Source organism: Pipistrellus hanaki, assembly GCF_964339955.1.
Source record: "Pipistrellus hanaki genome assembly, chromosome: 3".
NCBI lineage: Eukaryota > Metazoa > Chordata > Mammalia > Chiroptera > Vespertilionidae > Pipistrellus > Pipistrellus hanaki.
The window spans coordinates 182,083,928-182,153,217 of NC_140505.1; the positions used below are offsets into that span (position 1 = coordinate 182,083,928).

Here is a 69,290-nt window from a genome sequence, read left to right on the forward strand (position 1 = left end):
TGTGGCTCAGTGGATAGAGCATCAGCCTGTGGACTCAAGGGCTCCAGGTTCGATTCTGGTCAAGGGCATGTACCTTGGTTGCTGGCACATACCTGAGGATATTTTTTCATTGATTTTTTAGAGAGCTTGGAAGAGAAAGGGAAAGTCAGAGAGAAATATCAATGTGAGAGGGACACTTTGATTGGTTGCCTCCTGCAGGAGCCCTGACCTGGCCCCGGCCAGGGAGGAGCCTGCAACCTAGGTACATGCCCTTGGTCAGAATTGAACCCGGACCCTTCGGTTCACAGGCTGAGGCTCTATCCACTGAGTCAAACCGGCAAGGGCAGGATATGACACTTCTTAGTCCCTCGCGCAGCGGACCTTTGTTTTTTCCTCTAGGAATGAGGTGGAAAAACCCTAGATCACCTTCTTGGATTCTTATTACTCAAGCCAGTGGCATACCCGAAGCTTAGCCAATAAGCGGTCAGAAAAGGTGTTTCCTCTGCTCAGGAGAGAAACAAACATCAATTGTTCCACACATTCATTCATTCATTAGTTCTTTTTTTTTCTTTATTGGTTAATGTATCACATATGTGTCCTTATCCTTCCATTACCCTCCCCCCCCATGCCCTCACCCCCCTGGTGTCTGTGTCCATTGGTTATGCTTATATGCATGCACACAAGTCCTTTGGTTGATTTCTCCCCTGTTCCCCTCACCCTCCCCTACTTTGCTTCCCTCTGAGGTTTGATCATGTGATCAATGTTTCTCTGTCTCTGGATCTGTTTTCGTTCATCAGTTTATATTGTTCATTGTTTTCCACAAATGAGTGAGATCATGTGATATTTATCTTTCTCTGACTGACTTATTTCGCTTAGCATAATGCTCTCCAGTGCCATCCATGCTGTTGTAAATGTTAGGAGTTCCTTCCTTTTTACAGCAGCACAGTATTCCATTGTGTAGATGTACCACAGTTTTTTAATCCACTCATTTGCTGATGGGCACTTAGGCTGTTTCCAAATCTTAGCTTTTGTAAATTGTGCTGCTATGAAGGGTGCATCATTGGTTAATTTCTGTATATGTCCGGACCAAGGGTCAAATTGGAAACCTTGGCATATTGAGATGACACTCTTAACTGAAACTGGACAACCATTTTCATTGGTTGAGTCAATTAAGCAGAAACAGGGTTGAATCATATATGAGCGTTTATTCCAATAATGCGGGCAGTGTGGGAAAGTAGCAGGTCCTCACAAGAATCTGATGTGGACACCCCTTCTCCCCCAAACCAGCTGTTTATACTGGGTAGGACAAAGATTACAAGGGAAGTGGGTAAAAAGAATAAGAATGGTTACAGGTTACAGGCAATGTGGGCAGGCCACCATTGTTTGGGCAACAAGATTGTTAATCTTTCCAAGATAAGGGAGGACATTGCAAGGTTGATTCCTGGGCCTGGGAATCAGCTCCCAGCCAGGTTAGAAGGTGCTTTCTTCGATCAGAACCAAACAATCAAGGCTAACAGAGCAGGATTAATGCTTCTCATAACTATAACTGTGAGAAGTTAGATTCTCTTTCTGCCCCTAACATAACCAACTAAGCTACCCAGTCAGGGCAACAGTCTTTTTAATTTTAGCCATTTAAATAGGTGTGCAGTAAAAAAAAAAAAAAAAAAAAAAGTGGTGGTATCTCATTGTGGCTTTAATTTTCATTTTCCTGATGACCTATGAAGTTGAACATCTTTTCATAACTTTGCCTTTTGAAGAACAAAATGTTTGTTTGTTTGGCCGGGACCGGTTTAGCTCAATGGATAGAGCGTCGGCTTGGGAACTGAAGGGTCCCGGGTTCGATTCCGGTCAAGGGCATGTACCTTGGTTGCGGGCATATCCCCGGTAGGGGGTGTGCAAGAGGCAACTGATCGATGACTCTCTCTCATCGATGTTTCTAACTCGCTATCTCTCTCCCTTCTCTGTATAAAATCAATAAAATATATTTTTTTAAAAAATGTTTGTTTGTTTGTTTTATAAAGTTCCATTGGTTGAATTTTCCTCCCTGACATTTTGTGCTGTATTTGAGAAATCTGCCAAATCTAAGATCACCAAGATTTTCCTTAATGATTTATTCTATAGAATACATTTTATAGAGTTAGTGCGTTCTTTGCAGTCCAGAATCCCTTTCTGGGCTGAGTGTTGGAAGATGACGAGCTTGGCACAAGGGTGAGAGGGCATTGGGGCAGGAGGACCAGGACAGGGCAAGGTGTGCCAGGCTTGTGCTTGCACTTGTGCTTTCTCCCAAGAGCCATGGGGAGCTGTTAGGAGCAGAATCTGATTATTGGGGACTAACTATAGTTATAACTATAACAAATATATATATTTTTAATATACTTTTTATTGTTGATAGTGTTACAGATATCTCCCCTTTCCCATTCTTTTTTATTATTAATTTCTTTATTGATTAAGGTATCACATATTTGTCCTCAACCCCCCATTCCAATCCTCCACCCCACCCCCTCTTGCCCCCCACCCCCCTATTGTCCTTGACCACTGGTTAGGCTCATATGTGTGCACATAAGTCCTTTGGTTGATCTCTCCCTTTTATCCCCACCCTCCCTCTGAGGTCCAACCGTCTGACCCATGGCTCCTTATCTCTGGGTCTGTTCCTAACTATAACAAATATTAATCATGCTCTGTTAACCTCGGTTGTTTGGTTCTGATTACAGTAAGCACAGTCTAACCTGGCCAGGAGCAGCGTACCCCTGGGACCTGGGACAGTCAACTTTGGAATGCTGCCCATTCTCATTGGCGAACTACCTGTTACCATGGAAAGGTGAACAACCTTGTTGTCCAAACAATCAGTCCAACCCCCAGGCCGCATTGCCTACTTCCCGTGTCATGTTTGTCCTACCCGGGAGAAGCAGCTGGTTTATGGGGTACAGACCAGACTTTCGTGGGTGACCTGCTGCTCCCCCATACTGCCGGCATCGTCGGAATAAACACGCATACATATATGATTCATCCCTGTCTCTGCTTCATTGGCTCACGTAGCGACAGGCAGCTGGGACCCGTGGCTATTTGGTTTCAGAGTGACAGAAGGCTGTGGACCAGAGCCGAGGGGAAGTGAGGGAGATCAAGAATATATGCCTTTCAGCATAATGATTTTTGCTTGTCTCATTTTTGATTCTTATAAGTATATTTTCAGTAGAATATGATCTCACGCATCTGGGGGAAATGGTGCACAACATAGACTGATGAACAAGAACAGACCCAGAGCCGAAACCGGTTTGGCTCAATGGATAGAGCGTCGGCTTGGGGACTGAAGGGACCCGGGTTCAATTCCGGTCGGGGGCATGTATCTTGGTTGCGGGCATATCCCCAGTAGGGGTGTGCAAGAGGCAGCTGGTCGATGTTTCTCTCTCATCGATGTTTCTAGCTCTCTATCTCTCTCCCTTCCTCTCTGTACAAAATCAATAAAATATATTAAAAAAAAAAAAAAAAGAACAGACCCAGAGATAAGTAGCCATGGGTCAGACTGTTGAACCTCAGAGGGAGGGTGGGGATAAAAGGGAGAGATCAACCAAAGGACTTATGTGCTCACATATGAGCCTAACCAGTGGTCAAGGACAATAAGGGGGTGGGGGTATGAGTGGGGGGAGGATTGGGATGGGGGTTGAGGACAAATATGTGATGCCTTAATAAATAAATAAATAAATAAATAAATAAATAAATAAATAATGGATGGAAAGGTGTTCCATCAGCCAGCTGGTCTTCTCCTGACCTTTTTAGCTCCCAGCCCTCCCAGGAGGCTCATGGTCAGCACCCAGCATGGACAAAGAGGGCTACCGGCTACCCTGACTAGCGCAGAGAAGGGGGGCCTGGCCACCTTGCAAACTTAGAGACCTAGGTAACCACAAAGGATGGCCGGAAATGGAAACTTTTTTGCTAACTGAGAGCCATTTAGGGTGGAGAGTCATGTCCTAAGGCAGTATTTTCCCTAACAAAGGTTCGTCTTCACCGTCACTGAGCCTGTCTAAGGTGACTGTCCAATGAGCAGGCCTTTGCAGAAACAAAGCCATTTCACTTTTCCCGGACCCCTCCACACACAGGCTCCGCCAGACCATGAACCCGTTCATTGTTTTTTTGTTTTGTTTTTAAAATATATTTTATTGATTTTTCACAGAGAGGAAGGGAGAGGAACAGAAAGCTAGAAACATCAATGAGAGAGAAACATCAACCAGCTGCCTCCTCCACACCCCCTACCGGGGATGTGCCCGCAACCAACATACATGCCCTTGACCGGAATCGAACCCGGGGACCTTTCAGTCCACAGGCCGATGCTCTATCCACTGAGCCAAACCGGTTTCAGCTGAACCCCTTCATTGTTACGGAGTTAGTTGCTGACTGTTAGCTATCATGCACCCACGTAAGTAAAAGAAGTACGTCTATCCAATCCCCAGGTCCCCCGCCACACTCTTTGCTAATCGATCACCAATAGATTTCATATAACCCACTTAAGTCTCCTCCTTTGATTGCCATTCTCCGGAGCAATCCGTTGAGATTCTGCTTCCCGGCAATTGTCAGGTTTGGCTTAAATAAACTCAAAAAAATATTATTATTATTATTATTATTATTATTATTATTATTTTAAAAAAGGACTGCTTCACGAATTTGTATGTCATCCTTTCTCCGGGGCCATGCTAATCCTTGCCGGACGGTCCCTAGTTTAGTGTATGTGCTGCCAAAGCGAGCACCAGAAAATTCTTCAGTTTTGAATGTTTCTTACGTTAAAACCAGTATTGAATGTTCATTCGCCTTTCCTGGCGACTATCTAACTTCTTTTTTTTAAAAAATATATATTTTATTGATTTTTTTTTTTTTTTTTTTTTTTTTACAGAGAGGAAGAGAGAGGGATAGAGAGTTAGAAACATCAATGAGAGAGAAACATCAATCAGCTGCCTCCTGCACACCTCCTACTGAGGATGTGCCCACAACCAAGGTACATGCCCTTGACCGGAATCGAACCTGGGACCTTTCAGTCGCAGGCCCATGCTCTAGCCACTGAGCCAAACCGGTTAGGGCTGTCTAACTTCTTTCTGGAGCTCTTTCACTGAGGAGTGCTCCCCTACTGTGTGTTACATGTGTAGCAAACATGTCCCCCTGTCTGTGATGGGATTTCAGCCCTGCTGACACCCAGGCGGCTCCCTGTCCAGTGTGTGAGGAAGGCGGTGCTCCATTTAGGCTGCCCGTGGCCACGGGGTCCCTGCCCTGCTGGGTCCAAGGCGTGCCCTCTGGGGCCTGTGTGGGCTCAGGAAACCCTGTGTGACCTCATTCATCAGGGGTGCTCAGGAGAGGGTCTCTCCATTTTCCTGGGACACGGCCCAGCGGAAACAAGAGACTCCCCCTTAGCTGGGGCCTCGCCTCTGCTTTTGACTGTGAGAAGCTCCAGAGCCACAGTCTGGCCCCTCCCTGCAGCCCAAACCGCTTCTGTTTTTCCAGGCTGCAGGCGGCGCCCGCCCGGAGTGCTGAGTCGAGATTTCCTCATTCGCCACGTGCAGCAGCATTTCTGCTGTGTCATGGTTGGGAGGGAGACTCCGGAGCGGGGCGGATTTTGCTGAGTCACTGCTGCTGCCTCAGCCTCCCTGCGGTGGGTGAAAAGGGCAGCTTTCCAGGCAGCAGGAGGAAGTGAAACTTCTAGAAAAGGACAAAAGATTCCTGTTTATCACTTTGTTTGCAAAGCCCCTGTCCATACATTGCAACATTGATTTGTCTGACACAGTCCTGACACTAAACCGGCAGTTCTGTCTTCCTAGCTGGTTGAACCCCAAAACTCTGGAGTTATCCTTGAGTGCAATTCTCCCTCACACCCCCCTCCCTGTTCGGAAATCCTGGCCTCGACTCAGATGGAACACTGCAATCCCCGAGTCCCCTCACCCTCCCCACCTCTCCGCCTTCTGCCCCCGCCAGGGAAGGTTCTGGTCTCTCCAGGAAGTCCAGGGTGTCCTCCCTATCATAAAGTCTGTAGCCTCGAATTCACTGGCAAACTCCGTTAACCTATTCGATGTTGATGTAATTTGTTCTCTGGAGGTCAGCGTCCTACGCTGGCAGGGCTGCGTGCCCTCTGGAGTTCTAAGGAGAATCCACTTGCTCAAGGTTCTGGCTCCTGAGGCGGCCTGCTGGTGGTCCCTACCTCCACACTCACAGCCAGCCCCGAGCAGCTCCTGTCACACACAGGAGAGGGTCTCTCCATAAACTCAAAAAATTATTATTATTATTATTATTATTATTATTATTATTTTAAAAAAGGACTGCTTCACGAATTTGTATGTCATCCTTTCTCCCTGTCCTCAGCTTTCCTGTCACACACACACACACACACACACACACACCCCCGTCTGTGGCTGTCACGCTGCAGCCCCCCTCTTACGAGGACTTGGTGATTACACTGGGCTCACTTGGATAATCCAGGATAATCTCCCATTACAAGATCCTTAACGCACCCGCATCTATCTGCAAAATCCCTTTTGCCCTGGAAAGGAACACATTCGCAGGTTCAGGGATTAGGATGTGGAATGGGGTGGGGGGTGGGGGGGCCGCTGTTTGGCAGATCCCAGGAGAAGACCGTCTGGATCTTTCCTAGGGCTTGTGGAGCGGGAAGGGGAAGTCAGGAAGCTGAATAAGCAGGGGGGAGGGCTGCGAGCTCCACAGAGGGCCTGAGGAACCAGGTCCCGCTCCTCTGCCCGGGGTGGGGGTGGGGGTGGGGGTGGAGGGGTAGGGGCGTCTGTTCCTGCCGAGCCGGGGCTGCCAGCTGGAATGAGAAATGAGCAGCAGCCTGGACTGAGGGCTGGGAACCCCTGGTCACTGGGGGCTCCCCCGGTGCCCACCAGCCCGCACCTCTGAGATGCGCTGCTCCCGGCTCTCTGGAACCCTGGACTCCGGGGGCCTCAAGCCCCATCCCTGCGGGCGGGTGTGTGGAAGGAGCAAAATCACACACAGCTGCTCAGAGCTCCAGAGGAGCTGCTTTTTTTTTTTTTTTTTCTTTCTTACACGTTCTGTTCCTAAAAGCTTTGCTTTGTTTTCCAAGGCTCATGTGACCGCTGCTCCCTCCTCCTCCCTCTCCCCCCACGCGGCCCGGGCGGGCGGGCGTGCCGCGGGGTTCCGCCTGGGAGGGATCAGCTGCTGGGCGGCAGCCACGTGACCCCCGTTCGGGTATAAATAGACGGCTGGGCTCGGCTCTGTCACTCGCTCGCCTTCACCCACCGACGTCGCACACCGGAACCAGCCCCGAGCCGATCCCAGCCGATCCTCGATCCGGATCCGATCTTCGATCCCGAGCCGGTCCCCAGCCAGCGCCGTCGGAGCCGGTCCCGAGTGAGCCCAGACGCCCAGATGGAGCGCCCGCAGCCCGACAGGCAAGCGCTGGGCTGGGGACGGGGACGGGGACGGGGACGGGGACGGGACGGACCGGGCGCGGGGACCTGCCCTCCCTCCCCTCCCAGCCAGAGCCGGAGCCACGCGCCGAGCCCCGGCCCGGGGTCGGGAGGAGGAGGATGGGCGCCGACCCTGCCCGCACCGTGAGCAGCTGGAGGGGTGGACGGTGCCTCAGCTGCCCGCGCCCCGCAGGGACCGGGCGACCCACGGGGTGCTGCCAGGTGCCCGGCTGCGCGGCTAGGATTTGCACTTTGGAGTGTGCTCGGCGGCGCCTCTGCCTGATGACCTGGGGCCCCCGGAGCCGCGGGGCCGGCTGCCTAGCTCTGCCCGCGGCCACCCAGGGCCAAGCCCACCCTCCCCGGCCGCCCCTTTCACAGCCCAGGGAGCAGCAGCCCCGGGGCGGCCGCCAGCAGGTGTCTGGCAGCGGTTTGAACTTTGGTCATCCGTCCGAGCGTGGCTCCCTCCCTTCTCCCAGGGACTCGTCTGCACGCAGGGAACGGGGGTGTTTGCTTCTCCGAAGGGGTGTGGGTAGGAGAGAAAGGAGAAATGGCAATTCTGTGGGAAAGAAGTCCAGACAAACCACAGAAACTTATTTTATTTTTAGGAAAGCATTGCTTTACTCAGGCATTTTAACACAAGTGTTTTATAATGAGTATATCCTAGGAAGTAATGAGATTTGGACCCGAAATCTCCACAAAATAAATGAGTTCAATCTTCGCTCTAAAAGCGCCTCCGCGCAATCAGACCCGGAGTGCAGGGCTCACCCCGCCCTCTGCTGCTGCTTCCTGGTTGTGCACCTCCTCCTCTCCCCTTTCCTTAGAATGACAGCCCGGATTTCCCCCTGGGTTTGGGGACCACAGTACAATGCCTCCTCGTGATGGAAGAGTGTTGAGGGGCTTGCATCTTTTTTTTCTTTTTTACATTTAAAAATTACTGATTGATTTTAGAGAGAGAGGAAGGCGGGAAGAGAGAAACATTGATTTGTTGTTCCACTTGTTTATGCATTCCTTGGTTGATTCTTTAAAAAAATATATATTTTATTGATTTTTTACAGAGGGACAGGGAGTTAGAAATATCGATCAGCTGCCTTTTGCACCCCCCAACTGGGGATGTGCCCACAACCTTGGTTGATTCTTGTGTGTGCCCTGACGTGGATCAAACCCACAACCCCATTGGCTTACCCGGATGAGAGGCTAACCAATGGGCTACCCTGCCAGGACTATGGGTCTGCATCTTAAGGCAGTTGGGAATGATGTGGCCTGTGGACTAGGTATATGGGAGGCTGGACTTATTTCTGTGGAGAAGCCTGATAAAGCTGACAGCTTCGGAAGGCCTGCCTACAGGCGAGGGGCACCCTCAGAGCTCGGGGTGCTCATACCCACCCTCTTACTCACCCTTCCTCCCCGCCCTCCGCAGCATGCCCCAGGATTTGTCAGAGGCCCTGAAGGAGGCCACCAAGGAGGTGCACACCCGGGCAGAGAATGCTGAGTTCATGCGGAACTTTCAGAAGGGCCAGGTGACTCGGGAAGGCTTTAAGGTATGTGTCCTGGGGGAGGTGTGACAGGTGTGGGTGTGCTTCTGTAGGTCCGGGACCAGGGATGCTGAGGGACCAGATAGGAATGCCTTGAGAGGATCATTTTGTAGATGATGATGACATTGAGGCTCAGAGAGGGGAGGTGACTTACCCAAGGTCACACAGCGAATTCATAGCCTGCTACATCGTATTGTGGAGGAGCCGGGGCCAGTGGTGCCATCAACGGAGCACCTATTCCAAGCTGGGCGTTTACACACTTGGTATCTAATTTGTGCCTCAGCCCTGAAAAGGAAGAGAAGGAAGGGAAGGCTCAAAGAGGTTAAGAAATTAATGGACGGTCACACAGTCAGTAAGCACATTGGAAAGGCCAAAGGCAAGCCAAGGTTGGTCCTGACTTAATGCTAATCTACCTCGAAGGCAAGGGGTAGTATGGGTTTGAGCCCTGGATCCACCATTTCCTTAAAAAAAAAAAAAAAAAAAATATATATATATATATATATATATATATATATATATATATATATTTGATTTCTTACAGAGAGGAAGGGAGAGGGATAGAGAGTTAGAAACATCGATGGGAGAGAAACATTGATCAGCTGCCTCCTGCACACTCCCTAGTGGGTATGTACCCTCAACCAAGGTACATGCCCTTGACCAGAATTGAACCTGGGACTCTTGAGTCTGCGGGCTGACGCTCTATCCACTGAGCCAAACCGGCTAGGGTTGAAGTGGGTTTTCTTAAGCACTCCCTTTATGCTAGACGCCGACTTTGCTGTTTCTCAGCATCGTTGTGCAATTCATGCAAATAGGACGCTCTTGACAGAGAACCAGACAAGGGCCTAGTGTTAAAGCATCAGCACGGGGAAGGGCTTGTTCGGGCTGCACACAGAGGGCGGGAGCTTTATCCGCCACTCCTGGCGCCTCTCCCTTTCCCCGGCCTGGGCCTTCCCCCACGCCCAGCCTCAGGTGCCCCAGCGAAGGGGGATTTAACAAGCGCTTGTAAGTGGGTTGGGGCCTTTGCCTACACCCTGTCGTGTGGGTGCTGACTCTAGCCCTTGTTCCCTCTTCATCTTCCTCTTTCCCCTGAAAGAGATGACTTTCACCCAGTTGCTGTTAAGTGGCAGTGGCAGCAGGGAAGCAGGGAGTGGCTGCTGAATGCCCCATCCGAAGCCCCGCCTCTCCTCCCAGATGGGAGATTGGGATTTTACCGCTAAGCCACTGAGTTCAGAGTGGGCACGAAGTCTGTGAGAGTGGGCGCTTAGATTATGCGGAAGGAGGTGGCATTCGTCATCACGGCCTCTGATTCAGGGCTTGAGTGCCAGGCTGTGCCCAGTGCTGTACCTGTGTCATCCTGCTCGATAGTTTAGGAATATTCCCTTTGCAGTCCCTCAGACCTCAGATCTCCCAGCGAGGGAGCGTGGCTCACCCATGGCCACACAGCTGGAGTGTTATGTGTAACAGGAATTCCCCAGCCCAGCAGCCAGAGGTGGTGAGGTTCAGCGTGGGCCTCCAGGAGGGGGAATGGGGGCCCTGCAGCCGGCCACCCAGAGGTCAAAGTAGAGGCACCTGTGTCCCTTGCAAGCGCTTTCATTCAGGCACCCCCTTGCTCAGAGCCACCGTGGCTTCCTAGCAGCATCTGGGCTTGATTCCAGTGCCATTTCTCACCGGCTGTGCAACCTCCACATCTCCTACCCCCCCTGAGCCTTGGTTTGCTTTTCTGTAAAATGGGGATGGCAGCTCCTATGTTTTTGTGAGGATTAAGTTAGGCCACGTGTTTACCCTGTGGGGTAAAAAGGCTTTAGGCCATCAGTTTTTCTTTTTAAAATATATTTTTATTGATTTTTTACGAAGAGGAAGGGAGAGAGAGAGTTAGAAACATCGATGAGAGAGAGAGAGAGAGAGAGTCTTGCACGCCCCCTACTGGGGATGTGCCTGCAACCAAGGTACATGCTCTTGACCGGAATCGAACCGGGGGCCCTTCAGTCCACAGGTTGATGCTCTATCCACTGAGTCAAACCGGTTTCGGCTGTGCCATCAGTTGTTTGTGTGTGATCAGTGTGGGGAGGTTGGAGGGACTGGCGGGACGGGGGAGCCCAGCCTGGGGAGGGGATGGGGGCTGCTGTCGGGAAGAGGGTCCTGACCTGCTCTCTCTGGTTTCAGCTGGTGATGGCCTCCCTGTATCACATCTACAAGGCCCTGGAGAAGGAGATTGAGCGCAACAAGGCGAACCCGGTCTACGCGCCCCTCTACTTCCCAGAGGAGCTGCACCGCCGGGCGGCCCTGGAGCAGGACCTGACCTTCTGGTACGGGCCCCGCTGGCAGGAGGCCATCCCCTACACACAGGCCACCCGGCGCTACGCGCAGCGGCTCCACGAGGTGGGGCGCGAGCAGCCCGAGCTGCTGGTGGCCCACGCCTACACCCGCTATCTGGGCGACCTGTCGGGGGGCCAGGTGCTCAAGAAGATTGCCCAGAAGGCCCTGGACCTGCCCAGCTCCGGCGAGGGCCTGGCCTTCTTCACCTTCCCCAACATCGACAGCGCCACCAAGTTCAAGCAGCTGTACCGCTCCCGCATGAACTCCCTGGAGATGACCCCCGAGGTCAAGGGGAGGGTCATCGAAGAGGCCAAGACCGCCTTCCTGCTCAACATTCAGGTGAGGGTTGACTCCAGTTTGTTGTTCCTCTGTTATATCGGAGGCGGGAGGTGGCGGGGGGGGGGGGGGGAATTAGGGGGCGAGATTTGGGGGAGCAGAAGCCTGGGTTCTAGTTCTGCTAGGGGATCTTAGGCCCCTTAATCTCCAGCTCAATTTCCCCGTCTGTCAATGAGTGGGTCATGGTGCCTGCCTCCTAGAGCTGTGAGGGTTAAATGAGTTTATAGCAGTCAAGTCGCCATAGTGGGGCCTAGCACAGGGGCGGCCCTCTGGTGTTAGCTGCTGTTCTCGTGAGGCATGGGCATCCCAGTAGGATTGACGACACTCAAGCTGTGTGTGCACCTGAGCGTTGCCAGGTGGGCACTGCAGAGGGTGTAGGTGCCCCAGATGTGGCCTCTGACTGGGGGCCTCTCTGCCCAGCTAGAAAGTGCCTCCAGTCCTGGGCACTTTGAGGAAAGCCTGGAAGGAGGGGTTCGTGGACAGAACTGAGGTGGGGGCGTGAGGTTCCTCCTAGCCTGGAAGTTGTTCTGTCGCTCCCCCACCTGGAGGTGCTCTGCGGTCGGGACTCCTAGCTCATGGTCTACTGGCTCCCCACTCCTTCCTTGCAGTCCCTCAGACAGCAACCCAAACCTGGTCGGTGGATCCTCCAAGAAAATCCATGGCTCTTAGAGAGATGGAGAAGGATGGAGTTTTGAGCCAAAGGCCTGTTGGAGGGCTGGCTCTTGCTCCCTGACCCCTGGCTAGCCTGGGTCCGAGCACTTAACCTGTAGGAGCTGCGGCTTCCTCATCGCAAACCCCGGCTCACGGATACCCCCCCCCCCCAAACCAGCTTTCCCGGGGGGACTCCCAGAGTCGTGAGGAAAGCAGGCGGCATGGGCTGGGTACCACTCACGAAGCGGTGCTCTGCATAGAGACACGAAGGCCAGGAACGGCGACAGCGAACCCTCAGTCCGGGGTGGGTATTGGGGAGCGTTTGGAGAAGAGCAGGCAGGCAAGCGAGTCAAATGCACTTGTAACATCTTATCTCTTACGCTGGACGAAAGGTACAGGAACAGTCCATGTTCTCCTTAGGGGCTTTGTCCTAAATATTTCATAGCAAGATGCCCATCCCCCGGGAGCTGGGCCAGTGCCGCCCTCACTGACACTGTCTTCTGCCTTCCAGCTGTTCGAGGAGCTGCAGGAGCTGCTGCCCCGGGATGCCGAGGACCAGAGCCCCTCGCAGCCGGGCCTTCGCCGGCGGGCGGGCAGCGGGACGCCAGGTGAGGGCCTCCGGACGGCGGCGTCGCCTCTGGTCTCCAGTACCTCTCCGCTCCTCTGTCTTCTGAATGTTCTAAATCACATGTGTCAAACACAAGGCCCTCGGGCCAAATCCAGCCCGCCAGGCCTTGCAATGTGGCCCGCACCGCGCTGTCATCACTGCACTCCGCTGTCAGTTTATGACATTGTCAGTTTATGACTGTTCAGTAAACCATTCGGCCCGCGATTTAGGCTGGATTTTAGATTTTGGCCCCTTCTCTGATTGAGTTCGACACCCCTATTCTAAATAAAAAATGGGGTGCAGGCCAGGGGACAAAAGGTCAGCTTCGGTGCGTGACTCTGGGCATGCCGTGTAAGCGCCCCCCACCTCAGTTTCCCCATGTCTGAAACCAAGGGCAGTCGAGTTAGTCCTAGTGCATTGGTTCTGAAGGGGAGACTTGCACACAGCGGACCCCCTGAAGTCAGGGGCAAAGCCTTCCTTTTTTTACTTTTATTTATTTTTAATATATTTCTTTATTGATTTCAGAGAGAAAGGGAGAAGGAGAGAGAGATAGAAACATCAATGATGAGAGAGAATCATTGATCAGCTGCCTCCTGCATGTCCCCCACTGGGGACTGAGCCCACAACCCAGGCTTGCGCCCCTGGCCGGAATCAAATCTGGGACCCTTGAGTCAGCAGGCTCTATCCACTGAGCCATGCCGGCTAGGGCAAAGCTTCCTTGGATTTGGCTTCTTTTGAGGCCCTTGAATGATTCCTGAACAGAGACCCCGGATGTGGGGCGGGGAGTCTGCAGCCATTCCCAGCTGTCACCCTGCCATGGATGCTAGGAAGATACATAACCTTGGGATCTTGCTGCGTGTTAGTCCCTCCCTCGTATGCCTCAGAGGCTAAGGTGAAGCTCACCACCTGCTTGGTGCCACCCTAACCCCCCTTCCCTGTGGCTTTTCCGCCTGCGCCAGGACCACGTGGCCCCCTGTGGGAACATGGCCAGTCCCTATGGGATGGGCTGCCTGGTGGGATGAGGTGACATTGCCTTTATGCACCAGTTCTCAAAGTGTACGTCCTTGGAGTACCCCCGGGGGGCCTGGTCTCACAGTGTGAGCCGGTTGAAAGGCAGTAGCAGACAGCCTGGACAAGTAGTGAGCTCCCTGTCTTTGGAGGAATTCAAGCAGTGGCTAGAGGGCCACTTGTTTGTGTTCTAGCAGAATCCTGGCATTGAGGGGGAGGACTGGATTGGAGGCTGCTGACACCCCTCTGCTGGGTTCCTGTGAGCTCAGACACCCCACCTCTGTCCGCCTGTTGTTGACATATGGACCCCCTTTCTCTTTCAGACTCCACGCCCACAGAGACCCCCAGAGGGAAGGCCAGTGTCTTCTCCCAGGCACCCCTCATCCGATGGGTCCTCACACTCAGCTTTCTGGTGGCAACGGTTGCCATGGGCCTTTACGCCATGTGAGCGCAATGTGTCGGCTTTTGGGCCGTGGACTCTCTTTCTAGAGAAGGCAGATCCCGAGGGCATGAGGAGCTGTCCGCTCCTCCCGTGCCCCCGTGCCCCCCTCTCTCTGGCAAGGAGGAAGGAGTCGGCGCATTCTTCCCAACCAAAAGCACATCCAGCCGATGACCCGAACCTCCATACGGACCGAGGGGTCCTGCTGGGCCCTCGGACACCCCCTCCCCCCTCCCCGTTCCTGCAGCAGAGCCCAGAAGACGTGGCCAGAAGAAGTAGCAACCGCCCAAACCTCCAAGGCCCCGGGCTCACGGTCTGCTTTGTTGACGTGCCTGACCCTGACCGTGCCCCGTGGGCCCTTTTCACATACGTGTGCCAGGATGTTGTGTCTTTGTCTTGTTTTTGTTGGAGCTGCTTTGTGTTCCCAGCTCAGCCTGCCTGTGGTATTTTGTTGTGTTCCGTTACAATAGCAGGGTTGGGGTGGGTTTGGGGGTGGGGAAGGGGGGTTGGGGGAGGGGTTTAACAGCACTGTGGCCTTGGTCTCTAACTTTGTGGAATAATAAACTGCATTGCTGAGAGTACCCCGAAGTGTTGTTCTTGGCCTCTGTGCCCCTGGCAACAGCCCTTTCCCTCACTTGTGCCTTGAACGGTGGGCGGCAGGGATGGAGGTGCGGGGGGCATGGCCGGCTGGATGTTTTCTGTCCTGAGAACAGTGTTGGTGGGTGAGCTTCAAGCAGGTGGTGGGCAACTCTTAGTGGGGAGCCCTGCTTGAGCAAGGCTCCCCTGGCCAGAGGAGGGGCTTGCCTGTCATGCTGACATGAGCGGGTTCTGGGATACAACCGGAGTCTCGTGCTGTGAATCTTAGGGACCAGGCGAGACCCCTGGGTTGAAGTCCCTGTGACTCTGCCCCATAGCTCTGCCTTTAAGGTTAGTCGTGAACCTTTCTGAGGGCTCCGCTCTGTTACCTGTAGCATGACACCAGTGAGGCCTCACCTGCCCGTCTTGAGAGCAAATGGGATGCATGTAACATGCCAACACTGTGCGTGATGAAACGAGGGCGGCCAGGGTTTTGAGTTGTTGCTAAGTGAGGCTTGTACTGCCCGCCATCTCACCTCTGTCATCTCATTGAATTCGCACAGGAAATCAGGAGAGCTACCAAGCTCTGAGGGCTAGGAAGGGTTTAAGCCCTGTCTGCCCAGCTCCATCCATAACCCAAGTCTTAACCTAAGTCCCCAAAGCCACTGGAATATTAATATGCAGCCCCCCATCTGGGAGAGGGGAAGCCTTTTGCTGGAGGGGTCTGGGAGCGCAGGGGACAAGGCACTCCCTTCAGGACGAGTACCTGAGCCCTGGCTGGTTTGGCTCAGTGGATAGCGTGCCGGCCTATGGACTGAAGGGTTCGGGGTTTGATTCCAGTCAAGGACACATGCCTGGGTTGTGTGTATGTGTGTGTGTGTGTGTGTGTGTGTGTGCTTGCACGCAGGAGGCAGCTGATCAATGATTCTCTCATCATTGATGTTCCTAACTCTCCCTCTCCCTTCCTCTCTGAAATCAATAAAAGTAAACCAATCAATCGATAAATAAGAAACCAGTACGTGAGGACTGGGAACTAGCAGGTCCTTTGTCCCTTTCCCTGCTTTGTCCCTAAGCCTGGAACCTTGGACAAATCACTTCAAGTCTCCTTTTGTTCACGGGCAAAATAATAACACATCTCCCTCCCAAGGCTGTAAGAGGGCCCAGCGTGTCCTAACGCCAGTCTGGACGGTGGCATCAGAACCCTCCCCATGCATGGGGGAACCCTGGCCCCACCCTGGGAGGCTCTGATTTTGGAAATGTGGTCTGGCTGGTGCCTGGACTCCTGTTTATGACAAGCTCCCCGGGAGATTCCCAAGGGTGACCAGGCCCAGCAGCCGCTGCTTGTTGTGAGATGTGCATGTAAGTGGTAGGTACCCACGGACGGAGCTTCCGGTTTTCTGTGAAGGGCATGGGCATTCATTGTTTGTAGTAACAGTGACAAAGACAGGAAGTGGGGGCGGAGAGAAACCACCTGGGACTGAACTAATGGGGGAATCGCTGGAAATCTGCCTTCTGTTCACACTGTGGGAAAGTCAGTAGCTCTTAACTAGAATGAGTTCCATTTCTTTTTTTTCCCTTTTAAAAAAATATATTTTATTGATATTTTACAGAGAGGAATGGACATACATGCCCTTGACTGGAATCAAACCTGGGACCCTTGAGTCCATAGGCTGAGGCTCTATCCACTGAACTGGTTAGGGCTTGAGTTCCATTTCTGTGTCCACTCAGAGGGGCTTCCATGAAGTGTCAGTGAGAAAAGCCTGTTTCAAATTAGTTTTACATATATATATATATATATATATATATATATATATATATTGATTTCAGAGAGGAAGGGAGAGGGAGAGCAAGGTAGAAACATCAATGATGAGAATCATTAATCAGCTGCCTCCTGGACGCCCCCTACTGGGGACTGAGCCCACAACCCAGGCATGTGCCCTGACTGGAATTGAACCTGGGACCCTTCAATCCACAGGCTAACGCTCTATCCATGGAACCAAACCAGCCAGGGTTGGTTTGATATATTTTCTTATACACTGTAAAAATACACAGTTTAAACACTACCCGTAAGTATATGTTTGTGTGAACGTGGCAAAGAAAAAAGTTATTCCCGGATCATGTTGGGGGATGGAAATGAAAAATGGGGCAGATTATGCAGCCCTTGTTGCTGCTGGAGCATGCGTCCATTTTTGCCAAATCTTCCTATTTCTCAAACTTGGTTGTGAATCTGATCGTGAATTTTCTTAAATGTTAAGCACCTCCAAATAATTTAGAATCTTCAATTTAAAATGAAACAAAACAAAATACCATCTGAGTATATGAAACCATTGAGTCCCAAAATCGGATGACTTTGGTCCCAGATGCGTGAGGGCAAGCATGTCAAACTCAAAAGCTAACACAGCCAAATAAACAAGGTTTAAATTTATCTGGGCCGCAAAAAAAAAAAAAAAGCTTTAATTTTCGTAGAAATGAGTCATTGTTAACAAAATAATAGAACCTTTTAATAAAAATTAATATTTTTTTTTTTTTTTTTAAATATATTTTATTGATTTTTCACAGAGAGGAAGAGAGAGGGACAGAGAGCTAGAAACATCGATGAGAGAGAATCATCGATCAGCTGCCTCTTGCACACCCCCTACCGGGGATGCGCCCGCAACCAAGGTACATGCCCCTGACCGGAATCGAACCCGGGACCCTTCAGTCCCCAGGCCGACACTCTATCCACTGAGCCAAACCGGTTCCGGCAATATTTTTTCTTGAACATTAACTTACAAGAAACTAAATAACCGCACATATTAAGAAACTTAATGCAAGTAAACCTATTTCTCTTGTTCTCAAAAGTGAAATATTGCCTGTTGTGCACACCAAACAAGTCAGTCCAAGACTAATGTGACGTGGCAACTGGCGGTTAAAATATTCTCTGCTGGTATTAGTGGAGAGAAATGGTGTGCCTGTGTGTAAGGCGAGTAAAGGAAGTGAATGCAACATGATTATAGTAATCAGTGGTTCGTGAACGCTGTCTTTCATTATTAATAATTATGTATAACAGGATCTTGTCAAAATTAAGTTACAGAATTTTCATTGAAACAATTCTTTAATATCATTATATTGGCTAGGCCACAAAAACGTTCATTGTTGACAATCTTGCGGTAGGGAGACCGGAGGTGGCCAGTCCAATGACCACTTGGGAGGAGAGTGTCAGATGAGAACAGGGAGCAGGTGTGAGGTGTGAAATGTGGGGGCCCCAGCCCCAGGGCAGCGGACTCCCACAGCGGGTGTGTAATTCTCAGGGACCTACACCTCCCAACCCTGGGTTCTCCCAGCCCATGGCTCTGAAAGGGGACGCTTTCTTTCTTTAAAATATGTTTTGATTGATTTTAGAGCAGAAGGGAGCAGGAGAGGTCGAAACATCAATGATGAAAGAGAATTATTGATCGTTTGCGTCCCCTATTGGGGATCGAGCTTCCAACCTGGGCAAGTGCCCTGAACGGGAATCTTAACCAAGACCTCCTGAGCTCAGAAACTTTTATTTATTTTTACTTATTTTAATATATTTTATTGATTTCTTTACAGAGAGGAAGGGAGAGGGACAGAGAGTCAGAAACATCGATGAGAAAGAAACATCGATCAGTTGCCTCCTGCACACCCCCTATTGGGGATGTGCCCGCAACCAAAGTATAATACATGCCCTTTATGGGAATCGAACCCGGGACTCTTCAGTCCGCAGGCCGACGCTCTATCCACTGAGCCAAACCGGCTAGGACACTTTTATTTATTTTCAATTTTTTTTTCTCTGTGCCGTTGAGTGACAGCTGCCTCTGACACCCTTCCAGGACCAGGATCACTGTCAGCACCCGCTGGCCCCCTGCCTGGGCGGGTCTCAGAGGCTTTTAGAAAGGCCGGGACACAGTCCAGGAAGCCGCGGCACAGCACCCGGAGCCCCGAGGCCCGCCCCGCCGCCATCTCTGCGCCCCTCCCGCTCGCCCCGCCCATCGCCCCGCCCCCACTCAGAAATTTCGCGCCAAATTGCCGGTCGACAAAATGGAGCCCGGAAAAGGGCCCGGAAGCCTGACGTCATGAGCCCCGAAGCCAATAGCCTAGGAATGCCGGTCCGGGAGGCGGGGCTAGGGGGGGCGCAGAGTGGCCCAATCGGTGGCCGCGGAGCCCAGGCCAGCCAATGGGGACGCGGCGGTCGCAGCGTGCGAACTCTGCGTCAAGCTTTTCCCCGCGAAACTCTGTGGCGGAGCTCGGGGGCGCTGGTCTCTCCGAGTTCGTGGGGTGCAGGAAAGGAGAGGTGAGGCCGGGGGGACTGGCGGGTGGGGGCCCGGGAGCTGGCCCACGGGGGGTCCGCAGGGGACTGCAGTGGGGGTGGGCAGTGGTTTCTCCCGGGAGGCCTGGGGTCGGGATCCGGGAGGGGGAGGGGGAACCAGGGTCCGGCCTCCCTCCCCCCCTCCCCCGCCCTGAGTGGGAGCCTGGGCACCCCGCCCCGCGTTCGGAGCCGAGACCCCTGACCCCTGACCCCTGACCCCAGGTGCAGGCATGTCGGGCTTCGACGACCCCGGCGTTTTCTACAGCGACAGCTTCGGGGGGGACCCCGCGGCCGACGAGGGCAAGGCCCGCAAGTCGCAGCTGCAGCGGCGCTTCAAGGAGTTCCTGCGGCAGTACCGCGTGGGCACCGACCGCACCGGCTTCACCTTCAAATACAGGTGCGGCTGCGCGAGCGGGAGCGGGGCGCGCCCACCCCGGCTGCCGGAGGCCTGGGCACCCGAGCTCCTGGAGGCACAGGCAGGCGGCGCTCCCTCCAGTGGGGACACTGGCGAGAGGGCAAAAAGCCCGCCGCGTTGTAAGGACTTTGGGCCCCAGCGGTGCTTCATCCGACCGACCCCCCGCACCCGGTGGGGTACAGTTTTGCATATTTCATACCTGAAGTTAACGTTTGCGTTTTTTTTATAATATATTCTTATTGATTTCAGAGAGGAAGGAAGAGGGATAGAGAGATAGAAACATCAGTGTTGAGAGAGAGCGAGAGAATCACTGATGGGCTGCCTCCTGCATACCCCCAACTGGGGACTGAACCCACAACCTGGGCTTGTGCCCCTGACCGGCATGGAATCCCGGAGCCATCAGGCTGCAGGCCGATGCTCTATCCACTGAGCCAAACCAGCTAGGGCCCTTTGGTTCTTTTTCCAGATTTTGTTCCCATATCTTCTTCTTACTGTCCTCAGAAACCAAAGCTCTCAAAGGTGCAATAGGTGAAGATGGGACTTAAGATTTACTTGATTCAAATGAGGAACCTTTGTAATAATATGAACAATAAAGATTGATTTAAAAAAAAAAAAAAAGAAAGCTATATTCCTACTTGACTTTTCCTGTTTGTGATACAAGGAAGCTTGCTGATGGACTGATGCATCAGTCATTCACAGTCACTGATTATACTGCATGAGAAAATGGAAACCTTAAAAAAAAAAAAAAAAAAAAGATTTTCTTGATTCATTCATTCATTCCAGTGCGCCTGCTACATGCCAGGCTCAGTTCCAGGTGCTGGGCTGCAGCCCTGAAGGACTGGGCAGGTCCCTGCTCCCCGTCCTTGTACCACCTGTGACATATGAAGTCATTGTAGGCCCTTCAGATGCCGAGAACAGGAGTTTGCAGGTCCAGGCTCCGGCAGGGTGACTTCCATGTGAAAGTCTCTTCGGTCCTCAGTTGTTGTTTTTTTCTCTCTCTCTTTAAAAAATATATTTTATTGATTTTTCAGAGAGGAAGAGAGAGGGATAGAGTTAGAAACATCGATGAGAATCATTGATCAGCTGCCTCTTGCACACCCCCTACTGGGGATGTAGCCTGCAACCAAGGTACATGCCCTTGACCGGAATCGAACCCGGGACCTTTCAGTCCGCAGGCCGACACTCTATCCACTGAGCCAAACCGGTCCCGGCAGTCCTCAGTTTCTTCATCTGTAAAATGGGCATAGCCATTCTTGCCTCCATTTATTCATGTACCAGCTGACGTTGACCATCTGTTTGCCTGACACTGTGCTGGACACTGAGACACAGATAGGAAAAGATTCATGCTGCTTGCTCTCAAGGTCAGTGGTATTGAGGCATAGAGACCAACAAATTACAATTACCCCAAAGAAGGAATGTAAAAGAGAGTTAGGCGAGGCTTCCAGAGGTGACTCCTGAGCTGATGGTGGGAAGCATTCCATAGCAGTTGCAAGGGCCGAGGTACAGGGTGGCCTGTTAGGATCTCTGGCTTCCGGGCAAAAGGTAGAAGGGGCAGAAACCGGTTTGGCTCAGCAGTAGTGTGTCGGTCTGCGGACTGAGGGGTCCCAGGTACGATTCCGGCCAAGGGCATGTACATTGGTTGCGGGCACATCCCTGTAGGGGGTGTGCAGGAGGCAGCTGGTCGATGTTTCTCTCTCATCGATGTTTTTAGCTATCTCTCTCCCTTCCTCTCTGTAAGAAAATCAATAAAATATATTAAAAAAAAAAAAAAAAAAAAAAAAGTAGAAGGGGATCGAGGCCTGATATGAGGCTGGTAAAGTTGGGAAACCCCCTGGAATGCGATGTGTGTCTAGGAAGAGAAGTGGTGGAGTGGTGTTGATGACTGCGAGGGCACATTCTTACTGTCCTTCCACTTCTTCTTACTGTCCTTCCACTTAACGCCAGACACCTCAGAAACTCAAGTTCTCAATAGTGCAGTCAGCTGGTATTTGAATAAATGGAGGCAAGAATGGCTGTGCCCATTTTACAGATGAAGAAACTGAGGACCGGAGAGGGCACATTATCCTCTTCAGCCAGCACTATGTCCTCTTCCCTGAACCCTTCCCTCCCTTCACCTGCCCCCTGCCCCCTGCAGGGATGAGCTCAAGCGGCATTACAACCTGGGGGAGTACTGGATCGAGGTGGAGATGGAGGACCTGGCCAGCTTTGACGAGGACCTGGCCGACTTCCTGTACAAGCAGCCGACCGAGCATCTGCAGCTGGTGAGTGGGACCCTGGCCTGCACCCCCAGGGCTGCCCTGCCCCAGGCACTGACAGCCTGTTCCCTTCCTCCTCCAGCTGGAGGAAGCGGCCAAGGAGGTGGCGGATGAGGTGACCCGGCCCCGGCCCAGCGGGGAGGAGGCTCTCCAGGACATCCAGGTCATGCTCAAGTCGGACGCCAGCCCGTCCAGCATTCGTAGCCTGAAGGTGGGTTTGCTCAGAGGTTGGGCGGAGGGCGGCCGCGGCTGCTGCATGGCGTGGAGGGGCTTGGAGGCAGGCTGGCCTACCTGCGTGCCAGCCGTGTGAGCCTGAGCCGGATGAACTCATCGGAGAAGTGCTGACTGAGCTGCTCCTGTGGGTGTTGGAGAAACAGCGGTGAACTCAAGGACAAGCTCCGGTCCTCGCCGAGTTCATTACTGCCCCGGGGAGACCGAGGAACTGGTGAACAGCACCATGACAACTTTATTTATATGTTTTTAATATATTTTATTGATTTTTTTACAGAGAGGAAGGGAGAGGGACAGAGAGAAATATCGATGAGAGAGAAACATCGATCAGCTGCCTCTTGCACCCCCCCCACTGGGGATGTGCCCGCAACCAAGGTACATGCCCTTGTCCAGAATCGAACTTAGGACCATTCAGTCCGCAGGCTGACTGACCCTCTATCCACTGAGCTAAACTGGTTAGGGCTACCCATGACAACTTTAGGTGATCGGAAGTGGAATGAGGAGATGAGAAGGGTGGTGAGCAAGTGGGAGCCTCTGGAAAGGATGGAGAGGGCTTCTTTGGGGAGCTGCCATCTGAGAGAGATCTGAGGATGGGAACAAGCAGCACACAGATGGTTGGGACAGGGCACTGGGTGGTGGGGTGGTGTGTGCCAGTGCCAAGTCTAGAGGTGAGGGCATGCGATGTGCAAGGCCAGGTTGAAAGCCTGCCAGCGTGGCTGAAGGGATGAGGAAGCAGGAGAGGGGCAGAGCCTGTCTGTCCTCAGTCGTTTATCCGTTTATCTCCGCAAATACTGAGTGTGCGGCTGCCCTCCCGGTGCTGGGCTAACCCTCACTGTGGGCAGCGGGCCTCTGTCCCGTGGCGCTTACAGAGAGAAGAGGGAGCACAGAGATGATGGCGCGTTCTGGGTTTGAGTCATGAAGAGAAGAATCGGGCAGCATGACAGTGGCTGAGGGAGGCCTCCGAGGGAGTGCTGGGGAGCGAGCCTGAGGGACACAGCCTGAGGGATGAGCACTTCGGGCTCACCGAGAAGCAGGTCCAGAGGTCTCAGGTGGGGACATGGCATACTTCCAGGAACAGGAAGGAGCGAGTGAAGCCAGAGCCTGGGGTGTGAAGATTGGGCAAAAGGAGAGGAAGAGGGGGGTGGAGGAAGGAGCTTGGATTTTGAATCCCAGTAGGACATCAGTGGAGGGTTACATAGAAAAACAGGCTGATTGCACTTTTAAAGGTCCCCCTGGCTGCTGTGCGGAAGGAGAATTTACAGGGTAGGCAGGAGTGGGAGCCAGGAGAGCAGAGGGAGAAGCAGTCGTGGCGTTGGTTCTTCACAAGGTGGCGTCATAATGAGATGCAACGAAGCAGGTGCCTGTGCTTGGTGAACTCTACATTGGGGTCCACATGTCACCCAAGACCTCTGTTGGGGTTCCCGTGAAGCCTTCCTTAGCTCGCACAATAGCAGGTCCGCTCCAGAAGCCAGGGCGCAAACTCAGGAGGCTACGTACGGAACCTGTGGCTTCATCTCTGTTCCCAGCAGCAGGGAGGGTCTCTAGGACCGAGAAGGGACCAAACTGGATTTCACTGGGCCTGTCTGTAGAAGCGGAGTTGGACTTGGTCTGCGGGGCGGCTGCTTCATCAGAGGCCAGCCTCCGCTCCACCAGGATCAGCCTTCTGGCTCGGACTCTCTGGAAAACAGGACACGGCCTGCTTCACGTGATGGGTTTCCTAACAAGGGGCGGAGCCCGCTCTGGGAGGATCCCTTGTCAGGGGTGCCTTAGAGGCCGGGCTAAGGCCACCCCAGTCCTTTCCGACTCTGAAGTTCCCGAGTGCAGGGTTTGTCGATTGCCTTCCAGAAACCATGCTCGGTGGCTTCAGCACTTGCAGTGATCCCTGGCATGGCAGGCCCTTGTGGCTCTGGCCTCCAGAGGGACTGGCCTCCTTTCTGTGCTTCTCCCCGCCCTGCAGGCTATGGGGGAGGGGCATCAGCATGAGCCTCTAGCCTGCCTGTCTGTCCCAGGAAAACTGGGAATGGGGGAAATAGATGAGGGGGAAAAAACTTACTATTTTTGGTTTTTTATTCTAAAATACTACAAAAAGCTAAGGAATAGTGTAATGAAGCTATACGTTCACCTAGATTTAATGGCTGTTAACATTTTGCCTTTTTTCTCTCATCTCCCCTCAAAGTATTTTTATTTATTTATTTATTTTATTAAAATATGTATTTTAATCATTTTTTACAGAGAGGAAGGGATAGGGAGAGTTAGAAACATCAATGAGAGAGAATCATTGATCAGCTGCCTCCTGCACACCCCCTACTGGGGATGTGTCCACAACCAAGGTACATGCCCTTGACCGGAATCGAACCTGGGACCTTTCAGTCCAAAAGGCCAAGGCTCTATTCACTGAGCCAAACCGGTTTCGGCTCAAAGTATTTTTATTTTATTTATTTATTTATTTATTTATTTTTTAAAATATATTTTTATTGATTTTTGTACAGAGAAGAAGGGAGAGAGATAGTTAGAAACATCAATGAGAGAGAGTCATCGATCAGCTGCCTCTTGCACACCCCCTACTGGGGATATGCCCGCAACCAAGGTACATGCCCCTGATCGGAATCGAACCCGGGGCCCCCCAGTCCCCAAGCCAACGCTCTATCCATTGAGCCAAACCGGTCCCGGCTCAAAGTATTTTTAAAGTAAGTTATAGGCATGGCACTTTATCCCTAGATATTCCAGTATGCATTAAAAAAAGACATACCTGCGTAATCTCAGGTGTACCTGGCTCGCTTTAACCCACCATCCTCCCATGGCTCTGTTACAGTCAGACATGATGTCACACCTGGTGAAGATCCCGGGCATCATCATCTCCGCGTCAGGGGTCCGCGCCAAGGCCACCCGCATCTCCATCCAGTGCCGCAGCTGCCGCAACACCCTCACCAACATCGCCATGCGCCCCGGCCTGGAGGGCTACGCTCTGCCCAGGAAGTGCAACACGTGAGTGGCCTTGAGCGGGCCCCCAGGCCCTGTGAGGAGGTGACGTGAGGAGGTGGGGAGGATGAGGATGCTGCACCAGGTGGGGGCTCGGGCACGGGCTGCCCAGTGGGAGAGGCACAGAGCTGCTTGTCACTGTGTTATGTAGTTATTTGCCGGGTGTTTTCCAGTCTCCCCTGACTAGAACCTTAGCTCCATAAGGCCAAGGGACTTTTTGTCCACTGCTGTGTGCCTGGCACATAGTAGGTGTTTTGCTACGGTATTGCTGTAGTAGTTAAGTAATGATTTCAGTATATAGGGGTATATAGAGGCCTAGAACTGGGAATGGGTTCCAGGTGTCCAGACCCTTAGGGATCCTGGGATTTGATTGGGGGATTAGTCAGGTCATTGGCAGTCTGGACCCTCTCTACCCTTGGGGACACGGAGACCCTGTGAGGGGACTGGGGTGTGACTTGCCTGCCTCCCAGCAAGTTCATGGAAGAGCCTGGCCCGGAGCAGGTCTCCCCATTCTTCATCTGGTGTGTGGTCCCCCAGAGCCTACCTTTTAGAGTCTTTTCCCAGCTTATCCTTAATTTGCTGCTGTCTCCCGGGCTGGGCTCTGGGTTCTCAGGGTGGCTCTGGTGACTCTTTCCTTCCCCATACAGGGATCAGGCCGGGCGCCCCAGGTGCCCGCTGGACCCATATTTCATCATGCCCGACAAGTGCAAGTGCGTGGACTTCCAGACTCTGAAGCTGCAGGAGCTGCCTGACGCAGTGCCTCACGGTGAGATGCCCAGACACATGCAGCTCTACTGTGACAGGTGAGCAGGCTGGTGGCGGGCATCCACGTGGTCGGGCGTCTCTGGCTGTGTCCCTAAACTGGCGCTGGGTGTGGACAAACCAGCTTGATGGTGGGGGAGGAGAGGATGGCTGGTTAGGGGACACTTGCTCTGTGCCTGGTACTTCCCTCAGTTTCCTGTCTTCCCATCACCTGCAGGGGCATGTCAGCCCCATCTTGCTGATAGAGGACATGTCACTGACTCTGTGGAGGAGCTTTGAGCCTGTGCTCTTCCTGGGCGACTCGGTCCAACCCTCTTAGAACTGGGAGGCTCCAGGTGGCAGAGCTAGGTAGCCAGCAGCTTGGAGGGCCTCAGCCCTGCCTGACACCTGCCCCCCACCCCCGCCTTGCTGGTCAGTCAGATTCTTCCTTGGATTTTGTTGAGCGATTGGGAAGGGGGAGAGGGTGCCGAGCTGGAGCCTAGTCCCCTTACAGTAACGAGGGCAGCAGGCTTCGAGATGGTGATGAGGGTCCTTAACTGGGCTTGGACTCCCTGGCTGCACTAATGTTCTGCGCATATACGTTTTTCTGGGGAGCAGACTTATGGGTTTCGTTTGCTTCATTTTTTAAAAGATTTTTAATTGATTTTTAGAGGGAGAGGGAGAGAGAAACATCAATGATCAGGGATGGAGCCCATACCCTGGGCATGTTCCATGGCCAGCAATCGAACTGGCAACCTTTGGTGCATGGGACAACACCCACAACTGAGCACACTGGCCAGGGCTCATTAGCTTCTCCAGTGGCAGTAGAACCTGTAGAAGCCAGACTCTTTTTTTTTTTTTTTTTTTAAAAACACTTTCTATTTTAAAAAAATATATATTTTATTGATTTTTTACAGAGAGGAAGGGAGAGAGTTAGAGAGCTAGAAACGTCGATGAGAGAGAAACATCAATCAGCTGCCTCTTGCACATCCCCCACTGGGGATGTGCCCGCAAACAATGTATATGCCCTTGACCGGAATCGAACCTGGGACCTTTCAGTCTGCAGACCGACGCTCTACCACTGAGCCAAACCGGTTTCGGCGAAGCCAGACTCTTAAGCAAGTGGCATGAACTTGCTGAGCCTCAGTTTCTTGGTCAGTAAAATGGGGGTCAGTCTTGACAGTCCTTAGTCTCTCATCGGAATGCTGAAGATTTAAACCGGAAGATGCACGTCAGACGCTGAGCACAGTGTTCATTATAAGATTTTGTCCCAGCAGTCTGAATCTACAAAGCCGAAGTGGGACATAAGAGAGGAGTTATAGAATCCTCTGCTGAAACATGACAGTGACAGTCCTCAGAGGCTGTGACTCTTGTGGCTGGGACCTCATTGGGTCCACAGCAGTCGGGGCAGGTCAGATCGGGTGTTGTCTCCCAGGCTCAGACTTGCAGTGACTTCTTCGCCATCACATGGCTTCTGAGTGGCAGTGTGCAGACACACGTTCCAGTGTTTGCTCTGTGCCTAAGACTTCCTTGTTTCAACATCTTGTTTTTCAAAAGAGGAAATGAAAGCCCAGAGGAAAAAGGGCTTGGCCGAACTCCTGGAGCCAGGAAGGGGCAGGGATGGGAGGAGTCCTTGCAGGGAGGCTGGGAGGAGGGGGGTGCTCCCTGAGGTGGCTAAGGGGCTCCCTGAGGTGGCTAAGGGGCACCTTGTGACGAGGCTGACAGCAGAGATGGAGGGAGGGCTTTTTATTTTTATTTTATCTTTACTTTTTTTTTTTTTTTTTTTAATTCTTTATTGTTGAAAGTATTACATATGTCTCCATTTTCCCCCATTGACCTCTCCCGGCTGGTTCCTGCCCCCCATTATTTTTACTTTTTAAATTGTATTTTTCAATTACAGTTTACGTTTAATGTTATCATTTTTTCTGTTTCATTTTCCCCCCATCACCATTTATTCCCCTCATACCGTCTTCCACCTCCACCCACCCCCTCTCCCCTGCCATCACCACACTGTGTCCATGACCATGACTTCTTTTTTTTTTTTATGATATATTTTTTAATTGATTGCAGAGAGAAAGGGAGAGAGAGAGATACATCAATGATGAGAGAGAATCATTGATTGGCTGCCTTTTGCATGCCCCTTACTGGGGACTGAACCTGTAACCCAGGCATGTGTCTTGTCCTTGACTGGAATCGAACCTGGGACTCCTTAGTTACCAGATACTCTACCCTCTGAGCCAAACCAGCTAGGGCAGACCATGAGCTCTATTTTGCTCACTTCCTCCACCCCCCCTCCCATCCCCCTAATCTCAGTGTTATTTTGTATTCATTTCCGGTGTGCAGCATAGTGGTTAGACTATCATATGTTTTGAGGTGGGGCTTATGAGGGCTCTGGGTGGGCTCCCATCTGACCCTGAGCAGCAGAACAAATGAGCTTGTGAGGCAGTGGAAGGGGCACGTCACCGAGGATTATCAGCATTGTCCTCCAAGTAACTTGAGTTACGCAAGTGGGGTGAATGATGAGGGGAGACTTGCTTTCTGGGCCGTGGGACGGGCAGGTCTGGAGCAGGTTGCAAGGCCTCTGGTAGAAATCTACGTGGACTGCGTGACCGGGTGGGTAGAGTTAGGACGCTGTCTCCACCAGCTCTCACCTGCTTTTCCCCTCCCCCCCATCGACCTCAGGTACCTGTGTGACAAGGTCGTCCCCGGGAACAGGGTCACCATCATGGGCATCTACTCCATTAAGAAGTTTGGCCTGACCTCCAGCAAGGGCCGAGACAGGGTGGGCGTGGGCATCCGGAGCTCCTACATCCGCGTCCTGGGCATCCAGGTGGACACAGATGGCTCCGGTGAGTGGGCTTTGGGGCCCTGGCCGCGCCCACGTTGTCTCCTGAATTGTTGTTGGCCTCCTCCCTGTTCTCGCCCCTACACTGTTCCACACAGCGGTCAGGGTAGGTGGTGCTGTCATAGCCACAGGCACCACGTCAGTCCTCGGCTGCGAGCACCCCACCCTTCTCTGCCAGATGGAAGACTTCCCAGGAGTCCACGGGGGCCTCCACGATCTGACCCCCTGGCTCCTCTATCCCCCTCCCCCCACTCTTCCCCTCACTCACCGGACTCTGGAACTCACAAGCCCACTCCTGAGGGGGAATGGGAGCTCTGTCTTCTGATGCTTGTGCTGCCCCTTCCCTCCCCCCTGAGATGCCCTGAGCGAGCACCAGGTTCTCCCTCACACAGCTCTCATGCACCCTGCCTCCCCCCCCCCCCCCCTCAGGCCGCAGCTTTGCTGGGGCCGTGACCCCGCAGGAGGAGGAGGAGTTCCGGCGGCTCGCTGCCCTCCCCAATGTCTATGAGGTCATCTCCAAGAGCATCGCCCCCTCCATCTTCGGGGGCACGGACATGAAGAAGGCCATCGCCTGCCTGCTCTTTGGGGGTTCCCGGAAAAGGTGGGGGCCTGGACTCCCCGGGTCTGGGGAGGGGGACTTGGCTCACAGGAGAACAGCTGCCAGGTGGTCAGGACTCTCAGCCCTGCTGCTCTCACAGGCTCCTTGTCAGCTGGCTGGGGAAGGATCCATCATCCCTCCAGGGAGACGCCATCCCCAGCCTGGCGAGGGGGTGGGCTGTGGGGACCTGGGGGCACATGGGGAGAGTGCTGGGCTGGCAGTCCCGGCTGCTTATTTACTGTGTGTCCTTAGACAAGAGACCCCACCAACCCATGCTTCCACACGGACAACAGGTGAAAAGCCCAGCACAGGACGTCGTATGTCTTTGAAACTATAAAGTAGTAGAGACTTAGAAATTAATATGACTACCAGCTACCATTTACTGAATTCTTACTGTCCACTAGGCCCTTTTCTAAGCGCTTTAATGTGTCTGAAACCCAGCTAATCTTCACCATAACCCTGTGAGAAAGCTATGATCACACCCATTTTATTTCTTAAAACATATTAATTTTTTTACAGAGAGGAAGGGAGAATGATAGAAACACTGATGAGAGAGAAACATCAATCAGCTGCCTCCTGCACACCCCTACTGGGGATGTGCCTGCAACCAAGATACATGCCCTTGACTGGAATTGAACCTGGGACCTTTCAGTCCACAGGCCAACGCTCTATCCACTGAGCCACACCCATTTTATAGATGAGGCAGTTGAAGCATAAAGACCTGAGGGAACTTGCTCACAGGTATATGTAGGGCCAGGAGCCTGCCCACATGATTCCATCCCATTACCACGGACAGCTCACTGGCAGCTCCCCTGCTTTCCTTCTTTCCAGCTACGGGGGTGGTTATCAGGTGCTCACTGGGTGTGCCCCAGCCCAGCCCCAAGTGCCAATTTCCTTTGACCCTCCCTCCTCCCATGGGGCTATGAGCGTGGTCTCAGCCCAGAGCCCCTGCCTTCTACTTGCTCTTGTGATAGGTCGGGGGGCTGACTGCCAACCACCATTGCGACCAGCCTGAGTCCCAGGCCTTGGGGTTCTTGCCTTGCCCACCTGCGTGTCCTCCCCTAGGCTCCCGGATGGACTCACTCGCCGAGGAGACATCAACCTGCTGATGCTGGGGGACCCGGGGACGGCCAAGTCCCAGCTGCTGAAGTTTGTGGAGAAGTGCTCCCCCATCGGGGTGAGTACCGATGAGCGCTCTCCGTGGCTGCCCAGCAGGGAGGAAGGCGCAGGGCAGGGCCCCCAGGTCCCCCTTTCCTCTTGGCGGGCAGGATCGCCCAGAATCTCTCCCTCATTCCCCTTGGTTGTGGTCACGTGGCCCAGGAGGAGAGGAAAGGAAATCAATAGAAGGGTGTAGTTTTGGGGTAGCGGGCAGAGCACTGGATGCGAGGCAGAGTGGGGTTTGGGTTTCAACCATTGGGTGTGGGCCTTGAGCAAGTCACCTCTGTTCCCTGAGCCTCAGTTTACCCGCCCACTAAATCATAACACCAATAACAGTCATGGCTAACCTCGAGGACCAGACACTGCTTGAAGTGCCCTACGCCTAGTTACTCTTAACGTGCACCTCGACTGCAGTAGGTGTGTGAGTCCATCCTGTGGTTGAGGAAACGGGTACAGAATAGCTAAATGTCTTGCTAGTCGAAAGGGCTGGCACAGGGATTTGAACGCAGGTGCCTGGTCAGCCGGGGCCTCTGCAGTGATGAGCGTGTTTGGGGTTCAGAGTGCGGCGAGGGTGCCTGCCGTGTTCAGTGGGACGGGTTTACAGGTGGGAGGGGTGGTCTCTGGATGGGTAGGACATGTGTGCGATCATTGCTCATGCTAGGGCTGTCCAATAGGTGGGGAGAGGAGAGCCAAGCCCACACAGTTGTCACCAGGATGAGAGGTGACCTGCACATGTGAGCCACGTGTGTGATGCTAGATGTTCTAGTAGCCATCTTAAAGTGGAAAAAGAAAAAGAGGTGAAATTCACCCTAATAATATTCTGTTTAGTCCAACATATTTACAATATTTCAGCATGTAGCTTAATGTAAGAAAATAGTCAGGAGGTACTTTGCATTCCCTTCTGAGCACTAAGTTTGAAATCCTGTACTTACACTCTTCTCAGTCTGGGCTTGCCACCATGCAAGGGCTCAGTGACAGCATGTGGCTGCAGTCTGTACAGAGATGACATGGGGCTTGGGGTCCGGGAAGCTTTTCCCCGGAGTCAGGAGTCTGTCCCAGCCCTGAGGCCACTCCTCTGGGCCTCACTTTGCTCCTCTGTGATGAGCCATTTCCTGGGCCACCATGGTGGGCAGCTGAGGCTCGGGGCTGAGGCAGGCCCAGTGTAATGGCTGTGAACCACCCAGTGGGGGCGAACCCCCAGGTCATATGGGCCAGGGCGTCCTCATCCGGCAGGAGGCTCCCTGAGCTCTGTCTGCCCTGTGGCCAGCTGTGATGTGTGACCTTGGATGAGTCACAGCTTTCTGGTCCCCTTGACTTGGGGGGTCAGCATGGAGCTGTGCTGGGCCCTGACACCTCCTCCCACGGCCCCCCCAGGTGTATACATCTGGGAAAGGCAGCAGCGCGGCAGGCCTGACCGCCTCGGTGATGAGGGACCCCTCGTCCCGGAACTTCATCATGGAGGGCGGAGCCATGGTCCTGGCTGATGGCGGGGTTGTTTGCATCGATGAGTTTGACAAGGTGAGGCTGACAGGGTGAGGTGGTGGCACCTAGTGGTCTAAGGGCGGGGGGGTGGCCTATGTCTGAGGCTTGTATTCAGTGTCCTGCCTATCACTATGGGGTAACTGGGAAATAGCTTGACATCTCCCAGCCTCAGTTTCCATGTCTGCAGAGTGGGGAGAGGAGACCAAGCCCACGCAGTTGTCACCAGGATGAGAGGTAACCCATTCCTGCCATTGGCCTGGCATGGAGTGGTCGTGCTGTAGCTCTCCTGCTGGCACTGTCCCCCCTCGCCTGGTCTGATGGATGCTTCTCTCCCCACGCAGATGCGAGAAGACGACCGCGTGGCAATCCACGAGGCCATGGAGCAGCAGACCATCTCTATCGCCAAGGTGGGTGGTCCTCAAACTTGTGCGGCTCAGGTCCGGCTTGGTTCGGCCGAGCCCAGGGTGCTCTGAGCCTTGTGCCAGGCCTCTGATGGCGGCAGCAGCAGGCCTGGCATCTTTTTTTTTTTTCAAATATATTTTATTGATTTTTTACAGAGAGGAAGAGAGAGGGATAGGGGGTTAGAAACACCGATGAGAGAGAATCATCGATCAGCTGCCTCTTGCACACCCCCTACTGGGGATGTGCCCGCAGCCAAGGCACATGCCCTTGACCGGAATCGAACCCGGGACCCTTCAGTCCCCAAGCCGACGCTCTATCCATTGAGCCAAACCGGTTTTGGCAGGCCTGGCATCTTGTGTGCATACGTGTCCGGGGTCCTCATCTCTGATCTGTCACCTGTTCCCCTCGCTCCTCAGGCTGGCATCACCACCACCCTCAACTCCCGCTGCTCCGTCCTGGCTGCTGCCAACTCGGTGTTCGGCCGCTGGGACGAGACGAAGGGGGAGGACAACATCGATTTCATGCCCACCATCTTGTCCCGCTTCGACATGATCTTCATCGTCAAGGACGAGCACAACGAGGAGAGGGACGTGGTGAGTCAGGGCCGCAGGGAGCACGGGGCTCGGCTCCAGCCGGCCCACGGCTCTGGGGGAGGGCGGTTCTGGGGGAGGGCGAGCAAGGGGCTTGGCAGGAGTCCTGGTCATCGGGGAGGGCCCTTAGTGGGTTGCCCTGGAAGCAGCAGATGGGGCTGCAGAGAGCATTGAACCAGGGTGCAGAGTTCTGCCTCCTGTGAGTGATTGGGGTAAATCTCTCCCCCTGGACCACACCCTTGCATGTGAGATGGGGAGTTGACATTTGGGTACAAGTGATAGAACCCCACCCAGTTCTGGTTTGTAGATTTCTGAAAGGAACTTGGTGGCTTATGGAATGGATAAGCTCAGAGGCTTGAGGCCCCACTGGTGTTCCCAGGGCTCCTGTCTCTGCTGCTCTGCTCTCTCCTTGGGGGAGCAGCTGCTCCCTCTGGTGGCAGAGGAGGCGCTGGCAGCTCCGGGCTTGGGTCTTAGCAGCTGACAGCCCGGAGAAGGAGGGGATGTCCCCTTTCCCATTGGTTCTGTTCTACAAGCTCCCTCCCTGCCCGCTGGACCTCGGTGGGGATCCAGGCTTCGGAGGGCCTGCCAGCTGACCCAGGGTCCCCTCTGCCCTAGATGCTGGCCAAACATGTCATCACTCTGCATGTGAGCGCGCTGACACAGACCCAGGCGGTGGAGGGGGAGGTGGACCTGACCAAGCTGAAGAAGTTCATTGCCTACTGCCGAGCGTGAGTCCTGGATGCTGGCCCGCGGGCTGGGGCTTCGGCTCCCTGGCTCCCTGGGCGGGGAGAGCCCTGTTCCCTGGGCCTGCTCCTCATAAAGGACGCCTGAGATGGTGCTGTCCTTTGGGGTTCCAGTTCCGTGAATCGGCTCCCCTCCTGTGTGACCTTACACAGATCATTTGGCTGTCAGCCTCGGTTTCCCTGTCTCCAAAATGAGGGCGTAGGATTAGGTCAAGGACACCCCTCTCAGCTGACATTCAGGGAGGCAGGGCAGTGTGGTCATTGTAGGCTCTGGCTATTGCCCACCCCCACTGTGTGACCTTGGTCAAGTCATTTGACCTCTGAGTCTTGCTTTCCTGGGTTGGTGTTCCCTGGGGTTTTTATAAGGATTACACAAGATAAGTGGTTGGCACAGCCCTGCACCAAGTAAGACCCAGTAAATGGCACTTGCAACTTTGTTATTCTCATAGATTGTCAGTAAGAGTAATCATGCGTAGGATTCTGTGCCTGGCGTTATTCTCAGTATTTATGGACAAGTGAAATTTAGCTCTTCCCTGAAACCTAAGAGACTGATGTATTATTGTTCTATTTTATAGATAGGGAAGCTGACAGACAAAGGTTGAATAACTTGTCCAAGGTCACAGGTAGGTGTAGTGGAGCTAGGATTTGAACCCAAGTACCAGGCTTCAGAGACTGCTTTTAGCCACTATGCCAAGGTGGTTTTTTTTGTGTTTTTTTTTTTTTTTTTTTTTTTTAAATATGTTTTTGTCTTAAAAAGAGGAAGGGAGAGGGAGAGAGAGAAATATCAATGATGAGAGATTCATTGATTCACTGCCTCCTGCAAGCTCCCCCACTAGGGATCGAGCCCGCACCCCAGCATGTGCCCTTGACCAGAATTGAACCCGGGACTTTTCAGTCTGCAGGCCGATGCTCTATCCACTGGGCCAAACCAGCCAAGGCTGCCAAGGTTCTTGACATACACCTCGGTTGTGTCTTGGAGCTAAAAGCTGAGAATGGAGGAGTCTGAGTGCCCCTTCCATGGGAGGGGAAACGCTAAAGTCAGGGGGTCCCTGACTCAACACCCCCTCTGGGATGATGGGGGTGTAGTGCCCAGTGGTTTCTGGGTCTTCATCATGGTCCTGAGTTCCTCGCAGCCTTGGGGAGCTGGCTCCTTCCATCCAGCCATGGTCTCCTCATCCTCAGGATGGGGGTTGGATTAGGTGAACAGTGGGCATAGGACCTACCTCATCAGGATCTACCTGATCACCCTCCCTCCTGGGACAGTCTGACATGCCCCCTGTCCCTGGACAGCAGTCACTGCGAAGCCTCTTGGGGCGTCATCGCGCATCACACCCTCAGTTGTGTTGCTAGTGGGGTAGTGTGGGGCGAGGCCTGCTGTGAGCCCACAGGCCCGAGGGCCCTGTGCTGCCTGATGGTGCCGTCGTTCTGTTCTGAGGGCGAGGCAATCTTTGCTTCACGACATGAGCCACATGTCACCCAGCAGCAAGGAGGGCAGTCCTCACCACCCCCTCTGAGGGGCCTGGCTTCCCTCTGCCTATTTTCTTTCTTTTTCTTTTCTTCTTCTTTTTTTTTTTTTTTTTTTAAATATATTTTATTGATTTTTTTTACAGAGAGGAAGAGAGAGGGACAGAGAGTTAGAAACATCGATGAGAGAGTCATCGATCAGCTGCCTCTTGCACCCCCCCCCCACTAGGCGGATGTGCCCGCAACCAAGGCACATGCCCTTGACCGGAATTGAACCTGGGACCTCTCAGTTCGCAGGCTGACGCTTTATCCACTGAGCCAAACCGGCCTCGGCTCTGCCTATTTTCTGACAAAGGCACCTGTTTTTCTCTCCTGCTGTTGACCTCGGGCACCTGTCCAGAGCCCAGACTACTTAAATCTCTTCTAAATGATGCTCCCAGCCCGTTGGGGGCGAGCACATGACTAAGCCCGCTGAGGGCAGGGAGGGTGCTCCACGCTTCCTTCCTTCCCGGCCTCATGGCAGCCCTCCTCACCCCCCCACAGGAAGTGTGGCCCGCGGCTGTCCGCGGAGGCCGCGGAGAAGCTGAAGAACCGGTACATCCTCATGCGCAGCGGGGCCCGGCAGCACGAGAGGGACAGCGAGCGCCGCTCCAGCATCCCCATCACCGTGCGGTGAGCGGCGGGCAGGGCTGGGCGTGCCGGGCCACGGGGGCCGGGCCATCGCTAGCCACACAGCGCAGGCCCTAGGGAAGGCGGGTGGGGGCTCCTTTTGGGGTGTAAACAGCCGTCTCCCTCTCAGTTGGCAACCAACTGAGTGACACTGATTAAGAACACGTAAAAATTCCCACAAGGTGTTTGGAGTTATGACTTAGTGGCCCACTCCTTATTCACACAGACACCTGGATGCAGAGAGGCTGGGAAATGTCTAGTTGGGAGTCAAGTGGCGGAATAAACGTTTCGTTCCTGAGAAGGGGAGGACAGGGCAGGGGGCACCCAGCAGTCTCCCCTGTGGTCTTACCACCTTGGGCAGGTGCTGCCTGATGCCAGGGAGGGCCGGGGAGGGACGATGGGCTCAGGCCCCCTGGTGTCCCGTTGCCCCCGCACAGGCAGCTGGAGGCCACTGTGCGCATCACCGAGGCCCTCAGCAAGATGCGGCTGCAGCCCTTCGCCACGGAGGCGGACGTGGAGGAGGCCCTGCGGCTCTTCCAGGTGTCCACGCTGGACGCCGCCTTGTCGGGCACCCTGTCAGGTGAGCGGGGGGCGGGGAGGGCTGCGGGCTCAGGACTCGGGGAGTGGGTGGCACGCTGGAGGCCGCAGAGTGGCTGCTTCCCGGCAGCTGCTTCCTTGCTGTTTCTCCCCCGGCCATTTCCTCCCGGATGGCAAGAGCCGCTTCCCTCCAGCCCCTTGAGCACAGTCCTTCGAGCCAGTTCGTTAGGAATGGCTGCGGTTTTGTCATTGGCCACGAACTGTAGTCAGCACCCCGGAACGCTCTTTGCCTTGTCTGTCTTACTGCTGGGCCCTGGAAGCCAGCTGGCCACTTCGTCCTTCTCGAGAGGAGGGCACTGACATTGACTTTCTCAGTCAGCTCCTGTCCGTCCTCAGAGGCCGCCAGCTCTCACCAGCATCACCACGAAACCTGTGCCGAGCCCACAGGGCCCACAGGACCTGGCCCTGGGTACCACTCTGCCCCCCGCACTGGGTTCTGAAGCAGTCACATGTGCTCCTACCTCATGCTCTGTACCCGCCGTTGCCTCTGCCTGAAGCATCCCTCCCCACACGTAGCCCCGTCCCCTGACTTCAGGCCCCCAGTCGTCTCTCAGTCGGCCCTCACTTCCCTGGCACATTCTGTTCCTCTTCCCGTAACTTTCTCTCTGGGTCTGGCTCCATCTCCAGGCCTCCCACTGTGGGCGGACTGAGGTCCCGGCACCCGTCCCACCCCCGTCTCCCTTCTCGTGCCCACAGGCGTGGAGGGCTTCACCAGCCAGGAGGACCAGGAGATGCTGAGCCGCATCGAGAAGCAGCTCAAGCGCCGCTTTGCCATCGGCTCCCAGGTGTCGGAGCACAGCATCATCCAGGACTTCACCAAGCAGGTGGGCCTGCCCTGGGGCCTGCCCTGGGGCCGGGCGGGGTGGGGAGGGCGCAGGGGTCTCCTCGTGGCTGCCATGGCCCAGTTCCCACCCACAACACTGGAGCCCCATTGCCCAGCAGCCAGGCTGGGCGCAGCTGGTCCTGGTCCCAGACCTGTTCCCATCTTTCCTCCCCTTGGGACGGCTGTTTGCCTATTAGGGGAAGAGGACAGTGGCTGGGGTCCTGGTGGAACCACACACAACCTTCCCCAGGCCTTTCCTTTCTACTTCCCGCCACCGCCCGGCTTTTGTGGGGCGAGGATGGGCAAAGCCAGGAGGGTGGGCCTCCCAGCTCACTGGGGACAGTGCTCTTGACCCCACAGAGGAGCTGGCTTTCCAGATGTTACGGAGAACTGGCCACCATCTTTGCATCTCAGGAGCAATGCCAGCTCCTGGTCTCCACCCCCTCCCAGTCTGACCCTAAGAGCAGCTTCTGCAGGAGGTAGCGTGACATCCGCTCTGTAGGCGAGCACACCGAGGCTTAGAGAGGCTCGCAGAGGTGGAGAGCTGGGATTCTAGAGTCAGACGGCCTTGATTTAAGTTCCAGCTCTACCACTTATCTGCTGTGTGGCAGCTCTGTGCCTCAGTTTCCTCCCCTGTAAAGAGGGGAAGGTCGTAGTGCCAGCTGCATAGCTGTCGTGGCGATGGGAAGAGTTGTTTGTGAAGACAGACCAGCCCCCGGTGCGTACTAGGCGCTCAGGAAGTATGAACCCCTCTGTGGTCAGAGGGGGTGTGATGGAAAGTTCCCCGGTGAGCAGGGGGACACGGGCTCTCTTGGGGGCTCTGCAGGGCCCAGGGGGCAGGTTGGGGGGTGCCCGGGGTCTCCCCGGGAAGCAGACTTGTGCATCTGGCCTGTGTCCACAGAAATACCCGGAGCACGCCATCCACAAGGTCCTGCAGCTCATGTTGCGGCGCGGCGAGATCCAGCACCGCATGCAGCGCAAGGTCCTCTATCGCCTCAAGTGAGCCCGGCGCCTCGCACCCGCAGCAGGAGGTCACCCCGCCTGTGCCTCCCCATCACCGTCTTCTCAACTTCCCTCAGCTCTCTCCGTGCCTGGGGTGGAAGGCCCCCCTGCCCCAAGGAAGGAGCCGCCTGTTCTGCCGGTTGCCTCTGGGCCTCAGCCCAGACAGGCCCCGGAAGTGTGCTTTTGGGGCTCACTGAAATAAAGCCAAGTGTTTGGATACGAGGAGGCTTCTGCTGGGTGTCTGATCCGCATCTGCCACTTAGGCTCGCACTTTCGGGTCCCGGGTTCCTCAGCTGCTCTTTGTCTCGCTGACCCTGGTGACATTTTAGCAAGACCCAGTGCGTGTGGAGGTCATGGGAAGGTGGGTGAGCTTGAGCAGCCTGAGCTGGTCCCCAGCAGCTGTGTGGTTTGGCAGGAGATACAGTTTTGCAGTCAGACTGGCTGGATTCACCCAGTCTTTCTGTGCCTCCGTTTTCTAGTCTGTAACAGGGATGGTACGGGTTGTGTTAGGATAAATGAGCTACTGGTGGTTAAGTGCCTAGGAAGGTGGAGCTGGCTGTGAGGTGAGGCTGGTGGCATTTGGTATTCAGGGCCATGGGTATCCCTCAGGCCATACAGCAAAGTAGGTAAGGCAGAGATGATGGAAGTCTGGATGGGTCTCTCCTAGCAACCGTCCACTGGCTGTGTGGCCTCGGGGAAAACACTTGACCTCTCTGAGTGTATGATCAGTAAACTGGAGGTCTAGGATTCATCACCCTATGTTGTGAGGTTTGGATGGTAGAAAGCACTAGAACAGCAGTACTGGAGAAAGTAAACAATGCCATTATTATGCCATTGATTTGCCTGATGCTGAAATACCAATTTTAGTATAATTTTGTTTTAGAAAGCTAGAATTTAAAAAAGTAGAGAAAATCAATGGAGTAAAATATATATATATTTTTTAAAGTCCCAGTTTTTGGAAAGAAATTAGGACTTTTTTTTTTTTTTTTTTTTAATATATTTTATTGATTTCTTACAGAGAGGAAGGGAGAGAGATAGAGAGCTAGAAACGTCGATGAGAGAGAAACATCGACCAGCTGCCTCTTGCACACCCCCTATTGGGGATGTGCCCGCAACCAATGTACATGCCCTTGACCAGAATCGAACCTGGGACCTTTCAGTCCGCAGACCAACGCTCTACCACTGAGCCAAACTGGCTTCGGCGGAGTAAAATATTTTATACTTAAAATGCATTTAGTAACATAAAGCCTCAATTTAGAAGTATATTTAAACATTTTATTCTAACAAATTTATTAACACATATAATGTTTAAAAATAGCCACTCCGTAAAAATGAAGACAGGAAGAAGTGAAAAGTCAGGGTTTTCATCTTTCTAAAAACACAAACAGGAAAACTGGGGCTGCAGTGTGGTCATTGTTGAATCAAAAGTATCTTCGAGCAACAATTTCCAGCTGCTGAAAGCTCTCCGGCTACATCTACAGGGAAATGGAGCGGTGAGAGCAGCTAGATCCATTTCCTCTTGACTCACTGTGTTCAAAGCCCATTTCTTCTTTGATAACTTTTTAAAGAACATTTTCAGCAGCATTCTGTCCTCTTGTTTGGATGGTGAGCATTTCCTGTTCCTCCTCTTTCATCTTGTTCAGGTGGAGACTCGGGCAGACCTGGCCCTCTCTTCCTTGTTTAGTGCGTGAGTGCTAACCCTGGGTCTCACCCTGTGATGGCTGTTGCCCCGTCACCCCATATTTGTACGGTGGGATGCACTTACTCACCCAGTGGTCATGGGTGCTGGTGCTGAGGTCACCTCCATTTTACAGGGGGAAGCTCAAGCTCAGAGAGGCATGTGTCAGGGTCAGGATTCGGGGTAAACAGTCCTGGTCCGGAGAAGGTGCAGCTCGGGGAAGACTGCCCTGACATAGTCACTGTGCCACCCGGGTAGACGGCACCACTTCAGAGCCCCCCTTTGGCAGGCACATGGTGGAGGGACCAACGGAGGAGCCGCAAGCTTAGCTGGGGCTGGTGGGGGTGAGGTGTCAGGCTCATAGGGGCAGGCATGCACAGAGACCAGTATTCTAAAGAGATCAGCTCATGAAAGAAGGCATTTGTATATTTTTAGATGCTGTAACCATTTTTCACATAGGTATTTAAACATGAATATGTCAGTTCTGTATTTATTTGACAATCAGTGATGTAATGGAAACTTGGACTGTAGATGAGCAAAAGCAGACGTTTGTTTTAAAACATGATCTGGCCAAAGAGTTCATTGCAATGATTTCTGACACAGCTTTTGGTAATATATAGCTAAAAACCAAGCATTTTCACTTAAAATATGAGACAGTAAAGCATAATGGTTAGAGCATGGACTGAGAGCCAGATGGCCTGGATTCAAATCCCTGCTTTGCCACTTTCTAGTTGTGACCTTGGGCCCTTACTGCATCTGTCAGCTTTACTTTCTTCATCTGTACAGTGGGCATCGTACTGTTTAAAGATGTGAGGATGACATAGGTCATGTTTCTAAAGCACACAGGAATACTGGCAAACAGTAATTGTTCAAGTGTGTGCGAACATCATATATTTTATTTATTTTTTATTTATTTATTTTTAATAAATTTTTATTGTTCATATTATTACAAATGTTCCTTTCCCCCCCCCTTCTCACCCCACCCTCTGCCCTTTCCCCACCCCCCATTGTCCTCATCCATAGGTGCACAGTTTATGTTCAGTCTCTTCCCACATCTCCCTCTCCCCTTTTCCCCAAGAATCGTCAGTTCACTCCCCTTCCATACCTCTGATTCTATTATATTCAACAGTTAATATTGTTCCTCAGATTTTTTTTTTAGTTTCCTTGGTTTTTAGATTCACTTGTTGATAGTTATGTATTTGTTGTTCATAATTTTTATCTTTATTTACTTTCTCTTCTGAAAGAACCCCCTTCAGCAATTCATATAATTCTGGTTTGGTGGTGATGAACTCCTTTAGCTTTTTTTTTTATTAGTGAAGCTCTTTATCTGACCTTCGATTCTGAGTGATAGCTTTGCTGGATAGATTATCTTTGGCTGTAGGTTCTTACTATTCATCACCTTGAATATTTCTTGCCATTCCCGTCTGGCATGCATGGTTTCTGTTGAGAAATCAGCTGACAATCGTATAGGTGTTCCTTTATAGGTAACTACCTGCTTAGCTCTTGCTGCTTTTAATATTCTCTCTTTGTCTTTTGCTCTTGGAATCTTTTTTTTTTTTTTTTTTTTTTTTTTTAAATATATTTTATTGATTTTGCACAGAGAGGAAGGGAGAGAGATAGAGAGTTAGAAACATCGATGAGAGAGAGTCATCGATCAGCTGCCTCTTGCACACCCCCCACTGGGGATATGCCCGCAACCAAGGTACATGCCCCTGACCGGAATCGAACCCGGGACCCTTCAGTCCCCAAGCCGACGCTCTATCCATTGAGCCAAACCGGTTTCGGCAGGAATCTTAATTATGATTTGTCTTGGTGTGGTCCTCTTTGGATTCCTTTTATTTGGAGTTCTGTGTGCTTCCTGGACTTGTAAGTCCAATTCTTTCACCAGGTGGGGGAAGTTTTCTGTCACTATTTCTTTCAGTATGTTTTCGATATCTTGCTCTCTTTCATCTTCTGGGACCCCCATGATTCTGATGTTGGATCGTTTGAAGTTGTCCCAGATGTTTCTTACATCATCTTCAATTTTCTGGATTCTCTTGCCTTCTAGATTCTGCAGAGGAGTGTCTTCTGGTTCTTTATGTTCCAAATCTTTGACTTGATTCTTGCGATCTTCTATTCTGTTTTTAGGACTCTGTAAAATATTTTTTATTTCAGACAATGTATTCTTTATTGTTGATCCCTTATCATTTCTTGTTGACCCCTTTTCATATCCTCATAGGTCTCATTTATTTTATCGGCCTTTTCTAGGAGACTCTTGAAAAACCTTATAAGTGTGGTTTTGAACTCTATATCCAGTCGCTTTTTGTCCTCCATTTCTTTCGTTTGTGATCTATTTGGTTTAGGCATTTTCGCAGGCAGCTTTCCTGATGGGGCGGGGTTTCAGGGTGGAGCCTACAGCCTTGGCTTCCGTCAGCCCCGCCCTATGCGACTCCTGAGACTCAGGGTCCTTCAGTATTTGTTGCAAGCGCCTCTGAGAGAAAGGTGCCCTTGATTTTCGCCTGCTGCCAAACTGTCTATGCTCTCCCCCAATAAGTCCGGTATTGGGGTTCAGTTCAGTTGGAAGTGGAGTTGGAGGTGGCGTTCAGAGCAGTCTGGAGCCCCTGTCTCCTTCCCGTCAGGGCAATCCCGCGGCACAGCTGGCCGGCCCTTCTCTGCGTGCACTGTGCGCGCCTCCGGGACCTCCTCTCACCGTTCCCTGGAGTTCCGCCTTACAGCCCAGCTCCCTATGGGTGAGCCTGGGTCCCCGGGGTCTGGCCTAGAATTGGGGTTCAGAACAGTTGGAGCTTGGCCCAGCACAATCGGAGCTTTTCTCTGCTTCCCGCTTGGGAACGCCAGCCAGGCACTCGGCCTCCCTCCTCTCCGGCTCCATCCTCTCCTCGCGCGCCGCGTGTCTCCGTACCTTAGGCTTTTACAGCTCCTCCGCGCTTCCTTCTGGTTTTCTCCTTGCTTCTTGTTGTAGGATTTCCAGTCAGTCGACTTTCCTGTAGTTCTGGGTAATGTCCATTTTCTATTTTAGTTGTATTTTATTGAAATTGTTGTGTGCGGCTGCGGCTAGTTGCCTACCCGAGCAGCCATCTTGGATCTGATTCCGAACATCGTATATTTTAAATATATTTAATTAATTTTTTTTACAGAGAGGAAGGGAGAAGGATAGAGAGCTAGAAGCATCAATGAGAGAAACCGACCAGCTGCCTCCTGCACACCCCCTACTGGGGATGTGCCCACAACCAATGTACATGCCCTTGACCGGAATCGAACCTGGGACCTTTCAGTTCGCAGACTGACGCTCTATCCATTGAGCCAAACCGGTTTCGGCAAGTGTGTGCTAACATCAAAGTTGCAAGTAATGAACATTTCAAAGTGAGCTCAAAATCCAGGGCACATGTGCCAGTCAGCATTGCTCAGTGGTGAGTGTCAACCTATGAACCAGGCTTAATAGCATGGAGCTTGGAAGTTTCTGGAAAGACAGCCAGCACAGAACAGGAAAATACAATTACTGAGCCTTACAGAGGGCTGAATTCTAATGCCACCACTCTGGCTGTGTACCCTGAGTTCAGTTTTTTAAATTTTTATCTCCTGGGTCTCCATTTCCCTAGATTTTAAGAGGATAAGGATGGAGCAGATGGTGAGGCTTGCAAGAATGAAGTGTTTCTGATTGTGGGCATTGGGTACCTGCTGAGCAGTGGGTATCTGTGCTTAATAAGGCGGCATCAAGATCTGACAGCCCTAACCGGTTTGGCTCAGTGGATAGAGCATCAGCTTGTGGACTCAAGGGTCCCAGGTTTGATTCCGGTCAAAGGGCATGTACCTTGGTTGCGGGCACATCCCCAGGGGAGGGGTGTGCAGGAGACAGCTGATCGGTGTTTCTCCCTCATTGATGTTTCTATTCCTCTCCCTTCCTTTCTATAAAAAATCAGTAAATAAAACATACTTTAAAAAATCTGCTGACATCAAATGCTGTCTATTAGGGACCCCAGAGCAACCAATTGGTCTTTTGCCTTGTCCGGAGCCATATTTTTTTAAACCCCAAGCAATCATTTTTTAAAAGTGGGCCCTCCTCCCAGGAGCGTGAGGAGGACAGTGTCCACGAGGGGGCGCCAGAGCACCAGGCACGGTAGCAGCCACCCTCCCACCTCCCTTTCTGCCTGGCCATTCTCTGGCTCTCACTGGCTTTTCAAGGACCCCCTGGCCCTGCCTGGGGAGCCTAGAAGCTGGCCCAGACTCGGCCTGAAGAATCCTCCAGGCTTCTCACTGGGCACTCACTGCTAAGCTTTTGCCAGGTGCAGATGCTGGAGGGGCACCCAGCACCCTTTTGTAAAGTTGTTGCTTAGATGAACAAACAAAAGTAAGAATCAGTTCCCTTGTTCAAAGCTGCCTCCCAAGGCCCACGTTGTAACCACAGGTACAGTTTCTTGGGTCTCTTCCTAGTATTAGGCCAGGTCTGGGTGCCTTGGTCCTCCCGGGCCCAGCTGCTCCTCACCCTACCCCTCAGTCTCCTGCTGGTAACACGGTCACAGCCAGGAGATGAATTTGAGGACCTCTTGGCTCCCAGAGTCCCCCAGCTTCCAGCCCACCCATCCCTTTAGAGGAGCTGGTGGCACTTAAGAGGGCGCCCCCTCTAGCCTGTGTTCCCTCCGCCGCTCCTCCAGGGTCCTCACCCCAGAGTGGTCCGCCCTGCTAGTGGGACCCACATTCACTCTGCCCATGGAGGGGAGAGCAGAAGCCTCCCTTTCCCTGGGCTTGCCCAGAAGGTGGGGCTCGGGTGGGGGGCCCCCCAACAGAACCCTGCCAGGTCTCCCCGTCTCTCCAGCTGGGCGGGCAGAGGCCCCTGCACCCAGCTGTCCTTACCGTGGACATGTTTTCTGAAGCCTTCCCTGCTCTCCAGGCTCAGGTCAGGGACCCCTCTGAGCTCCCTCTCTGTCAGAACTCGTCTCGTTGGATTTAGTTTTCTTTCTTTTTTTTTTTTTTTTAAATATATTTTATTGATTTTTTACAGAGAGGGAGGGAGAGAGAGAGTTAGAAACATCAATGAGAGAAACATCGATTAGCTGCCTCCTGCACAACCCCCACTGGGGATGTGCCCACAACCAAGGTACATGCCCTTGACTGGAATCGAACCTGGGACCCTTCAGTCCACAGGCTGATGCTCTATCCACTGAGCCAAACTGGTTTAGGCGGATTTAGTTTTCTTGTTTCTCTCTTTCTGTCAGAGGGTGTGGTCTGGGAAGACAGGCTCTGCTGACTTGTGTTTCTTCCCAGCGCTCAGCACAGAGCGGATACTCCATGGAATCAGTTACCCAACAGTTCCCACCAGAATCCACACGTCCCCCTTCTCCCAGGTGAGGACAGCAGGAGCACGTTGCACGAGTGAGAAACAAGCCTGTGGCGGCCCAGGCGTGTGGTGTGTTTGGGGCGTTCCTGGATGCACAGGCATGTATATCGTTAAAAACAAAACCTGCCTGGCCGGTGTGGCTCAGTGGTTGAGCATCAACCTATGAACCAGGAGGTCACAGTTTGATTCCCAGTCGGGGCACGTGCCCGGATTGCAGGCTAGATCCCTACTGTGGAGCATGTGGGAGGCAGCTGATCCATGATTCTCTCTCATCATTGATGTTTGTCTCTTCCTCTCCCTTTCTATATGAAATCAATAAACAAATTAAAAAAAATTTCTTTTAGCTTAGATGAGCTAGAATAGATTCTGTTGTCTGTCACTGAGGTCTGACCTATATGCACACCTTCTCCGGAGTATATAGAACAAAATCACTGGAAGTCCCTGTTCAGCATCCTTCCCATCCCCAGCAAGAGCTTCTTCTGATAGTATGGGCTACCATTCTCAGGGGAGCTTTCTGATTGGCCCTGGTGGGTCATTCCTTCTGTCCTGGGCCAATCACAGTTGCCAGGGAGTGTGTGTGTGTGTGGGGGGGACAGTGACTCATTGGTCAGACCTGGGTCATTTCCTCTCACTGAGGTCTGGGTCAGGGCCTGTTGCTAGAAGAGAGGATGAGAAAGCTTGGAGCAGACATGAAGCATTAGCTGCCAGCCTGTCTGCCGCTCCCCGCCACGAGGTGGCGCTGTTCCCTAGTCCTGTGGAGACTTGGCTGTCATTAGGCCGCGAGGGCGGGAGATTATTCCCGGAGTCCCAGGGTCCTGCTCATGGGTGATCATGCCTGCTCCCCAACCCTGCCTCCATGGAGGGGCGCAGAGCTATCCCCCCACGCTCACTCCTAACATGCTTCCGGTGGGGACGGGGAAACAGCCTCCGAAGGAATGGGTCTCCTGGGAGGCTGGGATCAGGCAGGGAGGCGGGGGTTTGGTCCAGGCCTTCCCGTTCTCATCCTTGCTGTGCCCGGAGCCAAGCCTCCCTGGGCTGTGTGGGACACTGGCCAGGATCCCCTCTCAGCCCAGGACTCATCTGCAGAGTCACAGAGACAATGGTGACTTCAGCGGGATAGCTTGCGTAGAAGTGCCAACCCTGGGCCTGGCCACAGCAGGCTCCTTCCGGTGGTCGTGACCATGAGAGTAACAGCGGTACTTAATTCCCCTTCTGCCCAGCAACTTTCTGTTGCCATGGTGACCAGACTCCCGGGGAGTGGGCTTATTTTAGAACTTGGTCCACACGGCAGCGGCTTTGTCCCCAGGCCCCCCTGCGGCAGCCTTTGTCCTGTGGGCCTGTGCCCTGTGCCCAGGCCAGGTGGGGCAGGCGGGAGGGTACAGGGAGCTCCCCTGGGCCTCCGCCTCAACCCTCCCCACCCCTCCGCCTGCCCCCTAAACCTGGCCCGACCGGAGGCGTAGGCCTGCCTCCCGCACAGGCCTGCCCCGGCCTCTCCAGCCAGTCCAGCCTGTCTCCCGGAGGATGACCAGGAGATGATGAGCTAGAATAGATTCTGTTGTCTGTCACTGAGTGTTTCGATGGGTTTCCCAACCTGGAAAGAAACTGTCTAGCACCCCCAGTCTTTACTCACAGGCACCCATCATTTAAAAAAATTTTTTTAATATTGATTTTTTACAGAGAGGAAGAGAGAGTGATAGAGAGTTAGAAACATCGATGAGAGAGAAACATCTATCAGCTGCCTCTTGCACACCCCCCACTGGGGTTTGTGCTCACAACCCAGGTACATGCCCCTAACCGGAATTGAACCTGGGACTTTTCAATCTGCAGGCCGATGCTCTATCCACTGAGCCAAACCGGTTTCGGCAGGCACTCGTCATTTCTATGCAGGTGCTGGTTTGATCTGTGCAGTGGTGATCTTGATGTCGATGCCGCCTGGGGTCCTTGCCCTTCCCCTAACATCGCTTCATAGTATGGAGGTATGCAAATCTGCGATGAAGGATGTGAGTGAGGAGCCACGAGAAACGGGACCAGGCTTGGAGGCAGGGCCCGAGCAGGATAAACAGGCGTCTGGGGCTGGAGAAGCAGGCAGAGGGCGCGTGGGACTCATGCCAGAGACAGCCGTGACCAGCCACGTGATGTCTCTGGGCCTCAGCTCCTCCATCTGCGAAATGGGGACATGGAGCCAGCTGATCCTTGAAGGCCCTAGAGCACATGTGTCAAACACAAGGCCCGCGGGCCAAATCCAGCCCGCCAGGCCTTGCAATGTGGCCCGCACCGCGCTGTCATCACTGCACTCCGCTGTCAGTTTATGACATTGTCAGTTTATGACTGTTCAGTAAACCATTCGGCCTGCGATTTAGGCTGGATTTTAGATTTTGGCCCCTTCTCTGATTGAGTTCGACACCCCTACCCTAGAGGCTCTGAGGTCTGGAGGGTCTGTGACCCATGAACTGTCCAGAATGTTCTTGGCAAGCCAGGTGTTACGGGGGACAAGATGGGAGGAGGCGTGGGCCTGTCCTCAGCGACCCACACAGCCAGGCCACAAAACCAATCTAAGGAACTGTGATTCCCGAATTCACGGGAGAAAAGTACAGAATCCCAGTGACAGCAATGCAGCCGGCTACCCTGGAACCTCCTCGTATCGCCGGAGCAGGGACCCCGCTTCCAGAGGCTCCGAGGGGGTCGTGGTTTCTCCTCTGGAAGGAAGGACACACTGCCCACCTCCCGGGCCACCTACTCCCCCTCTTCCACCACCGTAGTCCTCCCGGCTCTAAGGGGCTCTGGTCTGTCTGTGCTGCCTGGACTTGGTGATGACAATTCAGCCAAGGAGCAGGAAACCACTATTCTGCCCGCTGCCTGGCTGGCCTCCCGGCTCACCCACCCCACCAGTGAGCAGGCCCCGGGCCCACGGAGCCAGGCGGCTGGAGGCTGAGCGCAGAGCAGAGGTAACAGCATCACCTGGGCTCCCGTCCGGCCCCTCCTCGCAGGGGGCCTCTGGCCCGGAGAGGGCAGCTGGGCCCAGGGCTGGGCGTTGGGCTGAGTGCAGGGTGGGGGTGAGGAGGTGGGGGGGGGGGGACTGGGAAGGAGCGTGTGATCTGGGGGCGCTGCCACACCTCAGCCAGCTCTGCTTTTCCATCGGGCGGGCGGCCGGGTGGGGTGAGGCAATACGCCTCCCGGGACTATTGTGAGAACGGAGTGAGGGTTTGGGAAGGAACGCAGCCCACGTTGAATTCTGGATCAACCTGTTTCTTCTCTTCTGTGTGACCTGGTCCCACCTCTCCGGGCCTCAGTTTCCAAAGCGGCATCATGGCAGGGAGTGGGAAGGTGGTGAGAGCACTGTCTGGTGGGGTGTTAGGGTAAAACGGGGATGGCGCCCAGAAAGGCCTGGCAGGAGCCCCCGGAATGTCACCAGCTTCTCCCTTCCCGCCCCCGTCACTTCCCCTGGGGCCTCGGGAGGAAGGGCTGTCTCTCTCTCAGTGAGTGAGGACTCCCCGGCCTTGCCCTCTGCCTTGGCCTGGTCCCAGCTCCACAGGGCCTCCTGCCTGGGGCTCAGCCCTCCCGTCACTGGAGAACCAACGGGAGCTGGAGCCTCTGCCCCCCCCCCTGCTCCCCCAGGGGGAGACCCGTCTCCCCGCCTGGTTAGGGGCCTTGGGCCTCCGGCTGCTCTTGTTACAGAGCAGGTCCTGGTCCGTGTTCTGTTTATAAGTGAGGAGAGAGCTCTGGCCGGTTTGGCTCAGTGGACAGAGCCTCAGCCTGGGGACTGAAGGGCCCTGGGTTCGATTCTGGTCAAGAGCATGTACCTCGTTTGCAGGCTTGATCCTCAGCCCTGGTCGGGGCACATGTGGGAGGCAACCAATGGATGTTTCTCTCTCTCTGTCTCTTCCTCTTCCATTCTCTCTAAAAATCAATGGAAATATATCCTCGGGTGAGGATTACAGCAACAAAACAAACAAAAAAACCCCCCACAAAAACAGACAAAATATAAACGAGGAGAGTCGGGAGTCAAAAAGAAATCCCAGGTCTGCCTGACCCCAACGCCAGGGCCCTTTCTGTCCCGCTGTGCCAGGTGGGCTGTGCCCTGTGCCCACACACCGCTGCAAACAAAAGAGCCAGAGCACAGAGCAGATGCTGGGAGCGCAGTGAACCAATGGATGACCTGCAGGCACGTGAGGGAGGGGACGAGTGAGTGAGTCTGGAGCCCTTCATCCACCCTCCCCCATGCTCGACCCCATGTCGTCCCCTCGCCCCCCTCTGCCACAATAGACCGCTCCCACCCTCACCTGCAGCCCACCTCCTCCTCAGGGTGCTGTAAGAGGGCTGGTTGCCTTGGCAACCATAAGTTTCCAATTGAAGCAAAAAGTTCCTATTGCGGTTTGCAATAGAGAGTGACAGGGGTGGAAGCAGCGGAGAAGGTTGCCACAGCAACGGGAATATTTCAGTCAAACTTCGTGGTCTCAGTGTGGGGAGATTAGCCTTAGCAAGTCAAATAGACTGGGGCCCCCTTGCCGGGTGGGGCAGCCTACTGGGCGCTGTGGGGAGGGAGGCAGCTGGCCTACTGTGTGCTGTGGGGAGGGAGGCAGCTGGCCTACTGGGCGCTGTGGGGAGGGAGGCAGCCGCCCGCCTCGGGGCTCATTGTTTCAGAGGGCGATGGGTCTGGCTTGGCGCAGGGCTTGGGACGGCTCTAGTGTCCTCGTTCATCCCCGTGTGGGACAGCGCTTCTTGTCACGCCTCTTTGTTAGCTAGTCTGTCCTTTGTCGCCGCAGACGCAGGCCGGAGGGAGCTCCCAGCACCGATGCCAGTGCTCCCTGAGCCTGCTTGGTCGGTGGCCATTGCTGAGTTGGTTAAACCACAAGCTCTTCTCTAGGGAGGAGAGAGAAACTGTGTGGGGGCCTAGCCAAGGCCCCTTGCAGGGAACCAGGCCCTTTGGCTTCCTGGGGACCTGCTTTTGCATCTGGTCTTGGAGGCTGGAAGTGGGGAAGGGCTGTACCCACCGGGTCCCACCCGCCCTGGGCGGGCAGTGTCAGCCCCTGGCTGCTGCCCTCTGTCCTCCCCGCCTGCTCCAATCCTGCCCCCTAGTTGGCACATCTTACCCTGCCCCTGTCCCCCACGGTCCCCTTCTCCCTGCCCCCCCTCCCCCCCAGCTCAGTCCTCCAAGCCTTTGCCCCCACTGAGACCACCCTGGAGACCACCCCTCCTTCCCCCTCGCACACTGGCCTGGATCCCGCCACCTGGCCCATGCCCTCTCGGTTGATGGTGTCACACTCTGAATTACTGTCCATCTCCATGTGACAGACCCTCTGCCTCTCTCTCTCCGGCTTTCTGCCCAGAGCTTGTGCCAGTGCCTGGCCCAGAGGTGCCCCGTGAATGTGTGCAGGAGGCATGGGTGGGGGAGACCAGGAATCACACCCTCGCCCAGCCTGCGGGCTCTTGTGGAGTGTTGACCTGGGAACCAGGAGGTGAGTGCCACCACCCATCACTCTTAATTGAATTGAATGAAGTGAAGGGGCCTCTCAGCGCGTGGTTAGCGTGTGTGTGTGTGTGTGTGTGTGTGTGTGTGTGTTTGAGACTGACTGTCACCCACTCCTGGGCCGTGGTGCCAGCCTGGCCTGCTCTTATGCAAACAGAACGCTTTTAGTCAGTTCTGCCCCTTGTGGAATGCCTTCCCGGTCAGCAGACATTCGTGTGCCCACCGAGTCTGGCCCTGAGAGGGGAAGGGACCGTGCATGTCCTCCTGCACTGTGAGGTCCGGCAGGGGCCTCCTGTCACCTCCCTGAGCGCGGGCACAGCCCGAGAGGGAGGCGGGCAGGAAGCTGAAGCCGGAGGGAGCACCAGCAGCAAGGCTCAGGGTGAAGCAGGGCTGGGATTTGAACTCGCGTCTATGGCACTGGAGCAGGGCAGAATCAGGGAGGCAGGACCAGGGGATGGCTGCTTTCTCCCCAGGGAAGGGCTCTCACTGCACAGCGCCTTCTGGCCTCCTGCTCATCGTTCCCTCAGCTCCTCTCCTGCCTGTCTAGTGGTCCCAGACACCGGGGTCCCCGCTCAGCTGGCTTTCCTGCAGACAGTCCCCTGGGTTCCAGCCACAGTGCCAGCACCTGGCTCCGGCGCCTCTGACAGGAGAGAGAGGGACAGAGATGGAGGCAGAGGGGAGAGAGAATGAGAGACAGAGAAGGGAGAGACAAAAGATGGAGAAGGAGACCACGGCAGAGTGAGGGTCGGAGAGGAAGAGGGAGAGGAGGGTCCTTGGGAGCGGGCAGAGCCGTAGCCGGACCCAGAGAGACAGACACTCAGGATGGGGTGTCCGGCGGAAGGAAAGGCTGGGACAGTCCCCACACGGTTGCTCCCTCCTCTCTCTCCCGCGATGCTCTCTCCTCCCCAGCCCTGCTCTAGCCCAGCCCACCCCCGCCTGCCCTGGCTGCGAGGCTGCAGGAAGGCTGGAAGGTCCGGGGCCCTGAGGCCGGTCTGGCCGGGGCTCAGCTATGTGATGTCCCTCTATGGGCCTCAGTTTCTTCTCCTGTCAAATGGGAGAGCAGTACCTCCCTCCCCAGGACTGCGGTGCACACACACGAGGTGGGGGCGCAGAATGGCCTAGAGTGGTGCTCGGAGAGTGATTTCACTTTTCACCCCCGCACCCCCTCCTCCCTCTCTCTTCTCCGCCCTGCAAGCTGGGACGATCCCCAGGACCTCACCTCATGCCAGCACCGGGCCTCCTAGAGCTCTCGATGGGTAAATATTTAGAGCTCGAGGGTGTCCTGGGGACTGTCATCTCCCTCTGTTAAACAAACAGATGTCACTGAAGAAAAAGGGGTCCCCTGAGCACCCCCCCCCAACCCCGCCCCGCATTGGCCTAGAGCAGGCCCCGGGCAGCAGGAGCCAAGGGCGATGTGCAAGGCCCCTCAATCCCACCCACCCCGTCCTCACGGGCCTGAAAGCTATCTGAACTTGACTCCTTCTACCCTAAGCCTCAGTTTCTCTCTCTGAGCTCAGAGAAGTTGAGCAGCTTGGCCAGGGTAGCACAGCTAGTCATGATAAAGTCATCACTTGAACTCGGGTCTGTTGCTCTTTCTTTGAAACCCGGTGGGGGCATGGGACGCAGAAAGGCTGGATGGGGAGCAGCCGCCGCAGGACGGCGAGCCGAGGCTGCGTGCACAATTTATGAGCCGTGTTGGGTGCCCGAGGAGACACTGTCAGTGGCTCTGGGCAGCCTGCCCGCCCCTCTCATGTTCCAGGTTTGGGGGTGGCCTCCCTCTCCAGAGGGCAGCTCATGCCAGGGGTTCAGGTGGGGAAGGAGAGGACAGCGCTGGGGTGATGCCAGCAGATTTGGGCGCAGGGGCTTGGGGTGCCGCTTGAACCAGGACTCTGGTTTATGAAGGTATCCAGCGGCCGCTGCAGGCACTCTGCTGAGGTGGCCGGGGGCCCAGGGAGGCCCTGGGGGCTCTCACTCTGAGCAGAGTGTGTCACCTGGCTGTTTCTTTGTGACCCAAATCCTACCGTAGATGCTCCGAGAGGCTGGAGCTGGAACCAACACTCATCTGAAAGGGAGATGGGACTCTCCTTTCGGAGCAGGGAAACTGGAGTCAGGCGGCCGAAGGTGGAACTCGGGTTACGCCCTTGTTCTGTGTCCTGGGGGCAGGCAAGTACTTCCCTTCTCCAAGCCTTGGTTTTCCCATCTGTACAATGGGGTGATGATGCTGTAGCTCAAAGTGACTGTTCCGCACCGTCCGGTCCCGGCTTGGGACACAGCAAAGAGTCACATTCTAACAACCAGGAGGAATGAAAGGAACTTCAATTCTTTAAGTTCCAGGAAATCCAAAGTGGGCGTGAGGGTGGGGTTAGGGAGAAATGGATTCCGAATTCATGGCAAAAAAGTTTACAAACACTTTTCTCAGTTCCCGCCACTAAAGCTATAGCTCTTCTCTCCTCCATTCTTACCCTTTAAACCACCCCAATTCCCAGACAGCCCGGGCCGCCTCTCAGCGTCTTCCCACTCTTCCCAGTCACTCTTGGAATTTCACATGTGGGTCCCAGCACGTCCCTCCTTTAGGATTCTTCCCCTGAGCCCAGTGCCATGGCTCCGCACAAGGGGAGGGCGGGGAGCTGACAACCCTTGGGGAACGGGGTGTGTGTGTGTGTGTGTGTGTGTGTGTGTAAGGGTGGGGAGGAGATGAAGAGGGTCCCACGCTCACACTGACTTTCCTGGGTCCCTGTTGCTCGGTAACAGGGCACAATGCCGAGAGCTAACATTAGGGCCTGCGTGCCAGGCACCATGCGAACCTCACTCACATGATCCCATGAGGCCAGGCCTGTGACGGTCCCCACCGCACAGCTGAGCAATTGGGCGGGAGGTTCACTTGCCCAACCCTTACTACTGGTAGGTTAGTAGAACTAAGGTCAAGTTCAGGCTGTCTATTAAAGAGCCCACATCCTGCTGTCCATCTGGTCTCCATCACTTCCTCAGGGGCAGGACCATGGAAGCGCTTTCAGAGGCTGGGGTGTAGCTAACTGAACTTGACTCACGACAGACTAATCAGTTGGCTGGACGAGGGGCTATATGAACCACGTGGGGTGTGTGTGTGTGTGTGTGTGTGTGTGTGTGTGTGTGTGTGTGTATGCCCGGTATCTTTGAAAAGCCAGATTTTCTTATGCAAAGTGGGGGGCAGCCATAGGCGAGGTGTGGGCTCTGGCCCAATGGGACAAGCCTAGGGACCTAGGTCTCCATCTGCAAGGGGTTCTTGCAGATGCTGAGCCCAGCCGTGGCCCCCCAACCCGCAGAACTCGGGCGCAGACCGGAGGCTCTCCCCGGCCTTGAGAGCAGCCGGTGGAGTCTCGTGAGGAGTCCTGGCAAGCCCTCCTTCCTGCTATGCGATTTTAGAAGAGTTCTGTGGTCTTTCTGAGCATGGATTTGGTCTTCTGGATGTAATACTACCTTATAAAGTTGTTGCAAAGCTAAGAGCTCATGTTACAAAAGTCTGGAACAAGCCTAGCCCGTGGCGAGCAGGGGAGTGACCGGGTGTCTCAGCATGGCCGCTGCTGACCTCAGGGCTGGACAGCTTTGTTAGAGGCCATCCCGTGCACTGTAAGGCCTCGGCAGCATCCCTGGCCAGTACCTACTCGGTTCCAGTGTGACAAATGTCTTCAGATACTGACAGATGTCCCTTGGAAACAAAATCAATCCTGATGGAGAGTCATGAGAATAATCATAGCTATTGTTATCTATACATATATATATAAAAGTGTAGACCAGATGGCAGAACAACTGGTCGCTATGATGTGCACAGCCCACCAGGAGGCAGATGCTCAACATAGGAGCTGCCCCCAGCATGCAAGCCCAGATCACCTGATCAGGGCCTGCTGGCCAACCTCTTGGTTCCTCCCCCTGCTGGCAGGCTCCTATTGCCCAATTCACCGGGGGTGAATTGTGGTGGACACGGGTGGTGACAGGCCAAGGCAGTGTAAGCGAGCAGGGCCCCGATTGCCCCACTGATCGCCCCATACACAGAGGGTGACCGGCATTGGTGGCCGGCAGCCGGGGAAGATCGGCTCTGATCTCAGGCCAGGCCTAGGGACTTTTGTGCACTGGGCACTCTAGTGATCAATAAAAAGAGTGATTAAAAAAAATTTTTTTTTAAAGAAAGGTCACAATGAAGGCAGTCCCAGGCCTGGGGTGCTAACAACCCAGCCAACATCTAGGTGAGCAGACCTGGTGGCCTTCCTCTGAGAAGCCTGCCAGCATCTGCTTATAAAACCTCTGCTCAGCCCGGCTGGCATGGCTCAGTGGCTGAGTGTCGACCTGTGTTTGATTCCCGGATTGTGGGCTTGATCCCCAGTGTGGGGTGTGTGTGAGGTGGCTGATCAATAATTTTCTTCCATCATTGATGTTTCTCTCTCTCTCTCCCTCTCTCTTCCTCTCTGCTTATAAAACGATGAGAGAAACAGGAATATCGCTAACGGGGAGTGGGGTATCTAATCTGGAGAAGAGGAAACCTGGAAAGACACAGACATTTGTACCACTCACAGTGGAAGAGAGCCACTTACACCTTCCTCCTCCTCCTGACTGCGGGGGCTGGGTTCTCCTGCTCCTCTGGGTGAGCAAATGAAGGCTTAGGAGGTTTGGTGGCTCCCCAGAGGTTCCAGGACCCAGGCCGCTTAGGCCTCTGGTGTGGGTTTCTCTGTGTGGGTGTATTAGTTCCCTGTTGCTGCTATAACAAATGACTAAAAAATAGAAATGGATCTTACACTGTGTAGATCAGAAGTCTTACATGGCTATTCTTGGGCTAAAGTAGAGATGTAGGCAGGGCTGCGTTCTCTGTGGGGAGAATCTGCCTGCATTCTTCGACTCCTGGCCCCTTCTACCTTCCCAGCCGGGGGTGGCGCTGGAGTCCTTCTCACTTCACATCACTGTGACCTTCTCTTCCACCTCCCTCTTCCACTTAAAATTTTTTTTAATTGATTTTTTTTTTTTTTTTTTTTTTTTTACAGAGAGGAAGGGAGAGAAAGTTAGAAACATCAATGAGAAACATCGATCAGCTGCCTCCTGCACACTCCCCACTGGGGATGTGCCTGCAACCAAGGTACATGCCCCTGAGCAGAATCAAACCTGCTCCCTACACCCCATGTGTCACTGGGAGGGGGAGCAGGTGCCAGCCGGGGTGGGGCTTGGGAGACGCAGGGATGACAGACCCAGTCAGGGCCCGGCCAGCGCCTGCCAGCGTGCCTCCCTGGCACTGCCAGGCCCAGGGTGGGGAGGGGCTCCCAGGAGCAGGTCTGGCCGCCCAGCGTTAAGTTCTAACACCGCCAGGAAGGCTGGTGCCAGGCTCCTTTGCAGGCACGTCTCCTCATTCATTATCTCAGCGGGGCCACGCTGGCTGCTTTCAACTGCCAGTCCCCCAGGGCGCGGAAAATGAGGCTCAATTACACGCAGCTCCGTGTGTGAGGAGGTTCCCGGCTCCCGCAGAGCAGATTTCACGCCCTCCTCCCGTCCTCCTCCCAGTTCCTCCCTGGTCTGCAGAGGCTCCGGAAGAGGGAGGGAGGCCAGGGCGGTGGCACCCTGTTCAGGGTCCACAGCTAGGAAGGTCCCGGCAGGACATCATGCCTGGGTCTGGGCGATGCCAAACTCCCCATTCTCCGTATCACTCCTCCTGGGACCTCAGGTCGGGATGAGAGACAGGAGGCCCTGGGCTCAAACATTGGGAGCGTGGAAGGGACCAGGAGATTCAGAGGCACAGAGTCCTAACCTGAACCAGGCAAGCACTCGAGGCTCGTCCCCAGGCAGCTCCTACCTGCCCTCGGCTGGCACCTCACGCTGCAGCCTGGGTCCCGGCCAGCGGGTGGCATGCCCGCTGGAGGGAACGGCAGTGGGATCTGCTCGGAGTGTCCTCGCGTGTTTCAGTGGTTTGCAGTGTTTCTCCAGACCCACCCCACATCCTGTGAGGAGATCTGTTACCCCCAGTTCACAGACAGGATGGGGAAGCTGGGGCGTGGGGATGGAGGGGCTGTGGTTCCCTTCTGAGCGGGCAGGACTGAGGGTGGGGGTGCACAGGCCCCAGCTGCTCCTTCTGTGGCTGCACTCCATGGGGGGGTGGGAGGTGTTGGTGGGGGGTCCGTGTTCTGTGCTGGGCCGCTCTCCGGGGCTGGGTGACCCAGCACCACGGGATGGGGGAGAGCCGGGGGTGGGGGGGGTGGGGGGAGGGGCTCACACAGCTGGGACTTACTGCCTCACTGTCTGGAGGCGAGAAGCCTGAGGTCAGGGTGACCTCGGGGCTGGCTTCTGCTGAGGCTACGTCTCCTTTGGTGTCTTCGCCGCCTCTCCCTGGGCATGTGCCTATCTGTGTCCTACTCACTTGTTGTTTTTAAAAATATATATATTTTATTGATTTTTTACAGGGAGGAAGGGAGAGGGATAGAGAGCTAGAAACATAGATGAGAGAGAAACAGCTATCAGCTGCCTCTTGCACACCATCCACCGGGGATGTGCCCGCAACCAAGGTACGTGCCCTTGACCGGAATCGAACCTGGGACCCTTCAGTCCACAGGCCGGCGCTCTATCCACTGAGCCAAACCGGCTAGGGCCCTACTCAACTCTTACAAGAACACCAGTCAGATTGGATGAGGGCCCCCTCGTGACCTCATTCCACCTTAGTCACCTCTATGAGGGCCCCATCTCCAAAAGCAGTCATGATCTGAGGTGCTGGGTTTGGACATCAGCGTATGGGTTTGGGGGAGCATAGGTCAGCCCATGAGAGCTGAGCATTGGGCTCCTCCCCGACTGAGGCAGTGCCGCCTCCCTTTCCCAGGGATCAGAGAACCTTGGGGTTCTGGTGGGACCCTCAGGAAGGGGAGAGACTGGAGATGCCACCATAGGACTTCCTGCCAATCTTGGGATCTGGATTCAATTCCATTCGCTTCTTCTTATAAGCACTAGAGGCCTGGTGCACAAAATTCGTGCACAGGTAGGGTCCCTAGGCCTGGCTGGCGATCAGGGCTGATCTGAGCCTTCCAGCTGCTGGCTGGGGCCTTTCTTCATTTTTCACCGCCCCCTGGTGGTCAGCACACATCAAAGCGAGTGATGGAACTACCAGTCTCTCTTACAAACACCCAAGGGGACACCTTGCGTATTAGTCTTTTATATAGCTATAATAGATAGATTTTAACTCAGAGTAGCTAACATGGGCCATGACACAGAGTTCACCAGGCCCAGGGGTATCAGAGAAAGATCCTCCTCTCTCCCACACCGCCCCTCAGGCTCTGCCCACTGTAGCTCCTTGCAGGGTTCCTGCCAACACCACATCACACACTTAGCTCAGCGCTTCTCCACTCCAGTGCACACAGATACTCTGGGGAGTGTGAGGGTCCAGGAGGCCGGCCCATCCACATCAATGAGACCCGGGTCTGTGGAAAGACAGCTCTGCCTGCTCCTGACTGCTACTCCACGGGCACCTGTCCTCCACGTGGGAGAGGGGGAGGGAGGGAGGGAGAGAGCACCATCCTCCACGTGTGAGAGGAGGAGGGGGGGCAGCCTCACCTGGCAGCAGAGCCTCTCTCACACACTTTAGTGTTCTGTGGGGCCACACCACCTGCCAGGATCGCAGCCAGAGTCAGGGAGCAGGATGCAGGATGCAGGTGGGGAAGGGTCGGGTGGGGGAATGGCAGCGTCTTCCTTCTTGGGGCCACTCCCGTGGAAGGCTGATAATAAACCACGGGGAAGCTGTGAGACTGAGCTGTGCTAATGGAGAGGAAGGGGCTCTGGGTATCGGCCAAACAGGCTCTTCCCCACACGCAGGCTCGTGAAAGTGCCGGGAGGGACACAGGGGGCGCCATTACCCAGAGTGCCTTTCCTCTGACCAAGTTCCCCCTCTGCCACCAGCTTTTGTTTTGCCCGCTCTCCTCCCCCTTCCCCCTTTCTCCTTTGCCTGCTGAACTGTGTCTCCTCGTCTCCGCTTTCCCAGAGGCTTATCCTGGATTGCTCTGCACCCCCACCCGGCCCAGCTCCTCCTCCCGCTGCTCTTGCCTTTATCCTCTGTCCATTCCTGCTCTTTAGTCTGCCGCGCTGCCCCTGCCTGGGCTCTCCGGAGGCAGGGACACTGGTTGTAGGGACTGAGGTCCTGGACAGGACGGGAAAGGAGATGTTACAGCTCTCAGCCCTGAGCAGCAGGTAGAGAAGAGTCAAATGGTTTTCCTGCATCCAGCCCAGCCTATGCTGGGCATGAGTTATCTCTTCTACCCATCCAAGCACCCATCTACCTACCCATCTACCCATCTACCCACGTATCCATCCACCCACCCATCCACCCATCCACCCACCTACCTATCCAAGCAGCCATCCATCCACTCATCCACCCATCTACTCACCTACCCACCCAAGCACCCATCCACCCACCCATCCACCCATATACCTACCTACCCATCCAAGCACCCATCCACCCATCCACCCATCTACCTATCCAAGCACTCATTCATCCACCCATCCACCCATCTACCCATCCACCCATCTACCCTCCAACCCACCTACCCATCCAAGCACCAATCCAGCCATCCATCCACCCATCTACCCTCCAACTCACCTACCCATCCAAGCACCAATCCAGCCATCCATCCACCCATCTATCCTCCAACTCACCTATCCATCCAATCACTCATCCACCCATCCATCCACCCATCTACTCTCCAACCCACCTACCCATTCAAGCACCCATCCACCCATCCATCCACCCATCTACCCATCCATTCACCACCCACCCATCTATCTACCCACCTACCCACTCACCCATCCATTTACCTATCCATCCACCCACTCACCCACTCACTCATCTATCCACCTACCTACCATATCCATCCATCTGTCTATCCATCCACTCCTTTATTCATCAATCTACCATCCACTCACCCATCCACCCATCCATCTACCCACCCATCTACCCATCCATCCATCCACTCACCCCACCCACCCATACGTCCACCTACCCATACCCATCAACTTGGGGAGGCACTACCCTCATCCCTCCCATGCTCCCCCACAGCTTGGGGAAGTAACAAGGACAGAGAGCTAGAAACATCGATGAGAGAGAAACACTGATCAGCTGTCTCCTGCACACTCCCCACTGGGTATGTGCCCGCAACCAAGGCACATGCCCTTGACCGGAATCAAACCTGGGACCTTTCAGTCCTCACACTGACACTTTATCCACTGCGCCAAATCGGTCCAGGCCTTGTCTTTTTCTTTTTAACAACCCACACTCACCTCCCCCTTTCTCTTCCCACTCCCCTCCCTTTCTCACACCCCCTTCCGCTGCTGGGGCTTTTCGCCAAGGGGCTGCGTAAACAGGATGGGGAGAGGGGATAAATCACAGCAGCTGGGCCTCTTTTGGGGAGCTCAGGGTGTCTGGAGGCCCCGGGGAGGGGGTGTGGAGGAGGGCTGTGGGGAAGGGGCCTGAGGAGCAGTGGGGGCCAGTGCTGTGTGGGGTCAGCGTCGGGCAGTGATGGGCCCCAGAACCCTCAGAGAGGCAGGAGAGTGGGGGGTAGGGTGGGGAGTGGGGCGTCTGGTCCTCTGGGGAGCGGTCCTCTCTTGTTCTCTGTTCCTCCAGCCTTTCTCCGCCACAGGAGGAGGGGGAGGAGGCGTTGGGGCAGCGGGCAGGAAGGAGAGTCCCTCATGGTTTCAGGCACAGGGAGATGCAATCGTCTGCTTTTCCATTTCTGGACACAGGCAAGTCCTAAAACTGAGCAAATTCAGACCGTGTGCGGGTCCCCGGTGCCCCCACCCCTGCCGGCCGCACGAGGTGCCGACTGCACGGAGAGCTGGCCACTCTCCGGTGCCGGCCCTGGGTGGCCCAGGAAGGCCTGCTCGGTGCTGCTGCCCTGGAGGAGAGGACCTGCGGGCCACACTGCTGGGTGTGGGAGAGGAGAGGCCGGCCCGGTCCCGCTGCAGGAGGAGGCTGCGGTCCGAGGCAGGGCAGCACGTGGGCAGAGGAGCCAGGGCAGGGGAGGCCTCTCGCTCAAGCCTCTGCTTAAACGTCACCACCTCCTCAAGGCCTTCCTTGATTACTCTGCTCAGAGGGGTCACATTCTCCGTTTCAGCACCCTGCCCTTCAGTGTACAAAGGCTCATTGTAATTCAGAATCAACGCCATCATATGTCTATTTAATTATTTTTGTGTGTCTCCCACTCCACTGACACCTACCGCAAAGCGGGGCCATGTGGGTGCTCAGTAAATGTTTGTTACTAGTCAGCACACATTGGCTGAGAGACTGTTTGAAGGAGATAAGGTTCTCCTGGCCATGGGAGGTGGCGTAGGACCTGGGAAGGCAAAGAAAGGATGTGATTAGCTGTAGTGACGGAAAACTCGACTATCAGTAGCGTACCCCGTCAGGACATCCATTGCTGACTCTGCGGGATGTCCCCATGTAAGGTCCTGAGGTTGATTCTGACACTTAACCTGGTGGTCGGCAAACTCATTGGCCCACAGAGCCAAATATCAACAGTACAACGATTGAAGTTTCTTTTGAGAGCCACATTTTTTAAACTTAAACTTCTTCTAACGCCACTTCTTCAAAACAGACGTGCCAAGGCCGTGGTATTCTGTGGAAGAGCCACACTCAAGGGGCCAAAGAGCTGCATGTGGCTTGTGAGCCGCAGTTTGCTGTCCACGGGCTTAACCGCATCACCAGGCAGCCTGGTTCTCTTTGTCTTTCTTAGTTCAGGCTTCTACAACAAAGTACCAAGATGGGGTGGCTTTTAAAAAAACAGAAATTTGCCGGCTGGTGTGTCTCAGTGGTTGAGCATTGACCTAGGAACCAGGAGGTCACAGTTCGATTCCTGGTCAGAGCACATGACTGGGTTGCAGGCTCAATCCCCAGTGTGGGGCATGCAAGGAGGCAGACGATCAATGATTCTCTCTCATCATTGATGTTTCTCTTTCCCTCTTGCTTCCTCTCTGAAAGCAATTAAAATCTATACATTGAGAAAAAAAAAATAGAAATTTATTGCTTACTAGAGGCCTGATACATGAAGATTCATGCAAGAATAGGCCTTCCTTCCCCTGGATGCCAGTACCACCTTTGCTCCAGCCCGGAGCTTCCTTTCACCTCTTGCCTTGTGGAGCCAATTTGCATATTCCCTTCTTATTGGCTGTGGGCGTCACCATATTTGTTGCAGAGTTACGGTCAATTTGCACATCCCGACTTTATTAGATAGGATTGTCCTGGAGGCTGGAAGTCTGAGCTCTGGGTACCAGCACGTATAGGCTCTGCTGAGACCCTTTCCAGACGTCAGTCAGACTGCTGAAGTATTGTATCCTCACCTGGCAGAAAGGGGGGTAAGAAATCTTTGGGTCCCTTTTCTCAGGGCATAGCCCATTCATGAGGGCTCCACTCTCATGATATAATTGCCGCCCAAAGACCCCACCTCCTAATACCGTCCTATTGAAGGTTAGGATTCCCACATGTGAAATTCATTCTACTGTACCATCTTCCACTCGCTCATCCTCGCATTTGGTACTCACTCTTGGGCTTGGCATCTTATGGCCGCAAGACAGCTGCCACAGCTCCAGGCATTACAGCCCACACAACAGGCTCCAAAAGAGGAGGGGGCAAGGGAGCCTTTTCTTCCCTCCGAGAGGAAAACCTGTGCCATGAAGCTTGCTTCCCCTTGCCACACTCCCCGGAGAGTCCTCTCTTCCGGTCCCTCTGAACCGGACCCAAGCCCGTTCAAGACCAAGGAGTGGCAGGACACACAGACTGTCACGCTCCCCTCGGACCGATGGAGACCCACTTTTCAGTCATCTCCCGGGTAGCGTGCGGCTCAATGCCAGAAGGCTCCGTTCGTGGGGAAGAGGGCAGATGGCTGCAGTGCCTGCTTCATGGTCTCTGGGGAGCCTCCCAGTGTCCTGTGGGGTGGGCGGGGCGACTTTTCAGGTTTTTCCCCCCCCCCCCTGGTCCTTAGGGAAAGCTAGGCCCAGAAAGGCCAAGAAATGTGCTCAGCACCACACAGAAAACTAGGAGCGACTAGAACTTAGCTCACGTCTCCCCTCGTCCCAGAACCTGGGGCAGGGGTCCGCTGGGCACCTGTGTGCACTCTCAGCCATTTCTCATTGCTCGGACTGTTGCCTATTTAGTTGGCATCTTCCCCCACGAGACTGCAAGCTCCCCAAGAGCAGGATCTGCCCTCTACTTAGTCCTGGCACCTAGCACAGCATGTGGAATGAATGAATGAATGAGTCATGTGTGTGTGTGTGTGTGTAAATAATTGATTTTATAAAGAGGAAGGGAGAGGGATAGAGAGTTAGAAGCATTGATGAGAAACATCGATCAGCTGCCTCCTGTACTGGGAGGCAGGACTGAGCCTCAATACCTGTCCTTGTTCAGAATCAAACCTGAGACTTTTCCGTCCTTAGTCTGATGCTCTATCCACTGAGCATAACAGGAAGGGCAATGGTTGGCAAACTCATTAGTCAACAGAGCAGCAAACTGCAGTTTGCCGACCACTGCTCTAACTAATGACCTAGACTCTGGATTCCAATAATTACAGGTTGTTGTTCCTTATGATAAAGCCCCTATCCCAATAGTCGGCAAACTCATTAGTCAACAGAGCAGCAAACTGTGGCTCGGGAGCCACATACGGCTCTTTGGCCCCTTGAGTGTGGCGCTTCCACAAGATACCACGGCCTGGGCGAGTCTATTTTGAATAAGTGGTATTAGAAGAAGTTTAAGTTTAAAAAACTCAGCTCTCAAAAGAAGTTTAAGTTTAAAAATCTCAGTCATTGTGCTGTTGATATTTGGCTCGGTTGACTAATGAGTTTGCTGACCCCGGGGTCTGACGTGTCTCTAAGAGAGCTTCCTGGCAGCAGGCACTTGGTGCAGAGTGCTCTGCTCCTTCACTGGCAGGGGCAAGGTTAGCACTAATGACGAATGTCACTTGTGTGAATCTGCCGCATGGAAGAGAGCAAGCAGAAACGGAAGCTGCAGCCAGTCCTGTGCTAGGGAGTAGCTCCTGAGCAGGATGAGACTGCCTCAGCTCTCAGGTCTCAACCAGACGTCCCTGCGGGGCTGGCCCCAGGGGAGCCGGCTGTTGTGTGAGGCGGGCCGCTTCGTCCAGAGGTGTAAGCATCTCCAGGAGAGATGTAGACAGGGACAAGTTAGGATCGAAGACCACAGGTGCCCCTTCCAAGATGTGTTAGCTGGCTTCCGAACCTGTGACCACACATGCACACAATTCCTACGACCGCCCCATTTTTTTCCTTCTTATTTTTATTTTATTGATTTTTCACAGAGAGGACGAGAGAGGGATAGAGAGTTAGAAACATCGATGAGAGAAACATCGATCAGCTGCCTCTTGCACACCCCCTACTGGGGATGTGCCCGCAACCAGGGTACATGCCCTTGACCGGAATCGAACCTGGGACCTTTCAGTCCGTAGACCGACGCTCTATCCACTGAGAGCCAAACCGGTTTCAGCATGACTGGCCCGTTTTGATCTTAAAGCAGAGGAAAGGGAAACAGAGGTGGTAGGTGACTTGCCCAAAGTCACAGAGCTAATACTGTGATGGGGACAGGATTCAAACATAGGCATTTAGTGCCCTAAACACTCCCCGCCCCCTTCAACATATTTTTATTGATTTCAGAGAGGAAGGGAGAGGCAGACAGGGATAGAAACATCCATGATGAGAGAGAATCATGGATGGGCCGCCTCCTGCAGAAAGGGGGTGAGACATCTTTGGGTCCCTTTCATAAGGGCATAGCCCATCCACGAGGGCTCCACCCTCACGATCTAATTACCCCCAAAGGCTCCCCGCCCCCTTCTCATACCCCCCACTGGGAATCGAGCTCGCAACCCCAGGCGTGTGCCCTGACCGGAATGGAACCATGACTTCCTGGCTCACAGCTCGATGCTCAACCACGGAGCCACACCTGCCGAGCCTCAGCCCTTCTCTTATCCACTCCCTCTGACGCACCCTGGAGCCCCGAGGCTCGGGTGCTAAGGATGTGGACTCGGGCGTGGTGAGGGTGCATTTTCTAAGATCCCATAACTGGGTGCCAGCCCTAGGATTCTGAGATGCGCTGCTGTCTGCCACTCTGACTGCTTTGTGGAGAGCCAGCCCAGGCCTCTCGGGATCCATCTGGAAGCTTTGCCTAATTAGAAATTGCTGGCCTGTTTGACTTCCTTGCTGCTTAGTGTGGGGGGGAAACCCCAGCCCCAGCATCTTCCGGCCCGGGCGCTGCTGTGGCCTCGCCATCCATCCTGGAGCCGCTGCCAGCTGTCTGCCCAGCTTGGCCGCAGTGACGCAGGGAGACGCCAGCGCCTGAGGGATCCGCCAGACTTCAGTGGGTGCTGCCCCCGTGGGGTCCGCCGGGCGGTGACTAATGTGGGGGGCTGCTCTGCGAGGGGGGGGGGAGTAGCAGGAGGCCAGGAGAAGCAGGGAGGGATGGGAGCATGCAGCAGCTGTCCCTTCCCTGGGTCTATCCCTCCAGGCCGCACGGGAGGCCCCTCCCGGGGCGATGAACCAGCTGCAGGCTCCTGGTGAGAAGCCTCCTTCGCCTGCCTCCCCAGCAGCAGCAGGAGGAGGAGGACAGGCTGATCAGGAACCTTCTATGGGGCTCGGTCCTTCGCACTTATGGATCATGTTCATGAGCCCTCCAGTTCTCTGGGTCGTGGGGCTCTGGCCCCCTCTCCCAGCCAGGCCTTGCACGTGCCCCCGCCCCCCGTCTCCCCCAAAGCTTGCATTTCAGCGGAGACAGTAACTGCAGGCAGATGTAGAGGCTCCCACGAAGGGCCATGCATTGTTCTAAGTGCTTCATCCCGCAAACCCACTCCACTCTCACAGCAGTGCTGTGCGTACGTACCCTTATCGGCCCGTTTGACAGCTGAGGAGCGTGAAGCAGAGATGCCGCCCCTGGGCCCGGCCACACGGCTCGTGCCAGCTGCGATCTCTTTGCAAACCCAGGTGGTCTGACTCCCGAGTCCGTGCTCTTGGCCACAGCTGTCTCAGGGTTCGAACAATGATATAAACACAGCGTGCAATTGCAAACGGGGGGAGGGGGGCGAGTGCTGAGGGGGAGCAGCTGGGGGTGCTGGGGAGCAGAGGGGAGGCTCAGCCTGGTCCAAGGAGTGAGGGAGGGCGTCTTCAAAGAGTGATCGTTCAGTGGAGACTGAGAGCAGGAGTGGCCGGGCCAGGCGAAGAAGGGAGGAAAGGGCATCACGGGCAAAGGAAAGACTGAGGCAGGAAAGCTTAGCTCAGGAAAGACGCCTAAAGCCAGGACAGCAAAGGTAGCTGCAGAGGCCCTGGCTGACGTTCTTAGTGGTTGGAGCGTCGGGCCGAACACCGAAGGTTTGTGGATTCCATTCCTGGGTTGTAGGTTCGATGCCTGATCCTGGTCTGGACACTCATTGAGGTGTCTCTCTCACTTGATGTTTCTCTCTCTCTCTTATCCTCCCTCCTTTTCACTCTCTTTAGAAATCGATGGGATTAACAAGAAGAAAAAAGGGAGAGAGACTATGTGTGAGGTGGGAAGTGGGGAGCACTAGGGGTGGGGAGGTGGGGGAGACGGAGAAGCTGGCAGGCACCGAGCTAGATTTTCTCCCTCCTGCAGCAGGAAGGGCTCAGGGCCGGCCAGGGCTCCGCGATGCACACAGGCCCCGGCCAGGGTGACGCAAGCAGCTCTGGCCAGGGTGAGATTTAGGGTTCCTGGAACCCCAGCTGGAGAAACAGTTCCTTACACTCATCAATCACCCTGAAAGCCCTTCACGGCTGGCTGTCCTCGGGTTCTGGAGGGTCGCTCCTGACTTCTAGTTGGTCCCCGTGCAGAGCGGACTCTGGGAGGTGTGACGCCCGGGCCTCTGTCAGCGGCTCTTTGATACACAGCTTCTCGGTCAAACAAGGAGCCCCTGCTCTGGCCAGATGCCCTGCCAGGCACGGTGGCTCCAGGGGGAGGGGTTTTGTTTTCCAGGGACCCCCTGCCTTCCGGGGAGACAGCCAAGTGAGTGACCCTGTGCCTGGGACCTAGGCTGGGAGTGATGTTCTCAGGCCGGGAGTGATGTGCCCACGTAGAAACAGGAGGTCAGAGGTCGGAGGTCAGAGAAGGCTTCCCAGCAGAGGTGGTGTTTGGACTGCAGCCCAGACTGAGGTAGAAGGCCCAGCAGGGGGAGGAAAAGATGTGTGGGGTCTGGGGAGGAAAGACGGAGGGCAGGGATGTCCCCCCTCCTCTGGGACGGGTGTGGGCGCTGGGCTTCTGAATCCAGAAAAGAACCGGGATCATCACCCCCATTTAGCAGAAGGGAAAGCTGAGTCTCGTTTTCCCACAGGCGTTCTTAGGGGCAGCGCGGGGGTTCAGACTCCCTGACTCCAGAGGTAGAACTCAGACCTTGGAGCTGTGTTGCCCGGGAGCCATTGCAGACACCCGCGAGGAGCTGGGCAGGGGCTGGCCAGGTGGTGCGAGAGCGTGGCACTGGGCATTGGAAGGTCCCCTCTGGAAGCCTCTTGCCTCTCATCTGCAAACAGCGCCCCCTTTCTCCACCACAGGCTGCTGCGGGCCCAGGAGATGGCAGAGGAACAAGCCTGGGATAGAGCCCTGGCACCTGGAGGGCTGGCTCTGGGCCAGGAGGGCGGGAGGAGCCAGGGAAGGTGGACAGAAGGAGCCGGGAGCAGGGCTCTGAGATGGATGGTGGCTGCTGCTCTCCCTCCTCCTCCTCCCTCCCTCTGCCAGGCCAGTGTAATCAGCTATCTATCACCCGGCCTCGGTGGTGGCAGCCTTCTCATCAGCAGCACCACTGCCAGCTCCTCCATATTTCATCAGCTGGAGAGAGAGGAGCAGGGGAGCAGGAGCGGGAGTGGGGTGCGGGGGAGATGGAGTTAAGGGCTGCCCATTGCCCAATTGGGGTGGCTCAGTGGTTGAGCATTGACCCATAAACCAAGAAGTCATTAATTTGATTTCTGGTCAGGGTACATGCCTGGGTTGCAGGCTTGATCCCCAGAAGAGGGGATGTAGGAGGCAGCCAGTCAATGATTCTCATCATTGGTGTTTCTATCTTTCCCTCTCCAAAAACCAATAAAAACATATTACCCCCCCCCCCCACAACAACCAAAAACAAAAACAACAACAAAGGGCTGCCCACCAACCAAGGCAGCCCTTTATCCCAGCCAGTCCCCCCAACATAGTTTCGGCCAACTGGGTCAGGCTTCAGGCCAGGGCTCTGTGGTGTGGATTGGGGAGGCGAGGCATAGAAATAATGTAGAAGTAATGACTGTTATGATGGTGATGATGATGGTGGTGGTGATGATGGTAGTGATGGTGGTGGTGGTGGTGGTGATGGTGATGTTGGTGATAATGTGATGATGATGATGGTGGTGGTGATGGTGATGATGGTGGTGATGGTGATGGTGCTGATGGTGATGATGATGGTGATGGTGGTAGTGGTGGTGGTGATGATAGTGATAATGATAATGATAACGATGGTGATGGCGATTATGATGTTGGTGGTGATGGTGGTGGTGATGGTGGTGATGGTGATGGTGATGATGATGATGATGTTGGTGATAGTGGTGGTGATGATGGCGATAATTTTCCAGGTATTCGGTAAGCACTCTGTGTGCATTGTACCATTTAATCCTCTCACCTTTTCCCAGAGGAGGCTCCATCATGCCCCTCACCTAAGGCCCAGAGCGATAAGTAGCCTACCTGAGGCTCGGCTAAGACCTGGTCAGGCTGAGGTTCAACTCTCAGTCACCTGAGCTCTGGCCTCCTTGCTCTAACCCTAACCATTGTGTTCCCGGTGTGGGTTCAGAATCAGCAGGCTTGGGTTTGAATCCTGGGTCCACCAGTTACCAGCTGAGCAATCTCAGGCTATGCCTTCACTTTCTGACCCTCAGTTTCCTCATCTGTAAAATGGCTGCCTTGTGGGGCTACTGTGGCTCAGAGCCAGCCCCCCAAAGTTCTCCAAGTCTTGGCTCAAAAGTCACCTTCTCAGAAGGCCTAACCTGACCACCCTATTTAAAAGCGCTGCTGCCCATCCCCTCTCCCCGCTCTCCTCTCCTTCTCCCATATCACACATCACCTTCTCTACCATCCCACCTTTTGTCTGTCTCTGTGGCCAGCACGCCAGCGCCGGGAGGCAGGGACCCTTGCTCATCTGTCTCCCAGGTGGCTGGCCCAGCAGCCCTGTGTTCGGTGGGTGGGCATGCCCTCCCCTCCTGCAGTGGCCTCGGAAGCCGGAGGACCAGCGATGAGATCCAGCTGGCGGTGTGGGCTGAGCTGAGAGGCGGGGAGGAGGTATTTACAGAAGGGGCAGAAAGCACACCAGATTCTGGGTCAGGAGGACTGCGGGAAGTGGAGAGAGGCCCAGGGAGGGGTGGCTGCCCCAGGTGGTGGGCAGGATGCCATTTCAGGGTGGTCTCCAAATCCCCTCCCCTCCCCTCAGCTGCCAGGGGTCCCTCAGCCTCATCCAGAGCTTGTCCCTCCCCATCCTGCACACCCCCAGACCCCTCCTCTCCCAGAGGCCCGGGGCCATCCAGACAGGGCCCTCACAGTCCCCCACCCTCACCCGCCAGGCTTCTCTGGACTCCTGTCAGCCACCCCCACGCTCCCAGGAACGCGTTGATTCAGGGAAGTGGTAAGTCACAGCGTCATGGGCTCTTGGA

The 69,290-nt window shown here is 54.4% G+C and overlaps 2 protein-coding genes and 1 long non-coding RNA gene across 4 annotated transcripts; 2 read left to right on the forward strand and 1 right to left on the reverse strand.

Annotated features, from left to right (window-relative positions):
* Window positions 1–4,800: 4,800 nt before the first annotated feature.
* Window positions 4,801–7,101, reverse strand: LOC311620630. Its single transcript, XR_014794723.1, has 2 exons — window positions 6,859–7,101; window positions 4,801–5,658 (listed from the first exon to the last, which is right to left on the reverse strand). It is a non-coding gene; the product is annotated as an uncharacterized lncRNA (long non-coding RNA).
* A 105-nt stretch (window positions 7,102–7,206) lies between these two features.
* HMOX1 (heme oxygenase 1) lies at window positions 7,207–14,864 on the forward strand. Of its 2 annotated transcripts, none has more exons than XM_084880177.1 (5): window positions 7,207–7,376; window positions 8,812–8,932; window positions 11,090–11,581; window positions 12,741–12,837; window positions 14,168–14,864. In XM_084880177.1, exons 1-5 carry the CDS (start codon window positions 7,354–7,356, stop codon window positions 14,290–14,292), a joined length of 858 nt encoding a protein of 285 aa, XP_084736303.1. In that variant the 5' UTR covers window positions 7,207–7,353; the 3' UTR covers window positions 14,293–14,864. The 2 variants fall into 2 exon arrangements, with proteins under 2 accessions (XP_084736303.1, XP_084736302.1); XM_084880176.1 differs by lacking the exon at window positions 14,168–14,864 and adding an exon at window positions 13,116–13,254 and having other exon boundaries at window positions 7,210–7,376; window positions 12,741–12,906.
* Window positions 14,865–19,026: 4,162 nt separating this feature from the next.
* Window positions 19,027–38,384, forward strand: MCM5 (minichromosome maintenance complex component 5). Its single transcript, XM_084880164.1, has 17 exons — window positions 19,027–19,153; window positions 19,391–19,565; window positions 21,718–21,844; window positions 21,921–22,049; window positions 24,882–25,054; window positions 25,696–25,851; window positions 28,472–28,638; window positions 29,064–29,235; window positions 30,298–30,409; window positions 31,765–31,908; window positions 32,214–32,279; window positions 32,691–32,867; window positions 33,480–33,592; window positions 35,615–35,743; window positions 36,178–36,320; window positions 37,034–37,161; window positions 38,062–38,384. Exons 2-17 carry the CDS (start codon window positions 19,399–19,401, stop codon window positions 38,161–38,163), a joined length of 2,205 nt encoding a protein of 734 aa, XP_084736290.1. The 5' UTR covers window positions 19,027–19,153; window positions 19,391–19,398; the 3' UTR covers window positions 38,164–38,384.
* The last annotated feature ends 30,906 nt before the right edge of the window (window positions 38,385–69,290 follow it).

Coding starts and splice junctions, on each gene's coding strand:
- HMOX1 (XM_084880176.1), top strand. CDS start 7,354: ATGGAGCGCCCGCAGCCCGACAG. Junction 8,933..11,089: donor TGACTCGGGAAGGCTTTAAG/GTATGTGTCCTG, acceptor CTCTGGTTTCAG/CTGGTGATGGCCTCCCTGTA. Junction 12,907..13,115: donor GCTCCTCTGTCTTCTGAATG/TTCTAAATCACA, acceptor TCGACACCCCTA/TTCTAAATAAAAAATGGGGT.
- MCM5 (XM_084880164.1), top strand. CDS start 19,399: ATGTCGGGCTTCGACGACCCCGGCGTTTTCTACAGCGACAGCTTCGGG. Junction 25,055..25,695: donor CTGCCCAGGAAGTGCAACAC/GTGAGTGGCCTT, acceptor TTCCCCATACAG/GGATCAGGCCGGGCGCCCCA. Junction 32,868..33,479: donor ACAACGAGGAGAGGGACGTG/GTGAGTCAGGGC, acceptor CCTCTGCCCTAG/ATGCTGGCCAAACATGTCAT.